General features: G+C 41.5%; 1 protein-coding gene across 2 annotated transcripts; it reads right to left on the bottom strand.

The window, feature by feature from the left end:
* Positions 1-7,927: 7,927 nt before the first annotated feature.
* PRDX4 (peroxiredoxin 4) lies at positions 7,928-27,579 on the bottom strand. 2 transcript variants are annotated; one of them, XM_005593171.4, is made up of 7 exons: positions 27,255-27,579; positions 23,427-23,544; positions 19,702-19,818; positions 15,529-15,651; positions 12,619-12,749; positions 11,437-11,471; positions 7,928-8,040 (listed from the first exon to the last, which is right to left on the bottom strand). In XM_005593171.4, exons 1-7 carry the CDS (start codon positions 27,493-27,495, stop codon positions 7,990-7,992), a joined length of 816 nt encoding a protein of 271 aa, XP_005593228.1. In that variant the 5' UTR covers positions 27,496-27,579; the 3' UTR covers positions 7,928-7,989. The 2 variants fall into 2 exon arrangements, with proteins under 2 accessions (XP_005593228.1, XP_065394759.1); XM_065538687.1 differs by lacking the exon at positions 7,928-8,040 and adding an exon at positions 8,255-8,320.
* Between the last annotated feature and the right edge of the window lie 33,369 nt (positions 27,580-60,948).

The raw sequence follows: 60,948 nt of genomic DNA, 5'->3' as shown, positions 1-60,948 counted from the left end.
AAGTGAATTAAATCAAGACTACAGATTCCATTCTTTTTTTTTGTTTTATTTGAGACAGGGTCTCGCTCTGTCACCCAGGCTGGAGTGCAGTGGCTCGATCACGGCTCACTGCAGCCTGGACCTCCTGGGCTCAAGTGATCTTCCCACCTCAGCCTCCCAAATAGCTGGGACCACAGGCTCACACCACCAGGCCTGGCTATTTTTAACAATTTTTTGTAGAGTTGGGGTCTCACTCTGTTGCCCAGGCTGGTCTCAGACTCCTGGGCTCCAGTGATCCTTCTGCCCTGGCCTCCCAAAGTGCTGGGATTACAAACATGAACCCCTGCACCCAGCCTTGATTCAATTCTTAAAATTTCCATCTGGCCTTAGCCCCATATTAGACCCCTAACCCTAGCCAATTAACTCTAAAGTATGTGCCATTTCCTGGTAGATAATCATGAAAGAGGAAGACCAGTCAGTGCTTGGTCTCTTGATGTTGGGTGATAAGTACTGTCTTCTTCTGTAAGGGCGACTTGCAGGTGGTATGGCCTTCAGTGGAGAAATGGGAAATGGGTGTATACCTCCTCTTCCCTGTGAAACGTTCCCTCATTCCATCCCTGATTTTTCTTGTGGTTGTTTGTGCTCACCATGGAACCTCCACAGGAGTTGGCATTTTTAGCACTTATTCCACTGTATTGCAATTCCTTTTTTAAGTTTTTATTTATTTATTTGAGACAGGGTCTTACTCTGTTACCCAGGCTGGAGTGCAGTGGTGTGATCATGGCTCACTGCAGCCTCAACTACCCCGGGGCTCCAGAGAGCCTCCTGCCTCAGCCTCCCGAGTAGCTGGGACTACAGGCGTGCACCACCACACCTGGCTAATTTTTAAATTTTTTGTGGAGACAGAGTTTCGCTATGTTGCCCAGGCTGATCTTGAACTCCTGGGCTCAAGTGATCCGCCCGCCTTGGCCTCCCAAAGTGTTGGTATTACAGGTGTAAGCCTCTGTGCCTGGCCATAATTCCTTTTCTTACATGCTTATTTCACTTATGAGACTGTGGGCTTCTTGAGGGAAGGAATTGTATCAGATCTTTTTATTCCTATTGTCTAGCAAAGTCCCTTGCATATATTTAGGTAATAAATGTATTTCGTGTAAACAAATGTACGATTTAGGTGAATTTGTGTGTTCGAGTTGGTTTTTGAATTTGTTAATTTAAAAAATTGTAAGCTTAAGACTCAGGAAGGAGGCTCTTTTAAAATATATTTTTGGGCTGGAAACGGTGGCTCACACCTGTAATCCCAGCACTTTGGGTGGCTGAGGCGGGCCATTCACTTGAGGTCAGCCTGGCTAACATGGTGAAACCCTGCCTCTACTAAAAATACAAAAATTAGCCAGACGGGGTAGTGCCCGCCTGTAATCCCAGCTACTCGAGAGGCTGAGGCAGGAGAATTGCTTGAACCTGGGAGGCAGAGGCTGCAGTGAGCAGAGATCGTGCCGCTGCACTCCAGCCGGTCTCAAAATAAATAAATAAAATATATTTTTAGCATTTTACATAAATGTACAATATTATGCTAAAATTGTTATGTTAGTAATAGTATTGGTAAAAATTGCTTTGCTATCTGAAACTAAATACATAGTAACTATGATAAACATTTTCTTTTCTTTTTAAAAGCTAGGTAAAAAATATAATGAATTTATAGAAGCGGCTGTGTGTGTGTGTGTCTATATATATGATATCATTATATATATATAGCTTTTTGTCCATGGTTCCTGGCTCATAACTCCCATAGCCCTTGTTATTTCCTAAGGGATTAAACAACAAGCATATCTTTTGTTAAAGCATTTGTCGTTTAGTCCTTGGTTCCTGAAGCAGCTTTGGAAGTGCTTCAGAGCGATCAAAGGAAAAGACCGTCTTTGGTTTTAATGTGCGGGTGCCGTAGGCCTCAGAAGCAGGGCTCGGAAAACAGTCTCTCCCTCTGACCTTCTCATACCCTCCTTTTTCACCTGCTCCTTTGTCTCTCCAAGGCAGGCCATAGAAACTGAAAATATAATCTGCCCCCACCTTTATATCTTGGAGCTGGACATAAAGAAATTCTCTGACCTACCTTGTCTGATTGAAGGTCATAAGACCCTCATTTCAGAAAGGGTCCTGCCCTCTACCCAGGAGGAAGGAGTGCTGTACAGAGAGGCCAAGAGGAATCTGGACAGGCCTTACTAGGATTCCCCACTCAGTCTATTAGCATTAGATCATGCCCTTTTTGTCCAATCACGTTTGGCACTTGATCTTAGCCAAAATGCCAAGAAGCGATCCAATCCCATTTTGACAGGGTTGTCCATGCTTCAATCATCCCTATCCAATGAAGTCTCCATAAAAGGCCCAAGAGGACCAGGTACGCAGAGCTTCTGGACAGCTGAACTGGTGAAGGCTTGCAGGAAGGTGAACAAGAATTCACCCGTGTGCTGGTGTGATGGTGTACCCCAACTCCATGGGAACGGAAGCTCCTGTGCTCAGGACCCTTCCAGACCTCACCCTATGTGCCTCTTCATCTGGCTGTTTATTCGTATCCTTCAAAATATCCTTCATAAGAAACTGGTAAGTGTAAGTAGGCATTTCCCTGAGTTTTGTGAGCTGCTCTAACAAGTGAATTGAGCCTAAAGAGGGGGTCATGGGAACCCCAACTTGAAGTCAGTCGGTCAGAAGTTCCAGAGGCCTGTACTTGGGAGCTGGTGTCTGAAGTGGGGCAGTCTTGTGGGACTGAGCCCTCAACCTGTGGGCTCTGATGCTATATCCAGGTGGACAGCATCAGATTTGAATTGGATCAGAAGATTCCTGGCTGGTATCCACTGCAGAACTGATTGCTTGCCTGTTGGTGGGGAAAAGCCCTACACATTTGGTCACAGAAGTCTTCTGTATTGATTGCTGTCATGTGAGAACAGAGGAAAAACAGTTTTTCTTTCTTTCTTTTTTTTTTTTCTTGAAACAGGGTCTTGCTCTCTCGCCCAGGCTGGAGTGCAGTGGTGCAATCATAGCTCACTGAGGGCTTGACCTTTCGGGCTTAAGTGATCCTCCTGCCTTAGATTCAGGAACAGCTGCGACTACAAGTACAGGACACCACGTATGGCTAATTTTTGTACTTTTTATAGAGGTGAGGTCTCACCATATCGTCCAGGTGGGTCTCAAATTCCTGGGCTCAAGTGACCTTCCTGCCTCGGCCTCCCAAAGTGCTGGGATTATAGGCATGAGCCACTGTACCCAGCTGTGAAAGTTTTCTGACCCTCTATATATGTATGAGTATATATAGACACACAAATACATAGATATGTGTATATATATTCACCCCCACCACAGAGACCTTTATGAAACTTTTTCTTTGAGAGAGAGTCTCGTTCTGTCACCAAAGTTGGAGTGCAGTGACACGATCTCGGCTCACTGCAACCTCCGCCTCCTGGGTTTAAGTGAGCACGTGTGGCTAATTTTTGTATTTTTAGTAGAGACGTGGTTTCACCATGTTGGCCAGGCTGATCTCGAGCTCCTGACCTCAAAAGATTCACCCACCTCGGCCTCCCAAAGTGCTGGGATTACAGGTGTGAACCACCACACCCAGCCTATTAAATTATTTACCTGAAACACACATTTTGTTACATCTTATATATTAATAACCTTGTATTCAAAGATTTTTCAGTGACATAGTGTTGTCACAAAGTTCATAGGGGGGTTAGGATACCAAAATATCATTAAATAATTAAATAGTAGTTAATGTGTTTGAGAACAAAATATACAACCTAGAAACCTAGTGACAGATGGGAAGTTTAGGATGTAGGGTTAGATGAGCTCTTGGACAGAGAAGAGACAGTGGGGTTGTGGTGGTGAGGGCGTGAGGAATGATCTCTTGTGTGAGATTCTAGGGACTAAGAAATCCCTGAAAGAGCTGTCCACCATGATCACTGGAAACTTCAGAACACTGGCCAGGCTTAACTGCGAAATATTTAACAGAAGACTAGAAATTATGGGGAGAAGCAGGGAATAATAGATGTCATTCATATATTAGTGCACTGGAAAGGTATTGCCTGGTGTGTTTCATAGAAACTTCAGGTCACTTCTGTTTTTTTTGAGACGGAGTCTCGCTCTTGTTGCCCAGGCTGGAGTGCAATGGCACGATCTTGGCTCACTGCAACCTCTGCCTCCCAGGTTCAAGCGATTCTTCTGCCTCAGCCTCCCAAGTAGCTGGGATTACAGGCACCTGCCACCAAACCAAGCTAATTTTTTGTACTTACTAGATACAGGGTTTCACCATGTTAGTCAGGCTGATCTCGAACTCCTGATCTGAGGTGACCCACCTGCCTAGGCCTCCCATAGTGCTGGGATTACAGGTGTGTGCCACTGCGGCCAATCGGTCACCTATTTATTTACATTTTTTTTTTTTTTTTTTTGAGACGGAGTTTCAGTCTTGTTACCCAGGCTGGAGTGCAATGGCATGATCTCGGCTCACTGCAACCTCTGCCTCCCAGGTTCAATGGATTCTCCTGCCTCAGTCTCCTGAGTAGCTGGGATTACAGGTGTCTGCCACCACACCCGGCTAATTTTTGTATTTTTAGTAGAGACAGGATTTCTCCATGTTGGTCAGACTGGTCTCAAACTCCCAACCTCAGGTGATCTGCCCGCTTTGGCCTCCCAAAGTGCTGGGATTATAGGCGTGAGCCACTGCACATGGCCTCCTATTTATTTACTAGTATTATTATTACTATTTTTTGAGACAGAGTCTCACTCTGTTGCCAAGACTGGAGTCCAGTCGCGTGATCTCGGCTCACTGCAACCTCCGCCTCCTGGGTTCAAGCAATTCTCCTGCCTCAGCCTCCCCGGTAGTTGGGATTATAGGCATCCACCACCATGCCCAGCTAATTTTTGTGTTTTTAGTAGAGACAGGGTTTCACCATGTTGGCCAGGCTGGTCTCAAACTCCTGACCTCAGGTGATCTGCCCGCCTCAGCCTCCCAAAGTGCTGGGATTATAGGCGTGAGCTACCGCATCTGGCCTTATTTACTATTTTTTAAATGTTTGTGGGCAGGTCATCTCTTGATCTATTATTTTGGGTAAGCTCCTACTGTTGTGGCATTGTTCTGACCTCTTGCTGTACAGGCAGCTACTAAATGATATGGGTCTCCTCCTTTCCTTAGTCTCTAGAATGGGTTTTCTCAGCATTGCCACAATTAATATCTTGGAGCAGATAATTCTTTGTTGTGGGACTGTCCTGTGCATTGTAGGATGTTTAGCAGCACCCCTGGCCTCTACCCACCAGATGCCAGTGGTGTTTTCAGTTTTGATAATAAGAACATCCCACATATTGCCATGTCCCCTGGCGGCAAAATCTCCATCCCTCCCCGTTGAGAGGCACTGCTTTAGATTTGGTAGGTCAGTATCTTCTGGGACTAGGTCTCTAGTAGCTGCATCCTGGTTAGGCCCAGGGTCCATCTTCTCCAGGAGGGCAGGGGACTATCCTTTCTCAACTCTTTTTCCAGTCTTGTAAATGGCCACATGAGACCATCTTTAAGATGTAAGCTTGGACTTATGGACTTTCAGAAGTCAGCTCTTCGAAGGGATAGTTTATAAAAGGCACTGACAAAAGGGGTGTATTTAGTGCTATTTTATTCAGAGGCTATTTATATCACCCAGTTAATATGAAAAGTGGTGAGAGGCCAGGCGCTGTGGCCCGCACCTGTAATCCCAGCACTTTGGGATGCCGAGGTGGGCAGATCACTTGAGGTCAGGAGTTCGACACCAGCCTGAGCAACATGGTGAAACCCCATCTCTACTAAAAATACAAAAATTGGCCAGGCGTGGAGGCACATGCGTGTAATCCCAGATATTTGGGAGGCTGACGCAGGAGAATGGCTGGAACTTGGGAGGTAGAGGTTGCAGTGAGCTGAAATCGTGCCACTGCACTCCAGCTTGGGTGACAGAGTGAGACTCTGTCTCAAAAAAAAAAAAAAAAAAAAGTGGCAAGTCAGGGTATGTATCTTCACTTACTTGTGAGTACCAAGATACTACTATTCTATCAGCACCCGCTTCAGTAATCAAATACTGAGCTCCTCGGTGGCAGAAATTTGTTATTTGGTCATTGATATATGCCAAGTGTTTAGATGCTCAATAGTTGCTGAATGTTGAATGAAACATTAATGACTGGTTTTTTTGAGTGGACCTACAAATAGCTCTCCTTGTAAATGATACTAAAATAAACAGGAGGCTAGAAAACCTCCAAAAAATGGAAACCATTAATCAAGAAGATGCTGGTGCATGCTTGTAGTCCCAGCGACTTGGGAGGCTGAGGCAGGAGGATCGCTTGAGGCCAGGAATTTGACGCTGCAGTGAGCCATGATTATGCCACTGCATTCCAGCCTGGAGTGTATGTGTATGAATATATACAGACACATAAATACATTGATGTCAGAGTGAGACCCTCTTAAAAAAAGGGATACCAGCTTATTTCATGAGTAAAACATTTGTACTTTTTAGATTGGAAGGAGGAAATCTGCATATAGAATTCCAATTGTATTGGGCCTATTGACAAGGTTATCACAAACCTGTTTAGATATCAAAGTACTAGCAGTCTTCAACTTTACTAATAGATTGGTTTATAAAATGTAAACTGTAAATTAGCATTAGAACATACTCTGCTATAGAAAAAGGTTATAAATGGCAGCTGGATTCCCATGTATCTACAAATCACCCGCCATTTGTGACAGAACTCTATTTCAGCCAGAAGCCCAGTAATTCCCCCACCGCTTCTAGTGATGGCCTTTCCCCGGGAGAAGGGCTTTTTGTATTAAGAGAGGGGATGGCTGGGCACAGGGGCTCATGCATCTTCCCACACTTTGGGAGGCTGAGGCAGGTGGATTGCTTAGGCTCAGGAGTTCAAGACCAGCCTGGGCCACATGGTGAAACCCCGTCTCTACAAAAAACATAAAAATTAGCTGCGCATGGTGGTGCATACCTATAGTCCCAGCTGCTTGGGGGGCTGAGGTGGGAGGATTGCCTGAGCCCAGGAGGTTGAGGCTGCAGTAAGCTGTGACCATATCTATGTACTCCAGCCTGGGTGACAGAGTGACACACTGTCTCAGAAACAAAACAAAACAAAACAAAACAAAGAGATTAGCAGATTAGCATGGAAGAGATAGCAAGAAGTTAATTTTCCTGGGTACCTGGTCTCTTAACTATGTGGCATGTCTACAGATAATGACAATAAAGTAATTGCCATATTGGGGTGGCAAATGGGGTGATGAAGTAGCACTGGAGTTCAGGTTTGTATATGGTCATTTGTTAAGAGTTAGTTATATGTATTTAAGGATTCAAATTTTGCTAAACTAAATATAAATATCTAACTTGTTATTTATAAATTTGGTACAAGCTGAAGATGTAAATTTAGAGATGGGGGCGGGGGCAAAAGGCTTTATGTTATTACAGAGCAGTGGGCCATGGGGCCAGCTATTCCTATTACTGTGGAAGGTGAGTGTGCTCACAACGTGTTCTTTACCGCTACCCTCAAAGCTATGGAGAGGTGAGCCACAGTAGAGTGTTAAGAGCTCAGAAACTAGAATTAGCCTCTCTGGGTGCAAGGTCGGATTTTTGCCTTTGCTAGCTAGCTATGTGACTGTGGGTAAGTAATTTACCTGCACTTCAGTTTCCTCATCTCTAAAATAAAGAACTCAATGAGTTGCTGTGAGGATTAAATAATGCCCCTAACCTGCTTAACACAATGCCTGGCACATGGCATATACTCCATAAATATCATTATTGCTGTTACTCAGTTTGATTCAATCTCCCATTTCTTCCTTTGGAAAGACAGAAAATAACTGCTTGTCTTTTGACATCAGTGTCTAACGCTAACGCTAAATATCTTTGGACTCTGATGTGGATCTTTATATTCTCCAAGAAATTACTACTGCAACACAATGTGGTAACGAAACCGTGAACTTTATTGAGAACTTTCAAGCATCATAACTTGAAGAAGTATTTCTCAATTCAGTTTATCGAAATACTTCAGCTTTCCAGCTGGATCTGGGATTATCTGTTAAAACACAAAAAAAGGAAATTATTCATTTTAAATAAACATAATGAGTAGTCTGACATTAGTTGCCCATGCCTTGAGTAAAAATTATTTTTGTATATCAGATTGTATATTTAGAAAAAAATGAGATTTGTCCTACCTACTAATTTCGGCTATTCCAAAAGACAAATATTTTTATGTATTTTTTGTGAATAAATTAACATCTGTACTCAAGCACCCCAAAACTTACTTACAGCTCTTCTCTTGGCCACCAGGCTTTCATGGCATCTTCAGGTTTGATCTAATTAAGTCAAACACATTTAGAGAGCATGGCTACAGATGTTAATGTACTTTAAAAATCATCTGCTGCTAAAATGATGTTATGCCACAATTATCTGAAAAGGAGGCAGGTGTTCACTATGGGCTTACTAAAGTCCAGAATACAACTTTTAAATCTCAAGCTGCAAAGTAAAAAAAAAAAAAAAAAACAAAACCAAAAAAAAAAAAAACCACCCAAACTCAAATACATCAAGCACTACTGTCAATAGTTAATGAATACTGTTGTGTTCCCTCCAAGAGCATCACAGCCTTAGAAACCTGTTAGACTTAAAAAAATTTCCAGGCCGGGCGCGGTGGCTGACGCCTGTAATCCCAGCACTTTGGGAGGCCGAGGCGGGTGGATCACGAGGTCAGGAGATCGAGACCATCCTGGCTAACACGGTGAAAGCCCGTCTCTACTAAAAATACAAAAAATTAGCCGGGTGTGGTGGTGGGCGCCTGTAGTCCCAGCTACTCGAGAGGCTGAGGCAGGAGAATGGCGTGAACCTGGGAGGCGGAGCTTGCAGTGAGCCGAGATCCTGCCACTGCACTCCGGCCTGGGCGACAGAGCAAGACTCCGCCTCAAAAAAAAAAAAAAAAAAAAAAAAAAAAAAATTTCCAATATATTTTGACCTCACATTAACTATGTTACTTGCTAGTTATAGGTAAAGTACATCTATCTTTATATATATATAAATAACTTATTGTAACTTTTGTAATTGACTGACTCTGAATCAATTTCTGATGGGTTTGCACAACAGGTTTGCCTTTGAGGTCAAAGTTAATGTTACAATAGCAAACTTACTCATCTCTATGTTGATCTGATGGATCTCAAAGGGGATTTGAAATTATACATTAAAGGTACTTTGAACACTAGGTACCTTAAAAGTATAAATCAGTCAGGTTAGTTTACATTTGTTGATTATGAGGCTTATAGAAATAAATACAAATCAGAAGCTGCTGGCTTAAGCAGCAGCTTAAGGAGCCTTAAAAAGCATTTCAGACACATCTTCAAGGTAGGGGGCACTTCCCCCTGGAGGTGCAGCAAAACCATCTGTGACTGATGAATAACATCTCCAATCACAGGCATGTGCTAGGTGTCCAAGTTCCCAGAGATCGGTGAGAGCTCTCAAGAAGTACAATTTAACTCTGAAAGGTATTACAGGATGAGTACCGGACATTTCAGAAAACATGTTGACTATTTAAATGATTAACTTTTGGGGGCCACAAATCTCTGAGAATCTGATGAAAACTATGGATTCTCCCTCCAGAAGAATGCATACGTGTTATCACATACTGTGGTGGTCATTCTTTTTAATTTTATTTTTGATCGACAAATAATAGTTGTATATATTTATGTGTTTGGATATTCTTTCAACAGACTTGCTATATGGAAACTATTCAAAGTATTATGATAGGCAGTATTTATTAGTGAACAACACAGCCGAAGTCCCTGCCCTTGGAGTTACATCCTAATTCTAATTTTAGGTTGCGGTAATAAATGCTTTTACAAATAGGTTGGTTGGGCCAGGTGTGGTGCCTCATGCCTGTAATCCCAGCACTTTGGGAGGCTGAGGTGGGTGGATCACTTGAGGTCAGGAGTTTGAGACCAGCCTGGCCAACATGGTGAAACCCTGTCTCTACTAAAAATACAAAAATTAGCCAGGTGTGGTAGTGCACGCCTGTAATCCCAGTTCCTTGGGAGGCTGAGGCTGGAGAGTCGCTTGAACCTGGGAGGTGGAGGTTGCAGTGAGCCAAGATCAGGCCACTGCACTCCAGCCTGGGTGACAGAGTGAGACTCCGTCTCAAAAAAAAAAAAAAAAAAAAAAAAGTTGGTTGGAGGATGTGTAGGGTGGGGATAAAGTGGTGAGGAAAGACTTCTAAGATGATATTTGAGCAAAAATGTGAGCAAAGAGAGGGAACTAGTCATGCAGATGGAGTACAGAAAGAACGGCAAGGGCAAAGGCCCTGAGGCAAGAATCAGCTTACCAAGTTCAAGGACCAGAAAGGGGCACACCTGAGGTTAGAGCGCAAATTTCTACCAGTGGTTATCTATGGCTAATGGTACTTCTCTTTGGTTTGCTAAGGAAGGAAGTCTTAGGAGTCTATATTTTTCTATTACCCAAAGATAATGATTTCCTCCTCTAATGCTCTAGTATCTCCCAATTTCCTAACTGCAGCTTGTGTAAAACTCTTGATTTTTAGAAGATAAACATATTCTTCCTAAAAAGGTTCAAGCAAGTTTCTAAATTGTATTTTGGCAGGAGAGTACTTCAGGGATTGTCTATAAATTATACAGCCTCCTGGCTGGGAGCAGTGGCTCATGCCTGTAATCCCAGCACTTTGGGAGGCTGAGGAGGGTGGATCACTTGAGGCCAGGAGTTTGAGGCCATCCTGGACAACATGGAGAAACCCTGTCTTTACCAAAAAATACAAAAATTAGCTGGGTGTGGTGGTGCAGGCTTGTAGTCCCAGCTACTTGGGGGGCTGAGGCATGAGAATTGCATGAACCCTGGAGGCAGAGGTTGCACTGAGTCCAGATCATGCCACTGCCCTCCAGTCTGGGCGACAGAGCAACACTTGTCTCAAAAAAAAAAAAAAATTTTACAGCCTCCTAAATGAAAGAATATATGTGTTTCAATCTCTTCTTTCTTCATGACAAGGAGAGAATCATTATCTTCAGTATTAATTGAGCTAGATTTTCTCAAAACTTCTTACTATGCATAGAAAGGTTTTGTTTGTGACTGTTTTCTTTGTCCAGAATACAGGAAGAAATTTGATACATGACCTATATAAGACTTCTGAATTATTCTACCAAGTCTCCCCTCTGCCCTTTTTTTTTTGGAATGGTGTATTTATCTGTATACTTGGCTTTAAAGTTCACAGCATCACGCCCCATATTCTGCTTTCTCCAGTTTCAGCTACTCTTCCTACAGGCAAAAGAATGTCTGTACTCTGATTTCTGCTTAGCAATGTTTACTTCATTTACAAAATCAAGACAGTTCTAGTAACAAGGAAAGATTATTCTAAGGTTAGCATGTTTTTTTTTTTTTTTGACTCTAACCATCAACTCAACATAAAAAATATATATATACTTACAGTTTCACTACCAGGTTTCCAGCCAGCAGGGCAGACTAAAAGAAACAAAAAGAGGCAGAAGACATTTTAAAAACAGAATTCAGTTACCTCCAGCAACTGACTTTTTCTGTTTCTACATGAGACTGAAGTTAACAGAATATACTAATAAGAACATTTCCAGACCACCGAGCACATGACTTCTATTAGCCTCCTGCTCACACCAAGGAATTTTAGTCATGGAGCTTATCAGCAGGCAGCTAATCTATTTTCATTTTTAGCAATTGTGTTTAGTTACATTAAAAATATAAGAAATCGAGTTGATTGCCCCTCTAATACAGTTGGAAAGTTTGGGAATCTGGTGAGCTGGAAGGCCTAGGCATGGCAAAAATTCCTCCAAATTTACATAAACTTCCAGTTAGCTTGTTTGCCATGTTTCCTGCAGTACTTTGTACTGATGACATGATTCACTATTTGTCAAAAGAGACTTTAGAATGCATCCTGACTCAGTGACTCAGTGACATTTTTAAAAGGAATATATGTGTTCTATTTTAGCAAAATGATGAACTTGTAGATTACAAATGTGATACTGAATAAGCCCAGAGATTACATTATTATACTTCATCTTAGCTGAAAGGCAGAAAAGTGATCAAGGATTATTTAAAGGCTAAATTCAATAATACAAACAGGCAAATGAAAACTACATCACTAAATATTGCCAGATTGACACATTCTAAGCTTGCAGAAACATAATTTTAAAAATTGCAGTAGCAGAAACTTTTCTGAGTTTTATCAAAAAGGACTATGCAAATAGTGAATATTTTTGCATCTTATTTAGTAAGCAGAATACATTAGTTTTATACACACACACACACACACACACACATATATACACATATATATTTGATTTTTAGTAGAGGTGAGGTTTCACTGGGTTGCCCAGGCTGGTCTCGAATTCCTGAGCTCAAGCAATCTTCCCACCTTGGCCTCCCAAAATGCTGGGATTTCAGGCATAAGCCACCATGCCTGGCCTGATATTTTGTTAAAGCACTTTAAATTATAATTTGGTCTGTTAAAAAGATCTGCTAATAATTTGTAAATAATCAGAAAACTGTGGAAATATCCAAATTACTTTTATGGTAAGAAACCAAACGAATTATGTTATCTTTCAAACTAAAAAATCAAAAGGTTAGAAAGGAAAGGTACCTTCTCCATGTTTGTCAGTGTACTGGAATGCTTGAACCAAACGTAGTGTCTCATCCACTGATCTACCCACAGGAAGATCATTCAGAGTAATTTGTCTTAGGATTCCTTTGTCATCAATAATGAAGAGACCTCTGTAAGAGAAGAATGGTAGAGGTGAGGCCATTTCTTCTATGTATTTTGAATTCCTACACCATCCATGCAGAAGGATGCTATACAGAACAAACACCACACTACCTACCTACTCCAATGGTACACACACACACACACACACACACACACACACGTGTGCGCATATCCCTCCCTCAATCTAATGTATAATTTGGAATTATCACTGTAAAACTGCAGCTTTAAAAATTTGTTTTTGGCTAAGAAATGTGCCATAGTATTTACAGTTGTTGAAGATAATCTGGCTTTTAAAAACTATACACATATGTGCATGTATTATTTTGAAAATAAAAAATAATTTTTAAATTTGTTCTCAAACGCGATCTCACTCTGTTGCCCAGGCTGAAGTGCAGTGGCATGACCTCGGCTCATTGCAGCCTCAACCTCTTGGGCTCAAGTGATCCTCTTGCCACAGCCTCCTGAGTAGCTGGGACTACAGGTGTGTGCCACCACACCCGGCTAATTTTTGTATTTTTTGTAGAAACAGGGTTTCATCATATTGCCCAGGCTAGTCTCAAACTGCTGGACTCAAGCAATCTACCTGCCTTGGCTTCCCAAAGTGCTGGGATTACAGGCGTGAGCCACCGTGCCTGGCCTTAAAAAAAATTTTTAAAAAGAAACTAATGGCTCAAATCAAATAATATAGCTAACATTAGATAATTTTACTTGGTTAATGTTCAAATGATTCTACATTTTAAAACTGCCTCAGTCTTTTTTGGGGCATATTTACTCTTGGAAATTAACTTAGTAACAGACTTTATGAAAGCAGAAAACATTAAAGACTTAGCAAGTACAAAAGAGGGGAAATTGCTGGTAGCAATACATGATACAATACAATGAACCTTGAGAACACTATGCATGAAAAGAGGCTAGTCATAAAAGCACATATTGTAGGATTCCATTTATATGAAATGCCCAGAATAGGCAACTATAGTGACATAAAGTAGATTTGTGGTTGCCTAAAGCCAGGGGAAGTGGGTTAGGGGAAACAGGGAGTGATTGCTAATGGGTATGGGGTTTTTTGGAGTATGAAAACATTCTAAAATTGTGGTGATGGTTGCACAACTCTGTAAATACACAAAAACCACTGAAATGTATTCTTTATTTTTAATTTTTTTAGAGACAGGGTCTCACTCTTGTTACCCAGGCTAGAGTGCAGTGGTGTGATCATAGATCATTGCAACCTTGAACTCCCAGGCTCTAGCGATCCTCTTATCTCAGCCTCTTGAGTAGGGGGACTGCAGGAATGTGACACCACAACAGGCTAATTTAACAAAAAAAAATTATTTATTTTTTTTGTAGAAGACAAGGGTCTGGTTATGTTGCCCAGGCTAGTCTCAAACTCCTGGGCTCAAGGGATCCTCCCACCTCGGTCTCCCAAAGTGCTGGGGTTACAGGCATGTACCACCATGCCCAGCTGAATTGTATTCTTTAAATGGGTATTGTATTATATGTGAACTATATTCCAAAAAAGTTGTTATAAAAAACACAGGATTATAGAATACTGACACTTTCACATAAAACATATAAGAAAAACTATTGGCAATACAAAGCAAATCAGCAATACAACCAAATTACAACACGCTAAAATTGCCCCCTTTTCAAAGAATTCTATTAATGTTTGTTAGCTCAAGTAACCCAGTGAGAGTATCTGGGTAAAATATTTCCTTAATTTTTCCTACTCCAAAGACACAGGTTTGCTAAGTAGTATGACACTTGTATTTAGAAAAAAACACTACTGGAGTCAGTTTGGTAAAAAGGAAAAAGAAATGGACAAGGAGTTGGGGGACCTGGATTTAAGTCTGGGCTCTGCAATTAAATAATTATATAACTCTGGCTAAGATCACGGAACTCTATGAATCTGTCTCTTTTATTTGTAAGATGACAGAGTTGGTGAAAGATCTCTAAATAATCTTCCAGCTCTAAAAGTCTATGATGCTAACATAGTTTAATCAGGGCTAATATAAAGTAACATAGTTTAAGTTTAGTAGTTTATTTTAAAGACTAATAGAACAAAGTAATATTTCTTTCTGTTTTTTTTTTTTTTTGGAGACAGAGTCTTGCTCTGTCACCTGGGCTGGAGTGCAGTGGTGCGATCTCGGCTCACTGCAACCTCTGCCTCCTGGGTTCAAGCGATTCTCCTGCCTCAGCCTCCCGAGTAGCTGGGACTACAGGCATGTGCCACTACACCCAGCTAATTTTTGTATTTTTTAGTAGAGATGGGGTTTTACCATGTTGGTTGGCCAGGAAGGTCTCGATATCTTGACCTCATGATCTGCCCGCCTTGGTCTCTCAAAGTGCTGGGATTACAGGCGTGAGCCACCATGCCCGGCCAATTATTTATTATTATTATTTTTGTCACTTTGTCGCCCAGGCCGGAGTGCAGTGGCATGATCTGGGCTTACTGAAACCTCCGCCTCCTAGGTTCAAGCAATTCTCCCACCTCAACCTGCCGAGTAGCTGGGACTATAGGCACACGCCACCATGCCCGGGTAATTTTTGTATTTTTTGGTAGAGACAGGGTTTCACCATGTTGGCCAGGCTGGTCTCAAACTCCTGACCTCAAGTAATCTGCCCACCATGGCCTCCCAAAGTGCCAGGATTACAGGCCTGAGCTACCGTGCCTGGTCTCAAAATAATATTTCTTGATCAAAATTTGTTCTTCTATTTCATAAATAACATCTATTTCAAGGAGGATTATAAACATGCTTGGATTTGTCATAATGTAAAACCACTGAAAGGTACCTAAGAGTGTGGCCTGAGTCCTCTAGGTATACACCATAGTCCTTTGAGATCTGATGGGTCAAATCTGAAAGAAGTGGAATCCTTATTGGCCCAAGTCCTCCTTGTCTTCGAGGGGTATTAATCCTGTAACAAACAGAATGCTTACCTCTCAGAGCTAAGTAAACAGCATATATTAAAACAGCACTCTTTCTCTATACATGCACATGCACACACATGAACAAAATACACACATTCTTTCACTAACAAAACAGGCTAATATACTTTCTGTTTTGCTTTTCCCATTTAATATATTCATATCCTTTAAACATTAAAAAAAATATATACACAACACATATTTATGTTTTTGAGACGGGGTCTTGCTCTGTCTCCCAGGCTGCAGGGCAGTGATGTGCTCATAGCTCAGTGTAGCCTAGAACTTCCAGGCTCAAGCGATCCTCCTGCCTCAGCCTCCTGAGAAGCTGGGACTACAGGTATGCACCATCTCACTGGGGTAATGTTTTAAACACTTTTTTTGTAGAGATGGGGTGTAGCTTTGTTACCCAGGCTGTTCTCAAATTCCTGGCTTCAAGCAATCCTCCTGCTTCAGCCTCCCAAAGTGCTGGGATTATAGCCATGAGCCACTGTGCTCAGCCTACAACACATTTTTGTTTTTTCTGAGATGGAGTCTTGCTCTGTCGCCCAGGCTGGAATGCAGTGGCATCATCTCGGCTCACTGCAACCTCTGCCTCCCAGGTTCAAGCGATTCTTCTGCCTCAGCCTCCCAAGTAGCTGGGATTACAGGCATGTGCCACCACATTGGCTGATTTTTGTATTTTTAGTGGAGATGGGGTTTCACCATATTGACCAGGCTGGTCTTGAACTTCTGACCTCAGATGATCCACCCGGCTTAGCCTCCCAAAGTGCTGGGATTACAGGCATGAGCCACTGTGCCCGGCCTATAACACATTTTTAATGTATGGATACACAGATATTCCTTGACTTATGATGGGGTTGTGTCTTTTTTTTTGAGACGGAGTCTTGCTCTGTTGCCCAGGCTGGAGTGCAAAGGCACGATCTTGGCTTATTACAACCTCCGTCTCCCAGGTTCAAGCGATTCTCCTGCCTCAGCCTTGCGAGTAGCTGGGATTACAGCTACTCGCCACCACACCCAACAAATTTTTGTATTTTTAATAGAGACGGGGTTTCACCATGTTGGCCAGGCTGGTCTTGAACTCTTGACCTCAGGTGATCTGTCTGCCTCAGCCTCCCAAAGTACTGGGATTACAGGCCACTGTGCCCAGCAGGGGTTATGTCTTGATAAACACATCATAAGTTAAAAATATCATTAGCTAAAAATGTATTTACTATCCCATAAACCCACTGTAAAGTTGAAAAATTATATGTCGAACCATCATAAGTCAGGACCATCTTTACTATATTTTACTAATCTCCATGATGGAGATTTAAACCATTTACCTTTTTTTGCTTTATAAACACTGCTGAAAACATCCTTGTATTCTTACTTTTATACACTTGTCTAATTGATTTCTGAAAGTGAAACTGATAGATCAAAAGACATGTAGTATCATAAGCATGATCTCAGTAGTGTGATCATAAGACAAAGCCTTGAAGAGATAGACAGGATACAAATGGATGACATTTTAACATTCTGAGAGACAAAGAAATGCAAAGTCCACTTGAAACAGTGAAGGAAGTTAGTTATAATATCAGATGCATCAGTCTTCAGTACAGGTTGTGTATCCCTTATCAGAAGTGCTTGGGACCAGAAGTGTTTTGGATTAAGATTTTTTCTGATTTTGGTATATCTGCATACTTACTGGTTGAACATCCCTAATCTGAACTCTGAAATGCTTCACTGAGCATTTCCTTTGAGCATCATGTCAGCACTCAAAAAATTCTGAATTTTGGAACACTGTGGATTTCAGATTAGGGATGCTCAATGGGTATTCTGTAACTTGAAGCCAGGAGACATGGGCTGATGCTGTAACAGGAGGGTACTGACACAGCAGACAGAAAACAAAACGACATTCCTCCAGGTATCTGGAGCCCAGTTCTGACACCCAAGTAGAAATCTCTGGTTGATGTGAAACCTATCCAGCTGAGAATGTATCCCCAAATTTCCTTGGGAAAGCAATCCCAAATTATTTGGGATGACATAACTTTTTCCTTAGTGGATATGCATTTTAATCCTCGGAAGATTTAGAATTACTACAGAAGTGATGAAGCACAGCCCAGGCAATATGGCAAGACTCCATCTCTACAAAAATAAAAATTAAAATAGGCATGGTGGTGCAACCTTGCAGTCCCAATTATTTGGGGAGGTAGAAGGACTGTTGGAGCCCATGAGTTCAAGGCTGCAGGGAGCTATGACTGATTGTGCCACTGCACTCCAGCCTGGGCAACACAGTAAGACCCTGTCTTTCTTTTTTTTAAAGGAAATGATAAAGCAAATTAAGCCTATATTTTAATTTTTTTTTTTTTTTTGAGACAGGATCTCACTCTGTTGTCCAGGCTGGAGTGCAATGGTGTGATCTTGGCTCACTACAGCCTCGACCACCTAGGCTCAAGTGATCCTTCCATCTCAGGCTCCCGAGTAGCTGGGACCACAGGTACACGCCACCAGACCTGGCTAATTTTTTAAATTTTTTGTATAGATAGGGTCTCACTATGTTGCCCAGGCTGGTCTTGAACTCCTGGGTTGAAGTGGTTCTCCTGCTTTGACCTCCCAAAGTGCTGGGATTATAGGTGTGAGCCACCATGCCAGGCTATTTTAATATTTTTATATTATATTAAGAAATAATCAGTACATATTTATATATTAAGTTATTTATAATGTTTAAGATAATTTGGCACATTAGAACTACGTAAGTATTTGGGAAGGTTTGTCTAAAAATTGAGATACTTAAGGAATTCAAATATATTAAACATATAACTGCATTTAAAAATACTTATGGGAATTAATTTCTTAGGGAAATGTAATTAATTAAATTGTAGCTCCCCAAGCAATGAAAATTTGTTATACACACACACAGATTATAAATGAAAAAAAAGCTCGTGTTTTAAATTTGTAACTTTAATAAATTGAATATTATGTTTTAAAACCAAAATAATTCTGAATCTTTTGTTTGTTTTGTTTTTGAGATGGTGTTTCACTCTTGTTGCCCAGGCTGGAGTGCAATGGTGCAACCTCAGCTCACTGCAACCTCCACCTCCTGGGTTCAAGTGATTCTCCTGCCTCAGCCTCCTGGGTATCTGGGATTACAGGCACCTGCTACCATGCCTGGCTAATTGTGTATTTTTAGTAGACATGGGGTTTCTCCATGTTGGTCAGGCTGGTCTCGAACTCCCCACCTCAGGTGATCCGCCTGCCTCGGCCTCCCAAAGTGCTGGGATTACAGGCGTGAGCCACTGTGCCTGGCCTAATTCTGAATGGTCTTTATTGTGCACAAAGTTTTCTGCACAAGACTGTGGACACTATTAAAAACTCGTATTAACATGTAAATTTCCAATTTTGAGACATGTAGCCCAACGGCTCTCCAGAAATGCTAAGTAGCTGTGTGTGAGTGCCATTTCTTCAATTTTTGTCCATAGTGGATAAATTTTTTCAATCTTTTTAAATCTTGGCCAAACAGACAGGGAAAATTGGCATCTCTTGTCATTTTATTTTGCAATTCTTTACAATGAATTTAGGTAGAACATCTTTTTATGATTAATGAATTTAAAAAAATTTTTTTAAATGAATTTAAAAAAATTATTGTTTCTTGAAAATTGTAAAAGCTGAGTTTGACTATACAACTGTAACAGAGAAATGGCATATTTTAAAGATTTTTTTTCCTTCAGATTATGGTAACCCAATTTATCATAATAAAGTAATCATATAATTCAGTGGTTTTCGTTATAGAAATCACATCTACTGCATTTAACTTTTCCCCTAATTTTGAAATGTCCTATAAAATCCTTAAGCATTTTTACTATTGCAGCTGATTATATTACTCTTCTCTCTTTTTTTAACCCGGAAAATGTGTAGAGGCATGTATTACTCTTAGATAAATCTATTCCTGAATTGCCTGATAAATGACTATATTCTTATTGTATCATATCAAGATTTATCTGCCCATGCTTTAAGAGTAAATCCATTCTTTTTTTCTACAAATGTAAGTGTAAGATACTGACCAGGCCAAATGGGTAAACTGTGAATCAACAGAGCATGCTACCACTTCAGTATTTATAGATCTGAATTCTTCAAGTCTATCACCAAAAGCGATAATTTCAGTTGGACACACAAATGTGCTGAAAGGTAAAACAAACAAACAAAAAAAATCAGTATTCTCCAAATAAGCATATACCTAAACTTTCAAATGACAATTTTTACAAATACCTTTAATAATAAAAAAGCACATTAAGAATAATTTTATATTTGAACCTTTTCAAAACTGTCATTTGATCAAATATTTAATAAAGAAACATATTACAGAGTTCTCAACTACATCTCAATAAACTTTCTTATTACAACTTAATAGATCAGTAGTCAACCAGTGTTCCCTTCTCCCTTATAGCAATAGCCACCCCCCATTTTATTACTTTTATTTAATAATACCTTTTATTTATATAGTACTTTACAGCTTTCAAAGGATCTATAAACATTTTACATCATTTCACTATTTTTTTTTTTTTTTTTTTTGAGACGGAGTCTCGCTCAATCTTCCAGGCTGGAGTGCAGCGGCGCAATCTCGGCTCACTGCAAGCTCTGCCTCCCAGGTTCACGCCATTCTCCTGCCTCAGCCTCCCAAGTAGCTGGGACTACAGGCGCCTGCCGCCACGCCCGGCTAATTTTTTGCATTTTTAGTAGAGACGGGGTTTCACCGTGTTAGCCAGGATGGTCTCGATCTCCTGACCTCGTGATCTGCCCGCCTCGGCCTCCCAAAGTGCTGGGATTACAGGCGTGAGCCACCGCGCCCGGCCACTATTTTTTTTTATATTCCTATACCAACCCTATGAACTAGATGCATCTATCTGTATTTTGGAGAGGAGGCAATGTTTTCCAGTACCCCCACCCCTCCTTTCTTGATAAGGTCCTCTTCCACCTTGTCTACCAGTCCTGTGCAGCCAGGGATTTTACACCTTAATATCCTCATGTTGTCAGAAGGCCATGTTTAGAGAATATTACTAGGGTGGCATTTTTTCAAACCATGGTAGGGACTCCTTAAATCAACTGAGTTCTAAACAACATTTTTAAAAAGTGAAATCGGATAAAAAATAGGAGACTATATCATATATAGTAAGGGTAAATTATGAAACATATGTTTGTATATACAAATACATATATATGTTTGTCTTCAACAGTGATATTCAAAATATTTAACAATCTTAACTCAAAGCTGGCTTTTATTCTGGAGGTTTCTGAAAGGGACCAGGCAGGAGGACTAACTACTTGGGGAGGGAAGGGAAGTGGCTATTTACCACATGATATGAGGGTTTTTCAGCATTTTAAGGAGCATGGCTGTGCTGGTGCATCCAGACGGAATGTTGCTGTATATATATGTGCCTGTGTACTGGCTGGCAATGAAAAATGTATTTCCTACTGTGAGACATGGTCAAGAAAGTTTGAAAAACATAGACTTCGGGAACAAGTTCCTATCAGAGACCAATACAGGATTTTAACATGTTTCAGCTGTTCAGGTACAGCACTGTCATGTCCAAGTAGACAGTTCTAATCTAGGATGATGTCCCTGGAAACCTGGGCTATAAAATGTATTTTAAATATTTTCTAAGGGGTAGGAATGGTCAGCCTCAGCTTTCCTTTTTTTTTTTTTTGTGGTAGGGTCTCACTCTGTCGCCCAGGCTGGAGTGCAGTGGTGTGATCTCAGCTCACTGCAACCTCTGCCTCCCGGGTTCAAGCAATTCTCCTGCCTCAGCCTGCTGAGTAACTGGGACTACAAGCACCCATCACCACGCCCGGGTAATTTTTTTGTATTTTCAGTAGAGACGGGGTTTCACCATGTTGGCCAGACTGGTCTAGAACTACTGACCTCAGGTGATCTGCCCATCTCGGCCTCCCAAAGTGCTGGGATTACAGGCGTGAACCACTGCGCCCAGCCTTTGCCTTTCTTCTTATTTCAAGGAATGCTACCTAGAGATACATTTGACCAACTTCTTAATGAAGACAGAAAAAGTTTTGGCAGGAAACTGAAGGGTTACGTTTGTAACTTTCCTCCTTGTAGACTGTGGCAAATGCCCCAGAATTCTTCCTTCTCTAACCAGGCACAGTCCAGCATTACATGAAAACAGGAAGAAGCTATCTTAGCTCCTTGTCCCAGAAGACCACTGCTAACAACATGCTCCAATTAACTATCTCTTACCCATTATGGAGTTATGAATAACAATGGAGAAACACAACATATTTTTCTGCTACATTAGACTAATTTCCAAATTCAGGGTGTTGTATATATTTAACATACATGTTAACTTTCTGGTTTTATAAACATGAATTTAGAAGGCCTGTCATTTTTTATGTTTACTGAAATTTCTATATCTGGTTTCTATTAGAAATTAAGCTATACTTAAAAAAATCAAGTCACAGTATGAGTTGATTAGAAAGAAGCAAGTTCTTACTAATTTAAAAGATTATATATTATGCAGACTCATAACTTTAGTCTCAATGTAATAATTTTCATGAGAATTCTTCCTATTTGGCTTAGAGCGGGGGTTGGCAAACGGGTCAACAGCCCAAATCCAGTAGAAAAAATTTGTTAATCCCTGGCCTAGAAACAACCTATAGAAGTGAGCTTAAGTATACCCTCCCTGCAAGTTTAAATATGATCTATGTGGTTCTAGATTAGTCCTAATGGAAAAAGGCACAGTGGCAAAGATACTTTTTTTAACCAAAAAGTAAGTTCCAAGAGAATAAAAGATAAAAATTGACATAACTCTTTTTGGTCTCTTTTCACTTTCATGAGTTTTGAAAAACACTCAAAATAGTGTTTTGCAAAATAAAATTAAATCCTCAATGTGAATAAAGCTGTAGGAGTATTTACTTTTAGTCAACTTTCTGACCATATACAAAAATGCTCACTGTCACAGAGTTAAAGAAAGACGAGAAACCCCACAATAAGCATAACATATACACAGGTGTTATTCCTTATTCCTTAAGCAGTATATAGTATTTTCAGCGAAGTGTTCAAATCCCAGAAAAGCAACAGATGCAGCAAAGAATAAAAATGGAAAAACCACAGTTACATGGTATCACTAGAGAAAATGGCTTAATTTTCTTTTTCTTTTTTTTTTTTGAGACGGAGTCTCACTCTGTCGCCAGGCTGGAGTGCAGTGGTGCAATCTCGGCTTACTGAAACCTCTGCCTCCAGGGTTCAAGTGATTCTCCTGCCTCAGCCTCCCGGGTAGCTGGGACTACAGGTGCGTACCACCACACCCAGCTAATTTTTGTGTTTTTAGTAGAGATGGGGTTTCACCATGTTGGCCAGGATGGTCTTGATCTCTTGACCTTGTGATCCGCCAGCCTTGGCCTCCCAAAGTGCTGGGATTATAGAATTATTTTTCTAATTAAGAGGGATACATTAAAAAGAATTATGGCATAAGTCTTGCTATTAAAGCTTTCTAAAATATTATCAGTCCATTTTCTTGCCTTAGTAGGTATAGCTTAATGAATATATTGTAGCTTTCCTCTAATTATTCCATTACAGCATAATCATGTAGACATAACTATTGAGGTCGATGTGTTATGACTCTGAAATATATGGTAGATGTTACCATTTTAAATACATTTCTTTACTTCAGCTTGCCTTTTTAAAAACCAAGAGCTGAACAAAATTTGTTTGATATTCCTAAAAAACAACTGATAAAGACTGAGATTTTACTAGCTGCTATTTACATGTATTACTTACAAATCAAGTGGGTAGAAGAAAAAAACCAAGTATTTCCCACGATAATCAGTTAACTTCAGCTCCTTAAATTCTCCATCGATCACAGCTGTTCCTTCCCAGTAGGGCGCTGGCTTGGAAACTAAGAAAGAAAAATACATGATGTTCTGTAACACTTAGAAAGTTGGTGGAATGGTAGAAGGACATCTTTAGAAAATCACTAAAAATCAGGGCTACCTTTAGATCTCTTTGGCAGTCTGGTGAAGCTTACAGACTTCTTAAAAGAGTGTTATTGAATGCAAAAAGGAAAATACATAGAATTACAAAAGAAACCAATTGTATTTAAATACAATTATCAAAATATTTTTTTAAATGGTGATATCATAATACACGTGCTCTGTAACACTTCAAAACTGCAAGATCTAGTCGTGATCTGACAACTTAACTACCTAAGATAACGATGAGTGAAGATGGTGTTTCAGGATACCTGCAATAACCATAATGTAGCAAGAAAATAACTGTGGTTCTATTGGTGCAAGGTACAAGTACTGCTGAAGCTAGTGTAGTTTGTTGCTGACATTCATAATAGAAGGAAACACTAACTTTCAGATGGGGGTTAGTGAAAATAAATACTTTTTTCCCCTATTCATGCCCATAGACCCCTTAAATTCCACCCTGCACTAAACCCTCCTGGATACTTCACTATAGCCCCGCTTCAAGTTGTCAACTTCCTACATTTCAAATAATTAGATTCTCCTTTCTCTAATGGCAGTCTTCCAGATGTACTAATTTAGTTCGTCCAGCTTCTAACCTACACATGGAGGACCTGCTGCAGATAAGGCTATACAAAATGAGGAGGGAATGTACAAATATGTCAGGCCAGAAGTGTAAAATCCCAAACCATGGGATCATTTTCCTAGAGGGCTTTGAAAGAAGACTCCCTTGAACAGGTTTCAAGTGACCCAATGGTTCAGTTGAACAGTTCATGCCGCTGTCTTGTAAGGGCATACAGTAATTTTAGCCAACACACTTAGATAATAATGCACTTCATGCTCTGTTAACACATTCAGATAGCACTTATACTTTCAGACCCTTTATAAACACTGAGGGCAATACTTGCTTCCAAGTTGGCTAAGGTTCCTAGAAAGTAAGGCTTATACTTTTCTGTAACAGCCACCATTTATGGTCACTCTGAAATAGAGACAAACAACATGAATTTCTCTTAAAAATTAATATATAACATATGATTACTTATCTTGAGCCAGCATCCTACCTCATATATATAATCCTGATCTGATTAGGTAAAGGCCAGGAGGGAGAAATAGACAGAAGGGTATTCAATTATATATACTTTAAATAAATTACTTAAAATGCTACTTAAGTGAAAGGTTATAATAATTTTCATGATCTATTACAATGATGTGCCCTAATGATTTTAGCATACTGGGAAAACCATATTTGAAAAATAAATTTTGTTCTGAAAATTGATTTTGGAAATATTTGGTTAAGAATGGTAGTTACTTTGCTAAGATCTATAAATGGAATTCCCAAAGCAATCCCTTGCATTTATCAAAAAAAAACACATTGTCTTGAATATAAATTTCATAATTAACATAAAGATTCTGGTAAATGCAGAGAAGTACAAAGAATATTTAAACCCTCTCTCTCCATAACGCCCATCAACTTAACTACTGTTAACATTCTAATGTCTGTTTTTCCAGTCCTATTTTTAAAAATTTTATTTATTTATTTTTTTGAGACAGAGTCTCAGTCTGTTGCCCAGGCTGGAGTGCAGTGGTGTGATCTGGGCTCACTGCAACTTCTGCCTCCCGGGTTCAAGGGATTCTCTTTCCTTAGCCTGCCCAGTAGCTGGGATTACAGGTATGCGCCATCACACCCGGCTAATCTGTGTATTTTTAGTAGAGATGGGGTTTCACCATGTTGGCCAGTCTGGTCTCGAACTCCTGACCTCAGGTGATCAGCCAGCCTCGGCCTCCTAAAGTGCTGAAATTATAGACATGAGCCACCACGCCTTGGCCTTTCCATGCTTTTTTAAACACAAATTTGCCACGTTGCATCCCCGCCTTTTTTCCCTCCTTAAAGGAAACAGTAAATTAATTATGAACAGTTTTTGATATTACTAAAAATTATTTGAAAATATGGCCTTAATGGCTCCATAATAGTCTTTACTAACAAAAGTCTTTGTATCTTTAATTCTAGATAAGCCTACATGTGACAGAGAAATGTAGTAAACAACTAAAATGTTAAGTTTTGCTGGTAAAGGGAAAGCTTTGAAGTAGATTCGTTTCCTATGGAAAATATATGTAATGCAAGTAAACACTTAACTGGCTGACATACTTAAAATACTTTCCCAGGCAAGTAAAACCAGTGGGGCTTGGAAACACTGTGATTTTAAAATTTAAGACTGGTTTTCTTAAAAATCCCAAAGTAGGCCGGGCACAGTGGCTCACGCCTATAATCCCAGCACTTTGGGAGGCCGAGGCAGGCGGATCATGAGGTCAGGAGTTCCAGACCAGCCTGGCCAATATAGTGAAACCCTGTCTATACTAAAAATACAAAAATTAGCCAGGTGTGGTGGCGAACGCCTGTAGTCCCAGCTACTCGGGAGGCTGAGGCAGAAGAATCGCTTGAACCAGGGTGGCGGAGGTTGCAGTGAGCCAAGATTGCCCCACCGCACTCCAGCCTGGGTGACTGAGCGTGACTTTGTCTAAAAAAAAAAAAAAAAAAAAAAAAAGTCCCAAAGTAATTAACTTTCAGTAAGTAAGAACTGTAAATGTTTAAGAGGACAAAACAGTTTTTCTCATTTATCACTCCCAACCCATCCTAAGTCATAACAACATTCCATTTAACTCTAGGGATTCAGAATTGTGAAGCATTACTTTTTTCACTGAATATTGGCATGGAACATGCTGTAACTGAACCATAAAAGCCAACTGCACACCACAGAATGTCAAATGATCTGTAGGAAAAGCAGGTTACTGAATAGCAAGCAAGAGACAGCCTTTATCTATAGCCACTGTTCACTTTTGGTTAATTTTAACATCCAGATGTAGCAGGCCACAACTTTCACAGTATCTACTTCGTCTGACGTGTCATTCCTGAAAGTGGCCATTAGCTTTGTACACTGGACAGAAATGCAAATAATCAAAAACCAAATTGGCAGGACACAAATTTGCCACGAGGTTTATCATCAACCCAAATGCATACCTCTAACCTCCTTTCCCCTCATTTCCCTCAAAAGTACACTCTGTAATAGGTTCTTCATGTCTGAGAAACTTAAGGAATATCCATTAACTACATAGGCTTTGGGGAAGGTGGCTTTTACTAATAATCTTTGTAAGATGCAAACAAAAAGGAGGAAAGAAAAACGAAATGTTTGACCTCCTGAGCACTGTGTTTAGCAACTGTGTTTAGCAACTTTTCTGTTTAATCAAACTTTTTGTGATTCAACCTATCAATGTCTTCCTTCGCTGAAACAGTACCTGAAAAAGACGGGATGTGCTGCGGGCACTTTGAGATGTTTCAGGAACTGTTTCAGTTTGCCCAACATCCTCGATGCAAACTCGGGACTAGGGCCACCCACTTTCCCTCAGCTGCGGCTTTTGGGGTAACCACTACCTCTTCTAAAATCTGATCAGTGGAAACCATACCTTTCTTCACAGCTAGAACTCCCCTTTATTCCCTTCCCCGCCCTCCTAGGAGAGAACCAGGCCCGCCCAGGGCCCGGAGGCAGCGTAGGCGGTGCCGCCCAAGCCCAGACTCCGGGGGTGTAACCGGGGTACACGTGTCTCCGGAGTCTCCCCTCCCACCCTCTGGCGGGACGCCACCTACTCTTGGCTTTGCTTAGGTGCAGGGAGTGGTCGGCGACCGATACCCGGGATGCCTCTCCCGGGTACACTTGTCCACCCGCGTAGAAGTGGCACTCCTCTTCGCGGGTGCGGGGCCTGTCCTCTGTCTCCCAGCCCCGCACAGCTCCAGCCGGCAGCAGGAACAGCAGTAGCGGCAGCAGAAGCAGCCTTCGGTGCCGGCCTTGGGCCGGAGTTGTCGCGGCTAGCAGCGGCAGCGCCTCCATGACCACGCGAGCGCAGAAACACGTCCCTTGGCGCGAGCGCGGCTTCTCCCGCCGCCAGGCAGCTACAACCGCGTGCACGACGCCAGCGCGAGCCGGGGCGCGGCCTCGCGAGACCTGCTCCGCCCCCTCCCTCCCCCCTCCGCCCTGCTCACCGCCCCGCCACGTGGGCGCCGGCCCCGCCTCCCCTCTCCCAAGCCTGCATTTGCGCCTGCGTCCCGCGGCGGACCAGGATCTGGAGCGTAGTCCAACTCTGCAAAGGCTGCGACAAGGTCTCCTGACCTTCGCGCTGTTTTAGACATCCTTCCACGCCCATCTCTTCCACAAAGCCTCACCACTGCACACAAAGCCCCCACAAGCGGAATCTAGCCTATATGCTTGTGAATGGCTTGCATTTTATACTTCTAATAAGCTCTTTAAGAGTCACTTAACATTTTAAAAAATTATGTTTGACAAATCGTAATTGTATACATTCGTGGGATGCAATGTGATATTTTGAAATATGTATCCAATGTGGGATGATTACATCACATTAATTAACTTATCCATCGCCTTGTTTACCTATGACTTTTATGGTGAGACATTTCAAATTTACTCTTATTCATTTTGAAATACACATTATTATTGACTGTAAAATTTACCCTGCTGCTTACCAGAGGCTGGACAGTAGGGAAGGCGGGGAGAGAGGGAAGGAATGGGGAGTTAGTTGTTGGTCAAAGGTTACCAAGTTCCAGATAGACAGGAATAAGTTTCAAGATCTAATATACATTTACTAATTTTTTTCTCGAAGTGATTTGTGTGAACAGTGCCATGATCTGCACTACTTGCAGCTCTTTTAAGTGCTGGAAAAACTTAGGATAGGTCTAACCATTTACTTTCCTCCAGCAGGCAAGGGTGAACGGCAGTTTTTGGTGGCCTAATCTGTTGTTTCAAAGGTAGCTTTTTTATTTATTTTAAATTTAAATGAAGACTTGAAAAGTTACCAGAAAACTCTCCCAGCAGTGTTGTTCCTTCTTCTCACAATTGCCCCATCACCCAATCCCTGGTCTTTTCCTTGCCCTCCCCACCCATCTCCCCCTCTGCAACCTGCTGTGTGCGCCTGCGCTGTCTTCCCTCTGTGACCTGCTGTGTGCGCCTGCGCACTGGGGGCAGGCCCAGGCCACCGAGCGTCCACCAACTGGACTAAGACCCCCTTGTGTCGTCACCTGTGATTGATCTCCTGCACTCCCACCCTCAGCACTGTTTTAGACTCCCGTTCATCCTTCCGGGCCCATCTTGTACACAGAACTTCGCAGGTGACTGGCCTCGCACCCTTGCCCGCGACAGGCCTCCAGCCTTTGCGCCTTTGCCTGTGACAGGCCTCGAGCCCTTGCCGGTGATTGGCCTGGAGCCCTTGCTGGTGACAGGACTCACGCCCTTGCCCATGACTGGCCTCGCACGCTTGCTGGTGACAGGCCTCGAGCCTTCGCACCCTTGCCCGTGACTGGCCTTGCGCCCTCAGCACTGTTTTAGGCCTTCTCATCCTGCACACCTATTTCTTCCACAAAGCTTCGCCCATGGCTGTCTTCCCACCATTGAAGGGCCAACGACCCTCGCCGCCAGCACTTGTTAGACATCCTTCCACGCCCATCTCTCCCAAAAAGCCTCCTCATCCCACGCCACCCCCTGCCCCTCAAAAGGGAAACTAACCTTTCTGCCTCTGAATAGCTTGCGTTTTATCCCTGTAACAGACATTTCTTATTATTTTCCTTGCAGTGATCTTTGTGAACAGCCATGACTCCTCTCTCGAGTCGGAGCCCTTTTCAGGTCCCCAGAAAACTTGGGGAAGAAAAGTCTAACCTGAAAAGCCATATCCCTAGACCATTTCTTCTCTTCCAGCTGGAAAGGAACTGTAGAGCAAACAGGCAACGTTACAACTTAGCCCTGCGTTAGGTGTGTGTTTTTTTTTTTTTTTTTGAGACAGAGTCTTGCTCTGTCGCACAGGCTGGAGTGCAGTGGCATGATCTCGGCTCACTGCAACCTCCGCCTTCCAGGTTCAAGCAGTTCTCCTGCCTCAGCCTCCTGAGTAGCTGGGATCACAGGTGCGCGCGACCACGCCCGGCTAATTGTGATCCACCCACCTTGGCCTTCCAAAGTGCTGGGATTACAGGCATGAACCTGTATGATCCAAGGGTGCACTCTGTCTTCCTGCAAGTACTTGTTATCTTTCTTTTTAAAAGTTTAAAAAATTTTTTGTGGCTACATAGTAGGTATGTGTGTATATATGTGCATATATATATACATATATATATTTGTGGGGTATATGGGATAGTTTGATTCAGGCATACAATGTGTAATAATCACATCATGGTAAATGGTGTATCCATCACCTCAAGCATTTATCATTTGTGTTACAAACAATCCAATTATACTCTTTTAGTTATTTTAAGGTATACAATTACATTGTTATTGACTATAGTCACCCTGTTGTGCTATCAAATACTAGGTCTTATTCATTCTAACTATATTTCTGTACCCACTAACCATCCCCACTTTCCTCCCCAGGACCCCACTACCCTTCCCAGCGTCTGGTAACCATTCGTCTACTCTCTATCTCTATGGGTTCAATTGTTTTAATTTTTAGCTCCCACAATTAAGTGAGAACATGTTACGTTTGTTTTTGTAAGCACCTGTTATCTTTCTGAATCCTGCAGAAACCTTCCTAAGTTTGTCTTTCCTCTACTAGACTGTGGGCTCTCTGGGGCTGAAATCAACATGTAATTGGTCTTTGTTTCCCAAAGAACGTGGCCCACAGTAAGCAACTGACATTGCAAACACCTGATTTTATAAATAACACCTAATATGCCAAACAGCCTCAGTTTCAAATTGCTTTCACATATTTTATCCTTACTCTTGTGAAACAACCCTTTGTGGCAGATAGAAAAATCTCCCCCTTCCAAGCTCATCCCTCACCCTAGTTCTGCCCATTGTATACTCTGCTTTCTGCTTCCCAGACCCTGCTTCCTGGAGGTAAAGGATGAAAAAGGTGACGCTAGCCTCCTTCTGCCAAGGGAGGGTGTGTCCTTACCCATAACATTATCTGGCAGCTCTTCACTTTCTGGTGGCTCATAGATAGGAGGCCTCTGACGAGGTGGCTCTCGCTCCCAGTCTTCTCCTCCCCTGGCCTCCTGTTCCACATGGAAGGGGAGTGGGACTCGGGGGGCTCGGGACTGAGTCCCAGGGATTCGGTTCAGGCCTATGCCCCGTAGTCGGCTTCGGTGATCCATGGTGACTATTGGACAAACAGCCACAAGCCTCAGTGAATTCTAGGCCCAAAACTGGGCCTCTAAGTTTGGATCTGGGAAAGGAAGCTTGAGGAAAGCGTTATGTCCCTACACCTCTTTGCTCTGGGCTGAATTGAGATGCTCTAGCTGGCAGCAGGGACTGCCCACCAAGTGGGCCCCTGTGGCCCACTGGAGAGAGTGACCAGATCGGCCAGCTCTCAGGCACCTACTGTTCGTCCCTCAGTTCTGCTGGAGCCCCCTGGCAACTGACATTCTGGGTGGCAGTTGCTCTGAATCCTTTCATCCAATGATACTTGTGCAGACATTGTGATGTCACAGTGACATCAACAAGGAAGCTTGAGGTGGGGGCCCTGCCCTCAAGATACTTACCATCCAGCTGGTGTCGGTAGCCCATATTAATAATACAAAACCATCAGAGACGGGGGAAGGTTCCAAATCCAGGATGTACCTCATAAACACTTGGGGAGCTTAAAAACATTCTGGCTGGGTGCAGTGGCTCACACCTGTAATCTCAACATTTTGGGAGGCCAAGAAAGGCAAATCACCTGAGGTCAGGAGTTCAAGACCAGCCTGGTCAACATGGTGAAACCCGGTCTCTACTAAAAATACAAAAATTAGCCAGGCGTGGTGGTGCACACCAGTAATCCCAGCTACTCAGGAGGCTGAGGCAGGAGAATTGCTGGAACCTGGAAGGTGGAGATTGCAGTGAGCCGAGATTGTGCCACTGCACTCCAGCCTGGGCAACAGAGTGAGACTCTGTCTCAAACAAACAAACAAAAAACAAAACAAGCAAACAAACAAAACCATTCAAGTGCTGTGATTACAGGCCCAGAAGTGATGTTTCTTTCGTTTATTTATTTCGTTTCTTTTTTTTTTTTTTTTTTTTTTGAGACAGAGTCTTGCTCTGTTGCCCAGGCTGGAGTGTAGTGGTGCGATCTCAGTTTGCTGCAACCTGCGCCTCCCGGGTTCGAGTAATTTTCATACCTCAGTCTCCTGAGTAGCTGGGATTACAGGTGCGCACCACAATGCCTGGCTAATTTTTTGCATTTTTTTTAGTAGAGATGGGATTTCACTGTGCTGGCCAGGCTGGTCTCGAACTCCTGACCTTGTGATCTGCCTGCCTCGGCTTCCCAAAGTGCTGGGATTACAGGCATGAGCCACCAAATGATGTTTCAATAGGTTTTTGGGGAGGCCCCAAGCATTTTTGGTTTCACAAATGGGCACAAATAGGTTTCACAAATGGGCAAATTAAGTACCACCACTGATGGCACAGGTTGTGGAGTCAGTTGTTTTTAAATTCAAATCGGAGCTCTGCCATCTATTGGCCTTGTGGCCTTGGTAAGTTTATTTAACCTCTCTGAGCCTCAGTGTGTTCATCTGCACATGGAAGACAATAATAGTTTCTCCATGTTGTGAAACTGAAATGATAGGGTAAACGTTAAGCCTAACTTTGTATGTGGGCCAGACTTAGGTACTCACTTCTGATGAATATGGCAGAAGTAATGCTTTGTTACTTCTGAGGCTGTGTCATAAAAAGATAGTTTCTGTCTGTCTTGTGCTTAGATTACTCATTCTGGGGGAAGACTTTCTGGCCAATTCTTAAATTGAGACAAAATTCACAAAACATGTTTTTTTCATTTTTAAGAATAAAATATAAAGTGGTTGTTAGTATAGTCACAATGTTGAGCTTTGTGCTCACCACTATTTGATTCCAGAACACTTAAAAGAAGCCTCATACCTATTAATCACTCTCAATTTTCCCCTTCCTCCTATCCAACAAGCAACATCCCCCCATACAACAGCTAATTTACTTTTTCTCTCTCTGGATTTGCTTATTCTGTACATTTTATTTAAATGGAATCATTTGTGTCTTGCTTCTTTTACTTAAGCATAATGTTTTCAAGATTCATCCAAGTTGTATCATGTGTTAGTACTTCAATCCTTTTTTATTGTGGTAAAATATATATAACGTAAAATTTACCATTTTAACCATTTTTAAGTGTGCAGTTCAGTGACATAAAGTACATTCACATTGTTGTGCACTCATCATCACATCCTCCAGAATTTTTTCATCTCCGAAACTGAAACTGTAACCAATTAACTATAAATCTCTATCTCCCTTTCCCCCTATGCCCTGGAAACCAATATTCTACTTTCTGTCTCTATGAATTTGAATACTTCTAGATACCTCATATAAGTAAGATCAAACAATATTTGTCCTTTTGTGCCTAACTTCTTTTACTTAAGCTTAATATTTTCAAAGTTTATCCAAGTTGTAGTGTGTATTGGTACTTCATTCCTTTTTATGGCTTAATAATATTCCATTGTTGATATACCAATTTTGTTTATCCATTGATAAATTGATGGATATTTGTGTTGTTTACACTTTTGGGCTATTTTGAACAATGATGCTATGAACATTCTCATGCAAGTTTTTGTGTTAACATACATTTTTAGTTCTGTTGGGTATATACCTAGAGTGGAATTGTTGGACCATACGGTAACTCTATGTTTAACTTTTGAGTACCTGCCAAAGTGTTTTCCACAGCAGCTGCACCATTTTTCATTCACACCAGCAATGTTTGAGGGTTCCAATTTCTCTACAGCCTCTTCAACACTTGTTATAGCCCATTTTTTTCTTTTTTGGTTATAGTCATCCTAATGGTGTGAGATTGTATCTCATCGTAGTTTTGATTTGCATTTCCCAAATGACTAATGATGTTGAGCATCTTTTTATATGTTCTTTGGCCATTTGTGTATCATCTTTGGAGAAATGTCCACTTAAATCTTTTGCCTATGTAATAATTGGGTTATTTTCTTTTTGTTGTTGAGTTATACAAATTCTTTTTATATTCTGGATACTAAACCCTTATCAGATGTATGATTTACAAATATTTTCTCCTATTCTGTGGATTGTCTTTTAACTTTCTTGCTAGGGTCTTTGATGTAAAAAAGTTTAATTTTGATGAAGTACAAGTTATCTCTATTTTTTGGTTGCTTGTATGTTTGGTGCCATTTTTAAGAAGCCATTGCTTCATCCAAGATCATGAAGATAAACACCTGCTTTTTTCTTCTAAGAGTTTTATAGTTATAGTTTTTATATTTAGGTATTTGGTCCATTTGAGTTAATTTTGTGTAACATGTGAGGTAGGGATCAGGAATAGTTTTTGAGCACTTACTATGTGCCAGACACTGTCTCTGGGAGGCAGCAGTAACAAAATAGACATGTTCCTGCTATTATCAAGCTAAAATTCCACTGATGCTCACAAATATTAGTCAATGTTCACATAAATGTTCATATGTAAACTTGATTTCACCACACACTGTTTCTGATCGACAGTGGGGACCCAGAAAGTACCAGGTTTGTGGGAGAAGGGCATACCCTTGCGTGATTGGCAAAGTTGCAATATAGCCTTGGGGCTTGGTGATGTGGAGGAAATCCTTGTCTGACACAGTCATGGGGACATTTGCAGGCTCCTTGAGGGACCTCAGAGTACGTGACCCTGCCACATCCAGTGTCTTTCCTCTGGCCACTTAGGCTTCCCCTCAGTCCCTAGGCCTTTTGTAGCCCATCCCTGTGTTGGAGTCCTTCCGCTCCAGTGGGTGGCCCACTTAGCTTTTTTCCTTTTAAGGCAATCTCAGGCCACTGTCTTTTGTGGGATCCATATTTGTTTCCTGGAAACACAGATTTTTCCGCATTTGCTGGTAGTGCAGGTTATGCCCAAGCATCCCATTTTTATTGTTCCTTCTGCCAGGAGCTGCTCTAGCCCCAGCCTCTAGACTTTACTTGTATGAGTCAAATTATTTCCTGCAGTCCTTAACCTGCAGGAGATATAAGCCAAGCTTTCTGAAGTTTTTTGTCATTTGCTTGAGGTAATGGGGAAGCAATATTTGTTCCTCTCTCATTCTAGGAGAAGTCATCCACCAGATTGTGAGGACATACAAACAGCCTTTGGAGAGGCCCATGTGGGAAGAAACAGACCTCTCACTACCAGCACCACCTTGCCAGCCTTGTGACTGTATCTCCTTGAAGGTAGATCTTTCACCTGCAGTCAATTTTGATGTTGCAGCCCCAGCCGACATCTTGACTACAGCCTCACAAGATGCACTGGGCCAGAACCTCCCAGCTCCGCCATTCCAGAATTCGTGATCCACACAAACCGTGAGTTTGAGAAATGTTTGTTATTGTTTAATTTTGCAGTTTTGGGGAAATATAATTAATATACAAAAACTTTGCTATTTTAAAGTGTATAGTTCAGTGATTTTTAGTTTTTTCATTGTTATTTGACAATTACCACGATCTCATTCCAGAACATTTCCATTACCCCAAAATGATACCCCATACCTTTTAGCAGTTACTCTCAGTTGGATGGATATAGTAACTCTTTTTGCCTTTCGTATCTTCATCTCCTCTCCCCTTGACCACCAGTGTTTTTTTTTTTTGGAGACAGGATCTCGATCTGTCACACAGGCTGGAGTGCAGTGGCACAGTCACTGTTCACTGCAATCTCCACTTCCCAGGCTCAGGTGATCCTCCTGCCTCAGCCTCCCAAGTAGTTGGGATTACAGATGTGTGCCATCACACCTGGCTAATTTTTGTATTTTTAGTAGAGATGGGGTTTTATCATGTTGGCCAGGCTGGTCTTAAACTCCTGACCTCAAGTGATTCACCCACCTTGGCCTCCCAAAGTACTGGGATTACAGGTGTGAACTACTGTGCCTGGCCGTATAAGTGTGTTTTTAGAGTTTTTAGTGGAATAATAATTTGGGCCTTGTCCTTGGCCTTGCACATCTCTGTGCATGAGATGACATATCTGGTCTGAAATGTGTGGCTGAAAAAGTTGGCCCTTTTATTAGACAAGAGAGCATAATGATCAGGTTGGTTTCTAAGATACATCTTCTCACCTAGCTGGTAGGCAAGAGGGGCAATAAGGTTCCTCCACTAGGAGACTGTAAATTCCATGTTAGGATGGATAAGACACCAGGGATCCATGGCACTGGATTTACTGTGGTCAAGCCATTGGATGAGATGAGATTCTTATGATTGTATAACACAGATAGGGTGTATTAGGAGAGGTCAAGACCGCCTGGTATCCTTGTCTACATGATGGGTGAGTGGGGAGTGTAGGGGTCCTCCCACTGTCCAACAGTGGGCCAAGGTAGGGGTAAATGGGCCCGCTGTGTGTGGGCCAAGTTAGGAGAAAGATAAGATAGTTTATTTGTGGTCCAATAGTGTATGTCACCTGTTGAAACCGTTTGGAAGGTTAGGCAGCAAGAGGTAAGATTGAAATAATCTGTTTAATTGGTGCCTAATTATTGTTAAAGGTACATTTTTTGTGACCCCAGAGGATGGCTGAAAGCAAGTACAAACTCGTGCTTACTGGTGCCAGTTGTTCCCCTGGCATGTCTCCCACCTCCTTATCTTCTGGGCTTCCAGCCAAGGAGAGTAGATGGTCTCCTGGAAGTTGGTATTGTAGTGTCTATGTAAAAATTATTTATAGTCTTTGTTTCCGTACAAGTGTCTGAATGCAGCTGGTAGAACTTGTAGTGAAAAGATAAAAAAGTCAAAATTGATTTTATCATTGATAGGCCTGTGAGCTGATTCATTATATGCACTGTTTGCTAATGTGTAATTAGTTTCGAAATGTATTATATGGTGAATTGTGAATGCTCAAATCTTATCAGTGAAAAATTATTCTTTTTTTTTTTTGAGACGAAGTATTGCTCTGTCACCCAGGCTGGAGTGCGGTGACATGATCTCGGCTCACTGTAACCTCAGCCTCCCGGGTCCAAGCAACTCTCCTGCCTCAACCTCCCGAGTAACTGGGACTATAGGCATGTACCACCATGCCCAGCTAACTTTTGTATTTTTAGTAGAGACAGGGTTTCACCGTGTTGGCCAGGCTGGTCTCAAACTCCTGACCTTGTGATCCACCCGCGTTGGCCTCCCAAAGTGCTGGATTACAGGCATGAGCCACTGCGCCCAGCCTGAAAAATTCCTCTTATGCCTAATGCTTTCACTGTGTTATAATGTCTCGATTGGCAAATTGAAGGTATCAACCCTATGGCCTCAGATGCTTACCAGCAAGGGAAACTTAAGATCCCCAACAAAATCCAGGGCTTACCTGCCAGTTATGATACTTGAAATAATATAAGTGGTTTTGCTCACTGAATCCCATTTGTAGTCAAAGAACAACTATTGTCTTTCACCAAATAAAGTATTCTGTGTTCCTGAGAGAACAGTTGTTGCTGCAAAATGGCTGCAAAAGTTGGCCTGTTTATTTTAAAGTAAAAGAGGGAAAACTACATGGGGCTCTGCCACACCTGGTTTTTCACAGATTGATTCCATCATATTTTTAACTCCCTTTTCCTGGAGGCTGATAAGGTCATAGTGCCCTTTTGGGAAAAATACAAGTGAGATCCCACAGGTTGACTGGACAAGTATGGAACAGGACTTGAGGAGCAGTAGCAGACCTCATTGATAAAGTGGTGACAGGGACAGTCTGTTACACAGAAGTGTACTGAAGTCCACTCCTACAGTGAGTAGGAAAGAAGTGATATTGAGGATGGGCAAATGCACAATGAGGCAATATGTGTTTGGCTTCTTGGTTAGCAGATGAGGGAGTCCTGCCAGTTGTGCTGGAGGACAAGGGGTGAAGATAACCCCATTATCTATGATCCACCCTATGTTCCAAGTCAGTCTGGCCATGACCACATTGCTAATCACAGGAGGAGGACTGAGAGGCTTATCCTCCCTTGCTGAGATATGTACTCTTCAGACTGACATTTATCACATTTAGTACATTTAATACTACCTTTCTATCTAGATCTTTCTCCTTTTTTTTTTTTTGAGACAGAGTTTTGCTCTTGTTGCCCAGGCTGGAATGCAATGGCCCGATCTCGGCTCACTGCAACCTCTACCTCCCGGGTTCAAGCAATTCTCCTGCCTCAGCCTCCTGAGTAGCTGGGATTACAGGTGTGAGCTACCACACCTGGCTCATTTTTGTGTTTTTAGTAGAGATGATGTTTCACCATGTTGAAATAGGCTGGTCTCGAACTCCTGACCTCAGGTGATCCACCCACCTTGGCCTCCCAAAGTGCTGGGATTACAGGCAAGAGCCACCATACCCGGTCCAGATGTTTCTCCTTTTAAGAACATACAAGTCTAGGGCAGAGCATGTGGCCCCTCCTTCTCTAAATGGAACTGGAGGCTTTATGCACCAATCAAGGTATGTTGGAACTTGATGTAGTCAAGGGTTGGGGACTTAAAGTTCTCAAGCCTTTTCAGTCCTTATGGGCATGGGGTCACAAGTTACTATGGCTCTAAGAAGTCCCAAAGGGCACGGTCAAAAATTTACTTTGGATGTGGAAATAACTGTCAGATTCGACTATGGACTGATGTGAGTTTATGGGTGGGCCTTTTTGGGCCAATACGTAGGCAATATATTATAATTGATATTGCTGAGTGTTTTGTGGAAAGAGTTGTGTTAAGTATATGTAATTCTTCTCTTGATTGTAAGGGCTATTTCCAGTGGGGGAAATGCCATGATAGAGTAGTGGTAGTTGGTTGAATAGGTAACCCAGAACCTGCCAGCCTTCTCCAACCCAGTCATGGGGCATAAGTAAAGCAGTATAGGGTTCCATGTTGGGGGCCGGTGAAAGGAGTTCCCTTAGTTGATCAAAAAACCCTGTAGTACTTGATGCTTCCCTGAACCATATCACAAGCTCAATATGGCAACAGTCCTCGTTATTGCTCCTCTTGCAGATATCAAAGTGATCACAGAGTTCATTGTTGAGAAAGAATGGCCTGGTTTGTGGTGGTGGACATGCTAATGCTTTCTTCAGTACCCCTGCATTATTTTTTCAGAGGCTTTTTGGCTTTATAGATTACAATATATGTTCATCTGCTGCCTCATGATAACCTAAACATGTGATTTCTCATCAGTGAATAGGATGAAACCTACAAAAGACTGAAATCTAACCAGAGGTGTCCTGGTATCTTTAAATGATGACATTATTGTGATTGTAAGGGCTATAGACACAGTATTGTCTGTATTTAATAGTCCAATATCTGAGTGACCAGCACTGGAAGATTAATCCTGACAAGAATCAATAGCCAGTCATTTAGATATAGTTCTGTTGAACCATGTGGGTTGGAGCCCAGAGTATAATCTTTGAGCCTGTTCAGGAAAAACTGATGGTTTTAAAACTGCCCTAAAACCAAATTTGGTGCAGAACATTATAAGCTTGTTTAGTATTGGATATATTTCATACACAGAGATCCTGTCAGCTCATTACATAAGATTGCTTGAAAGGCATTCAACTTGACCAACAGCCTGCCTTAGAAACTCTCCAACAAGTTGTCTAGACCACCTTGCCACTGAGGCAAGTCACCCAGAGGCATTTTCAAAGAAAGTGTCAGTAACTGCTATTAATGCAGACAAAAACTTACAGCAAAAGATGTGGCTCTTTTGTTAAAGGTAATAGCACATTTTGGGATTCATTTGCGGTCCTTGTCTGAAACTATCACTTGACATATGTCACTTTAGAGACTTTTGATGGCTTGTTAGTTGGTGTTGGCGGACATCAACAAAGTAACAAGACAGGAGCAGGTCTTGATAGACCCTGAATTCTTTATTATGGGATGAATCCCAAATGAGAACGCTGTTAAAGTGAGTTTTGGCTAAGAAACATTCATTTTAAAGGGAAAAGGGTATTTCCAGAGAAGAAGTACATCAGATAGTAAAGGTATCTTAGAGGTGTAGGAAAAAGTGTCCAGTCACCCTCTAGCTGTGCCTGTGTCAGATGCAGGGACTGTGCCACCTTGATGTTCCTGGTGGCTTTGGTGCATCCAGGTTCCTGAGTGTTCCTGAGTCTTGTTCATGGATGCATCTACTAAGTTGAAGGCAGATGGGGTATAGTAGGCTGCAGAAGTTGTACAATCTGTACAAAACCTGCTTGCTTCTTCTGTGCATGAAAAAGGAATTCTGATGTATTGGTTTAGATATAGGCTGCAGTTCTTGCCTTAAAAATAGCCCCCCAGTTCACCTTGTTATATTTTGAATCACTCCTGGCAACATGCCCATGGGCTGACAGTGTGGACTAATGCCTGGCAGGGGGTCGACTATATGATCAAGTCTCAGCCTCAGTGGTGGCAACTATAATCAGGTAATTGCATAAAAGATATACTTCCTATTTATGCCCCATGTAAATCCTTGTGGATAAAGTCCATTTGGGGATGAAAATTAGTGGAATTAGGCTGGGCGCGGTGGCTCAAGCCTGTAATCCCAGCACTTTGGGAGGCCGAGACGGGCGGATCACGAGGTCAGGAGATCGAGACCATCCTGGCTAACATGGTGAAACCCCGTCTCTACTAAAATATACAAAAAACTAGCCGGGCGAGGTGGCGGGCGCCTGTAGTCCCAGCTACTCGGGAGGCTGAGGCAGGAGAATGGCGTGAACCCGGGAGGCGGAGCTTGCAGTGAGCTGAGATCTGGCCACTGCACTCCAGCCTGGGCGGCAGAGCAAGACTCCGTCTCAAAAAAAAAAAAAAAAAAAAAAAAAAAGAAAATTAGTGGAATTAATAAGCTCATCAGACATGTCCTGCCCATGTTGAGATAATGGCCGCCTTGATAGACTATGCAACAAGGCATGGTAGTCCATCTACAATTCAGGATCTGGCCCCAAATTAAGACTTACTGTTTCCAGCATATGAGACCAAGGGAGTCTGGCAAATGTGCCCAGAGTGCCAGCTGTCTAGTCGAGTAGAAAGAGGATCTCTGGATCCCACATGCAGATAGTTCAGATCTGGCGCTGTACCCTTTCTCAAGGTTACCACTGTTCATGGGCTGCAGTATATCCCTTTTCTGGGTATGGCATTGTCAATCCTGTGCACACAGCAGATGTGGAATTCTTTGAAATAACTGTTAGTTGGACTGGCTTAATATTTGGATTCACCAACCACATACAGTTACACATTGGTGCAACCTTTACGGCAAAAAGTACTCCCTGCAATGAACTATTTACTTCACATGCCATCCCCAGACAGCAGGTGCCATTGAAAAATGACTCAAATTCTTAAAGAAAATGGATCATTACACATTGCATACATATATCAAAATATCACCTGTACCCTCAAAATATGTACAACTGTTATATGTTGATAAAAAATAAAACAACAACAAAAAACCTTAGCAGAATGGACAGCTGATGCTCAGCTTGTAGTGGAGCACAGGCTTAAGAAAGTCAGTTTTGTTTCTAAATGTGACATTTTCCCAGCAGGTTTCTTCCATTTAAATTAAATGTTTGTTTATGAGATTAGGGAAAGCAAGTGAAGGCTTTTATTCAGGACACAGAAGAAAATGCCTACCACAGTGACAACTCCCTCTAAAATTTCTTTCCTCCTTCTTCCACCTCAATATTCACATCTCTAAAGTTGGAAATGGACTAATGTCAGCCGACCCAGTTTTGCTCAGGGTTTTGGCAGATAGTATGGTACCTCACCTTAGGATATGGGGTCCTAGACATTTATTGTTTTGACCTTTGGAGCCTCTGCCAAAATACTTACATCCAAAAGCACATTGCTTTCAATATCCTGTTCAAGACGGACTTTCAGGAACTTGTCTGACCCACAACATCTTGCCTCAATGCAGCCTTAATTGTGGGTCTGAGGATACATTTAGTTGTCTAGTTTACGTATTTCAAAAGCGAATGTAAGCCAGTATTCCTTCTTCCTGTCATTCTGTGAGATGTCAGCATGCATGCAGACCCTGCCACAGGTTGACTTCCTTCTGCTCTCTAGACTTGAAGCCTTCTGGTTGTTCTTAAAGATAATTTTTATATTGGATTATCTCTATATCATTAAGTGGGGGTTTTAGACTAATGGTTATTCTCTGGGAACCTCTTTTGTATTTTTAACGGTACTCTGAAAAGACTTGGTGATTGTTGGCTTTTGAATTCACTGTACCTTCTGGTGCCTAGTAAATCCACATGTGTAGTCCTGTAATTTTGCAAAAATCATTTCCTCCTATTTGTATTCTTTCTGCCTTTTGGATCATGACATGTTGTGTACCCAGTTGTTAGGCTAGGAACTGCAATTCCAAGTTTGCAATGAGGTGGTTGGCAGCCCTCAGGAGGCCTTATCTCCATGTTGGCCTTGGGCCTCAGCTCCCGCATGGAGTGGATTTTCAAGGCCCCAGCTGCTTTTGACAAATGTACTTGATAGAATTTTTTTTTTTTTTTTGAGACGGAGTGTCGCTCTTGTTGCCCAGGCTAGAGTGCAATGGTGCGATCTCGGCTCACTGCAACCTCTGCCTCCTGGGTTCAAGGGATTCTCCTGCTTCAGCCTCCCAAGTAGCTGAGATTACAGGCATGTGCTACCATGCCCAGCTAAGTTTTTTGTATTTTTAGTAGAGATGGGGTTTCTCCATGTTGGTCAGGCTGGTCTCGAACTCCTGACCTCAGGTGATCCACCTGCCTCAGCTTCCCAAAGTGCTGAGATTGCAAGCATGAGCCACTGCTCCCGGCTGGAATTTTTAACCTACCTTCTAATTCCAGAGGCACCTAAGGTCACAGTACACGTTTAGAAAAATGCAGTTGGTAGTGAAAAGGGTAGGAGGAGAATCTGGATGTGTTCCATGGTCATTGGAGATCTCATTTAGGAACAGATCTCATTTAGGAAACCACATATACGGGAGATGAGTATGTGGAAATAAATTTTATTAGGATACTCTCTAGGAAAGTGTCCTTGAATGATTGGGGTACAGTCTTCATTGTGAGTACCATTGCATTTTTTTTTTTTCGTAGATACCACTCAGCTTAATAAGAACATGGGAAACATGGGAAAAGATAGAGAAAGAGCACAAAGGAGAACAAAGGGATAAAAGGGGATTGAATGGGGAGAAATTCAGGAAGACAAGACAGGTATAATGTGTGTGTAACCCAATATCCCTTTATCCTATCTTTCTGTGAGATGTCCGGGTGCATGCAGACTGCCACATGTATGACTGCCTTCAGCTCTTTTTGGGTTAGTAGCCCCCTTTTTATTCCCAGAGGATCATCTCCATTATGAAATTCTCCTTCCCTCCTTTAAGCAGGGGAATTTATACTAGTTGGTTTTCTCAGGGGGACCTCTTTATTTTTTCATATTTTCAATATCCACTGAAAAATGCTAGAAGAGTAGGATTGTGCATAGCTGAGAAGTCGCTATGTATCTCCTACCTTGGGGCTACCAAACATTCCAGAGAGGAGTGGGTCTGCAGTCGTCATTATAATTGCTTGGCTGTCCGATTTCTCTGGGGCGTATTCAGATAGAAATTCGTTTACTGTGTCCACAATTGTGTTGTTGTTGAGCCGCCTTCGTGGAAACACAAAGAAAGTAATTTTCTTTTTATGTAAAACAACTGGCTTGAGAATGTTCTTTCCTTGTATTGGAAGGAATCTCATGAAGTTCCCATAGTCATCTGGCTACTCTTAACAAACTGTCCTGCGGTCACTTCTAAGCAGGTAGAAACCCAATCTAGAATAATACATTAACTATAGTTATCATGCTGTACATTAGATCTCCAGAACTTACTCATGTTATAACTGAAAGTTTATACCCTTTGACTAGCATCTCCCTATTAACTCCATCCTGGTAACCACCCTTCTACTGTCTTTCTATGAGTTCAACTTATTGAGATTCCACATATAAGTGAAGTGACAAGTATTGCCAGCAGATCCTGTATGTTTCCATTTCTTCGCAAGGTGTCCTAGTGCCTCACTTTAGATTATGGCAGTATCTGACATTTATTATCTTGGCCTTTGGAGACCAAGGCCAAGTCTGATAAGGCTGTCCTTATCAGATTAGTCTGATAAGGCTGCCACAACAAAGTAGCACCAACTCAGTGTTTAAACAACAGAAATTTGTCTCACAGTTCTGGAGGCTATAAGTCAGAAATCAATGTGTTGGCTGTTGGTTCCTTCCAAGGGCTGCAAGAGAAGGCTCTGTTCTAGGCCTCTGTCGTTGGCTTATAGATGACCATCTTCCTATTCACATGGCATTCTCTCTGTATATGTCTGTGTCCAAATTTCCTCTTCTTAAAGGACACCAGTCATATTTGAACAGGGCCACCTAAAGTCTTTGTTTTAACTTGATTACTTCTGTAAAGTCCCTATCTCCAAATAGTGTCACATTCTAAGACACTGGGTGTTAGGACTTCACATATAAACGTTTTGGAGGACACAATTCAATCCATAACAGAGCCTCTGCCAAATCTCTTACCTGAGACAGTGTGTGTTCAACTTCCCATTCGATGCAGGCTTTCAGGAATGTGTCTTTTCTCGGTCTGGGCATCTTAGCCCCTAGGATTTTGTCACTCACCCCTCTGTTGTGCTCCTTCTTTTCTTTCCAAGTGTTCCTCTTAGATGCTTTGATTTTAATACAATCTCAGGCCTCTCAACATTATAGCTTCCACGTGTAGACATTGGAAAGCACAGCTCTTTCTTGTGCGTGTGATAGACGTGTGGTTCACTCACAAGTCAGTCTCTTTTATATCTTCCAGCAAGAGCATTCCAGCCACAGGTTCTGGACTTCAGTTGTGTGAGTCTGATATTAATCCCTGGTTTTGCTAATTCCAGAAGGATATAAGACAAACTTTAAAAAAATAGCCTTGTTGAAATATCATTGATATATTAAAATTATATGTATTTAAGGTATATAACTTGTTTTGATATACATATATATCATGAAGTGATCACCACAATAAAGCTAATTAACATATTCATTACCTCTACAGAGTTACCATTGTGTGTGTGTGTGTGTGTGTATGTGTTGAGAAGATTAGATTTAAGATATATCCTCTTAGCAAACTACAGGTATAGAGTACAGTACTGTTAACTATTGTGACTATGCTGTAAATTAGATCTCCAGAAATTATTCATCTTGGAAAACTAAAAGTTTGTACCCCTTGACCAACATCATCCCTTTTCCCCTACCTTCCATCCCTTGATAACCATCCTTCTATTCTCTGTTTCTGTGAGTTTGACTTTTTTAGATTCCACACATAAGTGAGATCATGCAGTAGTTGTCCCTCTGTGTCTGGCTTATTTCACTTAGCACAATGTCCTCCAGGTTCATCCAAGTTGTCACAAATGGCAGGATTTCCTTCCTTTTTTGAGGCTGAATAATATTACACACACACAGACACACCACATTTTCTTTATCTGTTCATCCACCAACACTGAGGTTGTTTTCATATTTTGGCTATTGGGAATAATACTGCAGTAAACATGGGAGTGCAGATATGCAGATATCTCTTTTAATTCTCATTTCAATTCCTTTGGATATATACCCAGAAGTGGGATTGCTGGGCTGTATGGTAATTCTATTTTTAATATTTTGAGGAACCTCCATACTACTTTCCATAATGACTGTACTGATTTACATTCCCATCAACAGTGTATAACATCCTCGACAACACGTATCTTTTGACTCTTTGATAATAGCCCTCCTAACAGTTGTGAGGTGATATCCCATTGTGGTTTTGATTTGTACTTCTCTGATGATTAGGGATGTTGAGCACCTTTTCATATACCTGTTGTATTGTCTTCTTTGGAAAAAAGGTCTATTTAGGTCCTTTGCCCATTTTTAAACTGAGTTATTTGGGTTTTTTTTTTCCTGTTAAGGTGTAAGGTGTAAGATTTGCTTATATGTTTTAGATATTAACACCTTATCATATATGGTTTGTAAATATTTTCTACCAGTCTCTAGCTTGCCTTTTCGTTTTGTTGATTGTTTCCTTTGTTGTGCAGAAACTTTTTAGTTTGACATAGTCCTATTTGTTTACTTTTGCTTTTGTTGCCTGTGTTTTTGGTGTCATATGCAAGAAATTGTTGCCAAAACCAATGTCAAGGAGTTTTCCCCCTGGTTTCTTCTAGGAGTTTTATAGTTTTAGACCTTATCTTTAAGTCTTTAATCCATTTTGTGTCCGTTTTTGTTTATGGTGTAAGATAAGGGTCTGATTTCATTATTTTGCATGTGGATATCCAGTTTTCCCAACACCATTTATTGAAGTGACTATCCTTTCCCTATTGTGTATTCTTGATGCCTTTGTTGAAGATTAGTCGAGCATATATGTGTGGCTTTATTTCTTGGATCTCTGTTTTGTTCCATTGGTCTATACATCTGTTTTTCTGCCAGTACCCTACCATTTTGATTATTATAGCTTTGTAATAGAATTTGAAGTCAGGAAGTGACTCCAGCTTTGTTCTTCTTGTTCAATATTACTTTGGTTATTCGGTTTCTTTTATGGTTCCATATACATTTCGGAATTGTTTTTTCTGTTTCTGTAAAGATGCCATTGTGATTTTGACAGGAATTGCACTGAATCTGTAGATTGCTTGTATAGTATGAACATTTTAACAGTATTAATTCTTCCAATCCATGAACATGGGAAGTCTTTGTATTATTTGTCTTTTAAAATTTCTTTTATCAGTGTTTTGTAATTTTTACTGTACAAGTCTTTAATTTCTTCAGTTAATTTCTAAGTATTTTATTTTTTTGCTAATTAAATGGGATTGTTTTCCTAATTTCCCTTTTGGATAGTTTGTTGTTACTGTATAGAAACACCACTGATTTTTTAGTGTTGATTTTGTATCCTACAACTTTACTGAATTTGCTTTTTAGTTCTAAGAGTTTTTTTTTTTGTGTGTGTGTGTATGTATGTGTGTGTGGAGTCTTTAGGGTTTTCTAGGTGTATGGTCATGTTATCTGCAGACAGAGATAATTTTACTTCTTTCTTTCTGATTTGGATGCCTTTTATTTTGTTTTCTTGCCTGATTGCTCTGGCTAAGACTTCCAGTACTTTGTCAAGTAGCAGTGGCAGTAATTGTCATCCTTGCCTTGTTCTGGATCTTAGATGAAAAGCTGTCAGTTTTTCCTCATTGAAAATGATTTTAACCGTGGGTTAAATGGTCTTTATTGTGTTGAGGTAAGTTCCTTCTATACCTATTTTGTTGAGATTTTTTATCATGAAAGAGTGCTGAATTTTGTCAAATGCTTTTTCTGCATCTATGGAGATGATTATGTGGTTTTATCTTTCATTCTGTTAGTGTGGTATATCACATTAAATTTTGCATATTGAACCATCTTTGCATCCTAGGGACAAATCCCACTTGGTTGTGGTATATAATCCTTTTGATGTGCTGTTGAATTTGGTTTTATAGTATTTTATTCAAGATGTTTTGCATCTATGTTTCAGGAATATTGGCCTACAGATTTTTTTTTTTTGTTTTTCCCTTGTGCTGTCTTTGGCTGGCTTTGGAATTAGGGTAATGCTGGCCTCATACAATGAGTTTGGAAGTGTTCCCTCTTCTTTTACTTTTTGGAAGAGTTTGAGAAGGGTTGGCATTTTTTCTTTGAGTATTTGGTAGAATTCACTCATGAAACCATCTGGTCTTGGGCTTTTCTTTGTTGGGAGGTTTCTGATTATGAATTCAGTCTCCTTATGTGATACTAAGCTTTTCAGGCTTTTTGTTTCTTCTTGATTTGGTCTTGCTAGGTTGTATATTTTTCAGAATTTATTCATTTCTTCTAGATTATCCAATTTGTTGGTGTATAATTGTTCATAATAATCCCTTATAATCCTTTTTATTTCTGCATCATTTTTTGTATTGTACTTCTTTCATTTCTGATTTCATTCGAGTCTTCTCCCTTTTTTCTTAGTCTAGCTAAGTGTTTGTCAATTTTGTTTATCTTTTCAGAATACTAACTCTTAATTTTATTGATTTTTAAAGTTGTTTTTTTATTTCATTTATTGCTGCTGTAATCTTTATTATTTCCTTCCTTCTGCTGACTTTGGATTTAATTAGTTCTTTTTCTAGTTCCTTGAGTTATAAAATTAGGTTGTTTAACATCTTTCTTCTTTTTGATGTAGATATTTATTGCCATAAACTACCCTCTTATTACGTTTTTGCTTCATCTCGTAAGTTTTCATAAATTGTATTTTCATTTTCATTTGTATCCAGGTAGTTTTAAAATTTCCTTTTGATTTCCTCTTTTGTCTAATAGTTGTTCAAGAGTGTGTTATTTAGTTTCCATGTGTTTGTGAAATTTCCTGTTTTTTTAAAAAATTAAATTATTTGGGTGGGTGTGGTGGCTCACACCTGTAACCCCAGCACTTTGGGAGGCTGAGGCGGGCGGAATACCTGAGATCAGGAGTTCAAGACACTTAAGTGCATTTAAGTGTCCTGTAGTCCTGCTGGTGATGGGAGCGGGGTTGCTGTCAATGGCTGTGGCTCCAGGCAGTCGAGTTTCAGGCTCTGAGGAGCATGTGACTTGGCTCTCTTTGTCTTTGGAGCATCCTCCTGGGTGCACTGCACTGCCCGTTCCTGGGGTGCAGGGCAGTCAGTGTGTGTGCCAGAGTGCTGGGGAGCCTACTGTTTTGCTGGGTCTAGCTGGTGTCATACTGCTGCAGACCTCTGGGTGGATGTGAGGGGATGTTAGTGGGGCTCCAGGGATGTGCAGATGCAGGGACTGTTGGGTTCCAGGGAAGAATGCAGTATAGTGGGGGTTGGGCTCTCAAAATGGTGCCATGCTATAGCTGCTTAGGACTTGGGGAGTGTGTGGGACCCAGTGTGAGCAACTTCTCTAGAGCAATGCCATCGCATGGTCTCCAGGCAGCTCCCCATGCTAGTCTTAGGGCCTGTGAGAGTTGAGGGGCTCTATTGTGGCTAGCATTATAGGAGTCTGTAGTGGGAATGTGGACGACTGGGGATCTCTCACTTACCCTTTCCCCACACTGGGGAGCCTCTGGGCTCCCATCTGATCCTGGCTGAGCTGATTTGTGTACCTCTCCTCTCCTTCCATGCCTTGGGTATTTCCTTTCACTTCTCTGTTGAATTCCAGTGTTCTGTCTTAGATGCTGTATTCATAGTGTAGCTGGATTACATTTTATTCCACCTTGCTGTGCTTGTTGGCTGTGGGCAATTATGGGGCATTGTGATAATGATGGTGACTATGAGGTGATAACTAATAATGTGTTCCTGGTGTGGCCAGTATGTCTGAGGGTGGGAGATGTTCTAAGATGGTACAAGGTATATATGGAAGGAATCGGTGAGCCACGTAAGGATGATCTGGGCATACTGTGTAGGTAAGGTAATGGGAGGATTATAAAAGGCGGATAGCTCCAGGGCGTGGTCATACTGACATCCCACAGTTATTATATATAGATCTATGAGTCTTTTCTCAAGCCTTTTTTTTTTTTTTTTACAATAAGACTGATGGTCCCCTTACCCCTATGACTTTGGTGCTCCTCTGTTGTTCATCTTGTTGCTCTGTTTCTTCTATGACTAGTCTTTCTCTTCCTAACCTCTAAGTTTTGGTGTTTTCCAAGGACATGTCTTTAAGTTCCTCATCTCAGGTCCCTCCTTTGCCAAATCTCACAAGTGCGAGGATGTCTCCATGCATCCCTCCTTTCCTGACCTCTCCTATTGCTTCCGTCTTTCTGCCCTAGCCTCTCCACTTGTTCCTTTCTCTCTCATGTAAAATTCTGGGTGGGAACTCCAGACTGGCATCAGGCTGCTATCTTGTTACTCTGCCATCTTAAACTCTTGCCCTCCTTCACACGGCCAGGGATTGCTCACCATCATGTCTAGCCCCTAGAAGGAAAGGCAAGGGCAAGGGCCTAAAGTCTGTAGCAGGGGGCCTGGAACAGGAAGTTTTTCCTCAGGTAAAACTTCCAATTCTGTAAAAGAAGGGGAGTATGAATGTTGATCAATAGCTAGCCTCCTCTTTCCCAGATAGCTTTACTATTCACCATATAGCAATTTAGTATTGTAACCAAATTCGGAGTGGATTAGTGTAGAGGATTATTGGAGCTGCCCTCTCTCCGTTAGCTGACATCATGTCCTCAGGACAGAGAAGTCTGAAAGATCATCACATTGCAATGCTAGCTTTCTTGTAGTTCCTTTTGTTTTTTCTGCCATTTTCTACTAGTGACTTTAAGTATCCCAGTTATTTTTATAGATTTGTAAACTTTATGCTGCTTGTTTATTGTAAGCTCAGTTCAAAGCTACTGTGGAGGTGGGAGGGGGTGGATGATGATAGATTATTTAATGAGTACAGTGTATGTTATTTGAGTGATGGATACCGTAAAAGCCCTGACTTCACCACTATGCCATCTATGCATGTAACAAAATTGCACTTGTACCCCTTAAATTTATACAAAAAAGCTATATGGAGGTGGTGTTCATTGAGGAGCACCAAAGGAGATAAGGCACTGGGGACCTATCTTGCTGTTTTTGTTAGCGGTGTTACTTGGTGTTGGGTAAAGGTAATGAAGTAGTAGAATGACTGTATTAAAGCAAAAATGTTTCAGTGTAAAGTTCAGTAGATCCACTAGATGGTAGCAAAAGGTTACATGTTGTACCCTCACAGTGACTGGGTTATTGATAACATCTTTTAAAACTAGTAAAACAATTCTGGAAAAGTGAAAATTACATCTGAAATATTGGTTCCTTTGGAGAGAGTAAACACACTGGGTTCAAACTTCTACAAGAAAGTGCTGAAAAAAGTTGTTTTCTCAATAGAATAGTCTCTGTTCAAATGGTAAGAAAACACCAGTCTTAGATCTGGAAAAGCACTTTATTTGAGCAGTCAACAACTTACATCTGTTGGTTGTATAAGGACTCCTTCACTTCCAGTTGTCCTAGTGCCTTCTTCCAGGAGGAGCCAATGATCTGGCACCCCTCCCAGCCAAGGGGCTAAGCCTTCAGGTAGAAACATTCATTGCTGATAAAGTTTTTCATTCTAGGTCTTAAGTCCAAAGTGCATTACTCTGTACACATCTTTGTACAGAGGCTTCGGAAGAGTACCCGCATGGCTACTATGGAACATACAATACCAAAGGGCGTTAGCTATTAGTGTACATTTTGAAACTCTTTGATATTCTTTGGGTATGATGAGGATTTGGTTGTGTAGGGGGCCTCAAATCACTCCCAGACAAGGACCCACTTGGGAGCTGAGAGAGAAAACTTGTGCTGAGCATTATTTTCTGATACCCTTTTGCTCTGAGTTGGATTGAGATACCCCTGACTGTGGCAGGCACTGACCCCAAGTGGGCCCTAGTGAATCTCCTGCCTACTGGAGAGAGTATCCAGGTTGGCCATCTCTCATGAAAACTTCAGTTCCCTTGGAACATCCTAGAAACTGTCTTCCTGGGTAGCAGTTGCTCAGAATCCTTCTAGTGCTTGCTTCCTTCGGGCAGATGTTGTACTGTCACAGTAGGTTCCACAAGGAAGGTTGAGGTGGGAACTCTGTCCTCAAGGCACATACCATCCAGCTGGAGTCAGCTTCCCATATTGATAATACAAACCCATCAGGCTCAGAGGGGACAGTTCTAAACCCAAGATGCACCTCAGCAACACCTAGGGATCTTAAAAACCATTCAGGTGCTCGGTCCCCAGCCCCAAAGATGAGTATTTAACTGGTCCTTTGGGCCACATGCATCTTTGCTTTCGCGTATAGCATGTCTGGTTAAGAAACACCACTGATGGAGGTTAAGAGCACAGGTTTTGAGTCAGCAGTTTGTACGTTCAAAAACGAGCTCTGCATATATTTATTGCAGCACTGTTGACGACAACAAAGATATGGAATCAACCTAAGTGGCCATAAATGGATGATTGGATAAAGGAAATGCGATATGTATATACCATGGAATACTAGTCAGTCATAAAAAGAATGAAAGAAATCATGTCTTCTGTAGCAACATAGATATAATTGGAGGCCATTATCCTAAGGGAAATAATTCCTGAAACAGAAAGTCAAATATCCTATATTCTCACTTTTTTTTTTTGAGGTGGAATCTTGCCCTGTCACCCAGGATGGAGTACAGTGGCATGATCTAGGTTCACCGCATCCTCCGCTTGCTGGGTTCAAATGATTCTCCTGCCTCAGTCTCCTGAGTAGCTGGGATAACAGGCGCCCACCACCATGTCTGGCTAATTGTTGTATTTTTAATAGAGACAGGGTTTCACCATGTTGGCCAGGCTGGTCTCGAACTCCTGACCTCATGATCCACCCGCCTCAGCCTCCCAAAGTGCTGGGATTACAGGTGTGAGCCACTGCACCTGGCCAGCCATATTCTCACTTTTAAGTGGGAGCGAAACAAAGGGTACACATAAATATATAGAGTGGAATAAAAGACATTGGAGACTACAGAAGATAGTAAGGTGGGAGAGGGTGAGGGCTGAAAAATTACTTGTTGGATACAGTGTTCACTATTTGGGTGATGGGTACACTAACAGCCCGGACTCTACCACCATGCAATACATGCATGTAAGAAATCTGCACTTATACCCCCTTGATATGGTTTGAATCTGTGTCCTTGCCCAAATCTCATGTTGAATTGTAATTCCTAAGGTTGAAAGTGAGGCCTTGGCCGGGCGCGGTGGCTCACGCCTGTAATCCCAGCACTTTGGGAGGCCAAGTCGGGCAGATCACGAGGTCAGGAGATCGAGACCATCCTGGCTAACACGGTGAAACCCCGTCTCTACTAAAAATACAAAAAATTAGCCAGGCGTGGTGGCTGGCGCCTGTAGTCCCAGCTACTCGGGAGGCTGAGGCAGGAGAATGGCATGAACCCGGGAGGCGGAGCTTGCAGTGAGCCGAGATTGCGCCAGTGCACTCCAGCCTGGGCAACAGAGTGAGACTCCATCTCAAAAAAAAAAAAAGTGAGGCCTGGTGGGAGGTGATTGGATCATGGAGACAGTTTCTCATTAATGGTTTAGCACTATCCTTCTAGTGCTGTTATCGTGACAGTAAGTGAGTTCTCGGGACATCCGGTCACTTAAAAGCGTGTAGCAACTTCCCCTTCTCTCTCTCTTGCTCCTGCTCCCACCATGTGAGATGCCTCACTCCCGTTTTGCCTTCTGCTATGATTGTAAGTTTCCTGAGGCCTCCCCAGAAGCTGAGCAGAATGCCAGAATCATGCTTCTTATATAGCCTGTGGAACCGTGAGCCAATTAAACTTTTTTTTTTTTTTTTTTGGAGTCTCATTCTGTTGCCCAGGTTGGAGTGCAGTGGCACGATATCAGCTCACTGCAACCTCCACCTCCCCTTCTGGGTTCAAGCAATTCTTCTGCCTCAGCCTCCCAAGTAGCTGGGATTGCAGGCATGTACCACCATGCCTGGCTGATTTTTGTATTTTTAGTAGAGACGGGGTTTCACCATGTTGGCCAGGCTGATCTCAAGCTCCTGACCTCAGGTGATCTGTCCACCTTGGCCTCCCAAAGTGTTAGGATTACAGGCATGAGCCACCACTCCAGGCCATTAAACTTTTTTCCTTTATAAATTACCCAGTCTCAGGTATTTCTTTACAGAGTGTGAGAGCTCATATACCCCTAAATCTATAAAAAAAAAAAATACATTAAAACAAAAACAAAAATGAACTCTGGCACCTATTGGCCTTGTGGCCTTGGGAAATTTATTTGATCTCTCTGAGCCTCAGTTTCTTCATCTGTAGATGACAGAGAATAATACCTTCCCTATGTGATCAAGATGAAATGATAGGATAAATATGATTTACCTTGAGTGTGGGCCAGACTTAGGGACTCACTTCTCTTAAATATATAAGATGGTAGTAATGTTTGGTAACTTCTGAGGCCTGATCACAAAAAGAGAATAGCTTCTCTCTGTCTCTCACTGGGATTACTTGTTCTGGGGAAAATCATCTACCAAGTCATTGAAGATACTCCAACAGCCCCCAGAGAGGCTCATATGGGAGGAATCTGAGGTCTCCCACAATCTATCAGCACTGCCTTCCCAGCCTTGTGACTGTACCATTTTGGAAGCAGATTTTCCAGCTCTAATCAATTCAGATCACTGCAGCCCTGGTTGACATCTTGCCTGTAACCTCATGAGATGCCCTGTGCCAGAACCACCCAGCTCAGCCGTTCCTGAATTTGTGATCCACACATAAACTATGAGTTTGATAAATGTTTATTGTTTTATTTTACAGTTTTTTGAGATACAATTCACCACTTTAAAGTGTATAGTTCAGTGGTTTTTAGTATAATCACAGTGTTATGGAACATTTGCCACTGTCTCATTCCAGAACATTTCCATTATCCCAGAAATGACAACTCATATGTATTAGCAGTCACTCTCAGTGCCCCCTACTTCCCACTACCTCACAACCGCTAATCTTCTATCTGACTCTATGGATTTGCCTATTGTGGATATTTCCTATACATGGAATCATGCAATATGTCACCTTTTGTGAATGGCTTTTTTTTCATGTAGCATAGTTGCAGCATGTGTCAATCTTTCATTCCTTTTTATGGGTGAATAATATTTCATTGTATAAACATTTTCTCTATACATTTATCAGTTAATGGACGTTCGTTTGTTTCTATTTTTGGCGATTGTGGATAATGCTGCTATGAACATTTGAGAATAAATTTTTCTATGAACATATGTTCAATTCTATTGTGTACTTACCTACGACTGGAATTGTGGGGTATGGTAACTCTGTGACTTTGTGAAGACCTGCCAAAGTGTTTTCCACAGTGGCTATACTATTGCATGTCAGCAATGTATGAAGCTTTCAATTTCTACAAATCCTTGCCAACATTTGTTATTGTCCCTGTTTTTTTGATTATAGCCATTCTAGTAGGTGTGAAGTGGTATCTACTGTGATTTTGATTTATATTTCCCCAATGATAAAGCTGTTGAACATCTTTTCATTCGCTTTTTAAAACTTTGTATATCGTTTTGGGAGAAATGTGTATTCATATGCTTACCCATTTTTAAATTGTGTTGTCTTTTATTGCAGAGTTTTAAAGAGTATTTTGTTTATTCTGGTTACTACAGCCTTATCACATATATAATTTGCAATTATTTTCTCCGATTTCATGGATTGTCTTTTAACTTTCTTGATAATGTCCTTTGGCACAAAAGATTTTAATTATGATGATTTCCAATTCACATATTTTTTATGGTTTCTCATGCTTCTGGTGTTTTACTTATGAAACTCTTATGTAACACACTATTGCAGATATTTACAAATATTTTTCCGTCTAAGAGGTTTATGGTTGGTAAATAGAAGAAGTGAAAAGGGAGATTATGAAAAGCAAGAGAGGAGAAACTGGTTGAGGCTCAGGTTCTTTATAGGTGGATATTATTTAGGAACACATACATATAGAAGATAAGAACGACAAAATGGATTCTTTTAGAATCTCTGTACCCAGGTACTCCTAAGAAGCCTCCCGTAGCATTGGGGACCTAACCTGAGTCAGAGAACCACTGCATTCTTTATAAATACCACTAGTGGAATGAGTGACAATGGGGAAAGTAGACAACGAGGGGAAAATTGAGGAAGGAGCAGAGAAAAGAGGACACATGAGAGAATACTGGGAAATTGAGGTTGAATAAAGTGGGGTAAAACCTGTGTTTCTTTATCACATCCTTGTAGGAGTAGTCAGAGATCAAGCAGACCCTCCACATATGTGACTACATTTAACTCTCTCTGGGCCTGAGTTCTCTTGTTTATTCTAGAGAGAATTTATATATTGGATTATCTCCAGTGTGATTATGTCCCCATGTATTTTTTTTGAGACAGAGTCTCAACTCTGTTGCCCAGGCTGCAGTGCAATGGCGTGATCTCTGCTCACTATAACCTCCACTTCCTGGGTTCACGCGATTCTCTTGCCTCAGTCTCCTGAGTAGCTGGGATTACAGGTGCGTGCCACAATGCCCGGCTAATTTTTTTTTTTTTTTTTTTTTGTATATTTTTAGTAGAGACGGGGGTTTAATTTTGTTGACTAGGCCAGTCTTGAACTCCTGACGTCCAGTGATCCACCTGCTTTGGCCTCCCAAAGTGCTGGGATTACCCGTGTGAGTCACCGTGCTGGCTGTCCCCATACTTTTAAGCCTAGTTCAGACACTAGTTACTGTCGCCCTCAACCTTCATGGGCATCAGTCAACTTTTTCTGAATCTCTTTGTCAATGGTTTGCATCAAGTGGGAAGCAATCATTGTTCCTCTCTCATGAATGTGGAGAAAATGTGATGTTTGGACTTGAGGGTTTTGTATATTTAAATGTCTCTTTAAAATATTCAGTATTTGTTGGCTGTTGATTTCACTGAAGTTTCAGGCATCTAGTCAAACTGGGCTGGCTACTGTGAAGGAGCCCTTCATTTTATAGAATACCAGTTTCTGCATTTTTACTCTGTTTTCCTGTTGTAATGTGACACGTCAGGGTTCTAGGTAATTTCTTTTGTAATTTTAAAAGTCCCTTAGAAGGTAATAGAAAAATATATTTGTGGATGGTTGAAAGGTCACAGTGTGTCATTATCTCTGGCATTGTGTTATCAAATAGTGACAATGTAGATGACTCTCCTGCAGTCCTTAATATGACTTCTAGGTTGTCATATAACTTTGGAGCATAGTCAAATTGGACTTTGATCACTGTTTCTTCATTCAAGTCCTGTTGAACTGATGTGAAAGAAGTCTAATAAAAAGAAAACAACTTCATTCTTTTTTCTATGAAAACTGTGTTGCTGACCTGTCCTTCCCATGTCTGGGAAAAAAGCCCAGGATGTTCTCATAGCTTTTCTGGTTACTCTCATAAAGCCAAATGTCCTGTGGCTACTTCCATCTTGTAAGAAGCTTATTCTAGTGTAATAATACATCATTTCCTGAATCTTGGGAAAGATCTTCTACTCCCAGCTGAGGCTTGCTTGAGTATTGGAATCCTGCGAGTGACGTGCATGTATGGGTTGGGAGTGGAAATGGCAGTCATTTTTTGGCCTTTATTTTCTCCATCTATACTCCAGTTGAGTATTTGCTTATTTTTATCCCCCTGATGAGATCTTGAGAGAGCAAGAGAAGGGCTCAGGGAGAACACTCTTGCATGATTGGCTTTGTAATGTGAGTATGGGGTTCTGAGATAAGAAATCCTGAGTGGAAGATCCCATGGGGACTTCAGACATCATGCCCCTGCCCCATGTGGGGCCTTTCTTCTGATTGGTCATTTAAACTGCACACCCTCCCACCCCAATGGTTCCTTGGCATTTTGTGGTATCTACCAGTATTGAGCTCTTTTTGTACCTCCACATGGTTCTCTTGGCTGACATTCCTTTAAAGTTATTCTCAGGCTCTTTTTTTACCCCCAGGTCCGCAAATGGATTCTGGAAATCAAGTATTTTTCTTCTGTAAACGGTAGAATTGCTGTTCACTTACCAGGTGAACTTTTACTGTGCCCCAGGGGCACCCCCAGTCTCAGCTTTTTGTTTTTCCTTGTACAAGTCAGATGCTAGTTCCTGTGTCCCTCAACCTTTATGGGCATCAGTCAACTTGTCTGAATCTCATTGTCAGTGGTTTACATCAAGTGAGAAGCAATCATTGTTCCTCTCTTATGAATGTGGAGAAAATGCCCACCATACCAACAACTCTCTCTAAGAATTCTTTTCTCTCTCCACCTCAAATCTTATGTGTGTGTGTTGATTAGAAGTTGAAATTCAAGGTATTGGCTGGGTTTATTTTTTCTGAGGGCTGTGAGGGAACAATCTAGGTCCAGCCATCTCATTTTGGCTTGTAGATGGCTGTCTTCATGTTCAAATGGCATTCTCCTATATTTGTGTCTGTGTCTAAATTTCCTCTTATAAGGACACTATTCATATTAGAATAGGACCACTGTAATAACTTTACTTTATTTTGATTACTATTGTAACCCCCCAGTTTCCAAATAAATGTGTGCTTTGAAATACTAGATGTTAGGTATTCAATATCTGAATTTTTGAAATACATGATTCAATCAATAACAGAGCATCTGAAAAATCTCTTAAATGAGAGGGGTTGTGTTCAACCTCCTATTTAAGGTAGGCTTTCAGGAATGTTTTTTCTCTACCTGGCCACTAGATGTGCCCTAGCTCCTAGGAATTTTTGGCCCACTTTTCTGTAGGGCTTCCTCTTTTATTTCCAAGTGCTCCTCTTGGGTACTTTAATTTTAATACCGTTTGAAGCCATTCAATATTGTAGCCTCCACATGTGACACTGGAAATTACAGCCTTTTCTTCTGCATGTGGCAAAAGTGCAGTTTGCTCTCAAGCCAGCTTCTTATTGTATCTTCTGGCAGGGAAGCTTAAACTCCAGGTTCTTGACTTCACTTATATGAACTTATTACTAACCCTGTGTTTCAACACTCCGGGGGTGTAAGACAAGGCTTCAGATGCTCTTTGCCATTTGTTTGAAGCAAGGAGGAAGTTCTTTTCATTCTTTCCTCTTGATGGTAGAGAAAATCCCATCACACTCCCTTTCTTATCATCCATATTTCCACATGGAGGACATAAACTTTTCTTCTACTGGAGACAGAAGTCACTGCCCAACGAGCCCCCTTTTGTAAATTCTGGAAAGGATAGATCCAGCCTCAGATTTTTTTTCTAATGAGTCAGACACTAATCTCATGTTTCTATAACTTAGGGCTGTGAGTGAAGCTTAATGATGCTGTTTCACTAGTGTCATTCAAACCATCCCTCTTCCCCTCATTCATTGTGGTGGGTCTCCAGTTATGCAACTTAAAGTTCTATAGAAGGAACATATGGTGGGGAATGGACAGCACCAGCTTCCACCATGAATGGGAAAATATTTTGATTTAAAGATGTTCCAGGAAGAGGAACTCCCAGCTGTTATCCATGTGTAGGGCACTGCATGTACATTTTGTCCTGGTCACCCTATATGTATCCATATAGGCCACATAGGGCAGAACTTGAGCATGGTTTGTCTAAATGTGGCAGAATGCCTTGCAATCTTCTCAGAATGCAAGAGGATAGGAAGCTTGTGAGGAATTGCTCTGAGGCCGTCTTCCACTCACCTACGTATCTCCCTTGAAAAGATTTTATGAGGCAGTTTTTCATCTTCTCCATGGTCTTTTGGGATGGGGGCTTTTTGCTGCCCATCCACCACCAGAATAGTGTTGCAGAATAGAAAACAGCTTAATGTTCACAACACTGGTACTCATAAACAGACCACATTGATAAATTCTTTGATGATAACGGCCATGTGATCTTTCATCTTTGTCTCTGAGACACCTGCTGTCTTGAGTTGATAGTTCATATTAGACATAAATCTAAGAAATGCAATTCCTGTTTGTTAAGTATCCATATGTGTTACTGGGAAATTGAAACTGCTTTCCTCTGGCCATTACCTATGACCACAAGTAAAATAGTAGCTGCTGGTAGAGTGCAGTCACTTATATAGAGATGTTCTGAGGTCTACTTCTACAATGAACAGAATGGAAGGAACATGAGGGATAGGTTTGAGTAATAGCCCAATGAGTCTATAGAGGTTTCCTCCTCAGCAAACAGATGAGGGAGCACTGGCAGTCGTGTTGGAGGGAATGAGTGGAGATCATTGTTTTGCCTAATCACCTATCCAGTGTTGTAAGGAGATCACCATTTTACCTAACAACCTATCCAATGTTTTAAGCCTACCTGGCCATGAAGACCTAGAAAACCTTGCTAATGTCTGTGCTGTTTGGAATGTTGTTGATCTAACACCTTCAACACCACATTTCTACCCAGACTTCTCCTCTTTCAAGAACAAATAGCTGGGTGCGGTGGCTCATGCTTGTAATCCCAGCACTTTGGGAGGCCGTGGCGGGTGAATCGCTTGAGGTCAGGAGTTCGAGACCAGCCTGGCCAACATGGTGAAATCCCATCTCTACTAAAAATACAGAAATTAGCCGAGTGTGGTGGTACATGCCTGTAATCTCAGCTACTCGCAAGGCTGAGGCAGGTGGATTGCTGAAACCTGGGAAGCGGAGGTTTCAGTGAATTGAGATCACGCCATTGCACTCCAGCCTGGGAGACAAGAGTGAGACTTCATCTCAGAAAAAAAACAAAAACAAAAATAAAAAAAACCCAAATAGGTCTAGGGTAAAGATGAGGTCCATTCTTCTCTAATAGCAACTAGAGACTTTATCCACTTGTTAAAGTGTGTTGGTGGTTTGACAACACTTTCCAAACTTTTTCAGTCCTTATGGATGCTGAGGCACAAGTCCCCGTAATGCCTTGAAGCCTCCATGGGCATGGTATGATTTTTACTTTGGATGTGGAAATAAGTCTCAAATTAGACAGATATAAGTTTATGTGTGGGCTCTTATGGAACAGTACACACAAGATGTTGTAACTGATACTATTGAGTGTATTGTGGGAAGAACTGTGTTAAGTATTTGTGATTCTTCTCTTGATTATAAATGATGTTTCCAATGGGGAAATGCCATGATTGGAACAGTGGTGTTACAGAACCAAATTGGGGTCTGCTTGCCCGATGTAGTAAAACCAGATATCCACACTGAGGTTTTTGCAGCAAAAGAAGAAAAGGTGTTTATTTGCAGAATGCCAAGCAAGGAGAACTAGGCAGCTATTGCTCAAATCCTGACTTCTTTGATGGCTTGCAGGTAAGGGTTTTTAAAGGCAGGGTTAAATTTTAAGAAAGCAGAAGCTATAGGCAAAAATCATAAATCAATGCATCGAGGTTATACATTGGGTTTGGCCTAAAAGGGTAGGATATGTTGAAGCAGGGCTTACAAGTTGTAAGTAGATTCAGAGGTTTTCTGATTTGCAATTGGTTAAGGAAGGGAAGCTTTGTTTAAAAATTTTGGGTCAGCAGAAAAAAATGTTAATTGGCTTTGGAGTGTGACTCCAAGGCCCTCAGGAAGAAATTTAGAACAGAGAACAGTGGTCAGAGTTCACCACTGGACAGTCTTCAATTCCCCTTTATTTGAAGTCTACGTGCCAATGGATCCATTCGGTGGGGGTCCTCAGTATGTGTGTGGGGAGGGTCCAAGATTCTGAAAGACAACTGAGGGACATATGTTAAGACATTATTTTATTTTATTTTATTTTATTTTTGAGATGGAGTCTCTCGCTGTCACCCAGGTTGGAGTGCCGTGGCATGATCTTGGCTGACTGCAACCTCCACCTCCCAAGCTCAAGTGACCCTCCCATCTCAGCCTCCCAAGTAGCTGGGAGTACAGACAAGCGCCATCATGCTCAGCTAATTTTTTGTATTTTTGATAGAGATGAGGTTTCACCATGTTGCCCAGGCTGTCTCGAGCTCCTGAGCTCAAGCAATCCTCCCACGTTGGCCTCCCAAAGTACTGGGATTACAGGCGTGAGCCACCATGCCTGGCCAA

The sequence above is a fragment of the Macaca fascicularis genome, chromosome X (genome assembly GCF_037993035.2).
Source record: "Macaca fascicularis isolate 582-1 chromosome X, T2T-MFA8v1.1".
Taxonomy (NCBI): domain Eukaryota; kingdom Metazoa; phylum Chordata; class Mammalia; order Primates; family Cercopithecidae; genus Macaca; species Macaca fascicularis.
This window is presented reverse-complemented; position numbering and strand designations above follow the sequence as displayed.

Bases quoted from the DNA above. Each gene is read 5' to 3' on its own strand.
- PRDX4 (XM_005593171.4), bottom strand. From the start codon at position 27,495: ATGGAGGCGCTGCCGCTGCTAGCCGCGACAACTCCGGCCCAAGGCCGG. The intron at 15,652-19,701 runs GTCAGTATCTTA...TGTTTGTTACAG, and splicing joins CAGTTTACCCATTTGGCCTG to GATTAATACCCCTCGAAGAC. The intron at 11,472-12,618 runs GTACCTTTCCTT...TGTTTCTTTTAG, and splicing joins CACTGACAAACATGGAGAAG to TCTGCCCTGCTGGCTGGAAA.